This window comes from Humulus lupulus, chromosome 7 (genome assembly GCF_963169125.1).
Source record: "Humulus lupulus chromosome 7, drHumLupu1.1, whole genome shotgun sequence".
Classification (NCBI taxonomy): domain Eukaryota; kingdom Viridiplantae; phylum Streptophyta; class Magnoliopsida; order Rosales; family Cannabaceae; genus Humulus; species Humulus lupulus.
Window position 1 is genome coordinate 196730927 of NC_084799.1, and position 72089 is coordinate 196803015.

Consider the following 72089-nt stretch of genomic DNA (forward strand, 5'->3'; position numbering starts at 1 on the left):
CTGGTTTTTCAAGAAAATGTGGTTGTGATGGTGGTGTTGTGAGAGGAATAAGAATAGGAAAAATTATATAAAGGGTATTTTTGGAAGAGTATTAAAGTTTAGCATAAAATTTTGATGTGCATAGTCGTAAGGGGACATTTACCAATTATGCTCCCACATTAATTATAGAAACGAAGGAGGGAGAGAATTGGTCTCCGGGAAGGAGGACGAGTGAGATAAAAGAAAAAAATAATTACTTAATATATATTTATGTGATAATATTTTTAAAGTATATTATAAATTATTGTTGACGCCGCTTTTCGTCAACAGATAAAAGAAGAGAGCACGCAAACAATTAAAGACAATGACTAAAACAGACAAACGAATCAGACACGCGGTTTTTACGTGGTTCAGCAGTTAAATCTGCCTAGTCCACGAGTCTCTGTTATTAATCTCAAGATTATCTCTGAACAATCCTTTAGCATGAATTCTCCAGAGTTTTCTCTCAAGCATCAGAAATTCCCCCCTTTACAATGGTGCATGCCTTCTCTATTTATAGAGAAGGATGCAGAATACTATCCCACATATTTTGGGTAGTTACTCTTTTGTGAATAAAATAAATGGCTTTAAATGCCTATAATCAGATATAAAAGGAAACGTCCCTGAAGACCAGGAAACGCATAACTGACCAAATAATATCCCACGATTCTTGGGGATTTTCATTAATAAATGAGGATCATATCCCATATCTACAACACTTGTAGATATTCAAGGTAGTCATTGCGTATCTCCAAGGCTTCGCGTCATTGTGCGAGCCGCTGACACTTCCCGAGCTTACATTTCTTTCGAGATGGCATATCGAGCTCGAGATCCCTGCTCCGAAGTTGCCTCTGAAGATGAGGGGCTCACAGAGCTATCCTTCGAGATCGAGATCATTTCGAGGTAACCATATTCGAGATCTGTACCATACTTTGCAGGCTCCGATTTACAATCGTAGAGCACACCCTTAACCCTCACAAGACCATTTAATGCGAACTCAGCTTTCGAGGTCATATTTTCTACGGCTCGAAATCTGGGTATAACATTTTGCCCCCTCAAAAGTATCTGTTCGAATCCTAAGAGAAGGAGACTTTTGAACTACTTTTTTCGGGAACCATACTGTCACTCTCTTAAAAACGGACACGTGCCAGATGGGTATTGCTCACTTTAGGTACTTGAGTACCTTGGGAACATGCCCACGATCGTTCGTCTGACAGCTTTTCGGCGCTATCTCATCATCGACTCCCCTCCATTCGATCTGATGAGGATTTCAATCAACGTTCCTGATTAATTCAGTTTTCCCACCTATTTATGCAAGACTCCCTCTTCGTCTTCTTCACATTTTCTCATCACAGACCAGAAAAAAGAAACACTTCCTAAACCTCTTACCACAGTTCATGCTCATTGCATGTTTTCCAGGCCGAAGAAACAAAAGAATCCTGGTTTGTACGACTCAGTGAGTTCTTTCCTGCAACCTCTTCTCCACTCGACGATTTCGCTGCACTCCCCATTACTGTGTAAGTACGCCATTTTTGTTGTTCCTTTTATATTGTGCTGGCTGTGTATGTTAGTTTACGTTATTAGCATGATGCGATAGGAGGGTTTGAACCGATAGGTTTTTAGGCTTTCTGGATTTTTACTCTGGAAGTTCGTCTCTGGTTTATATTCAGATTCAATCGTTTGAATGTGGTTTCAACTTTCTGGGTTTTGAAGATTTAAGGCTATGATTCTTGTACACCAAGTTTTCGGGTAAAAACCCTTATTCTTGACAATTACACGAAACCCGAAAAAGCCCTTTCCTGGCTAACCGCCACCTTTCTTTCCCTTGAACTTCGGGATTTTCAAAAAATCATCCACGTCCTTTTTCTTCCCTGTGGAACACGCGCTCGGGTCTTAATATTTAGTTTCTTGCCCTTAGCTATCCGAGCTTATCTTATCGAGTTCGTGATCCTTGCATGCATGGCCCTCACCATTTTTTCTTTCTCGTTAGATGTCACAGAATCTGGAAAGACGGTGGGGGTCATTACGAGCAATCCCTTACGAGCCCAAATCTCCGAGCCCGGAATCGGTCTTTGTCCGGAACCAGCGTCGGATTAAAGAGTACGAGATCGCACGCGAGCAAGAAGACATCCGAGCCCACTATCGCCGCCAGATTGACGAGGTCATCGAAAAGAAGAGAAGGGTCCTTCGGGAAGCCATCTATCCGGAGCCGAACCCCGGACCTAGGCCAGTTCCCCTTGACCCCGCGTTAAAAGTCACGGTAGCATACTATCCGGGGGAACTTCAGTTTTCCTTAATGGCGGAGCCTTCGTCTTCGCAGCCTAGGAGGGAGATGTTTGAAGCCGAGTTCTACCAGAGCTCGGTTACCACCTCCGACCAGATAACTGACATCCTGGCCCTTCATGGCCTTAGCTCATTGGACACACTGAACTGCCGAGCTCCGACAAGACATGAACGGAGCTGCTTCGTTCCTGGGGGCCGTGATTCCAGTGTGAAGTACGCGGCCTGGAGCCAGGAACGATGGAATGCCCGGCTCGAGAAGGAAGAGGCTGACCAGCTCGAGAAGGATAAAGCTACTCCGAGTACTGTTTCGGAGGGAGCTCAGGAGGATAGTCATGCTATTCGTCCTGAGGGGTCCGGTGCCACTGATGCTGAGAAGGCCAAGGAGACTCCTCTTCTTTGAATCTGACCTCGGGGAGATCAGTTTTCGGGGCTGCGTCCCATTATTTCTGTAATTATTTCAACTTGTGCCCACGGGGCTGATACAATTCCCTTTATTATTCTTTTATATACTTACATTTCTTGGTTCGAAATATTTTGCATATTTTTATAATTGATGGACCGGTTATGTTTATTTATGCATACAAACATAGTTTGGATTTAGGCTCGAAATTCGATGCATTCATGCGTAGTTTATTCGATTTATCCGTTTCCAACCTCATTATTTATCAAGGTCGGACATTACTGTAACCATGAACTGAAAAGTACTTATATGGCATGTAATATGAATGATTTGGTTAATCTTTTTAGTCACTTTCCCTCATCCTTAGTATCTTAGCTCCGAGGTTATGAGTTCGAAACTATTTTAAGATGTTCCAGCCTCGATCTCGACATATTTTGTGACGGGTTTAGGCTCCCATTCATCATTGATCGATAATTTGGCTGGTTTGTTCCAAACCTGTTATGCTTGCACATCTGGTTAATTCCAAACGTTTTTGGTTTTTGGTAGCTCGGTAATGTCCGAACTATCTAAGCCCGCATACTTGGTTATTTCCAAATACTTAATGTTTTTTATAATTCGGTTAAATCCGAACTATCTAAGCTCGCTCGGTTAAGTCCGAACTATCTGAACTCGCGTATTTGGTTATATCCAAATACTTTTTGTTTTTGATAACTCGGTTAATTCCGAACTATCTTAGCTCGCGTATTTGGTTGTATCCAAATACTTTTTGTATTGTATATTTTTTTTTTCTTTTTAAAGCTAGAGGTATGTATACCAATGTTGCCCCCTTAATATCCTATGAGTGTGACCATAGGTTATTAAATTAAGAGAGATTGCAAAAATAAAAATAAGTTACATGTGAAACAAAGTAGACCCTTTATTTGAAATTCAAAAACAAACTAAGTACAGAAAATCATGGTTACGGGCGACACTTCCTACACTATTGATAATATGGTCTAAGGTGTTCGCCATTCCATGCTCGTGGTACGAGGTTCCCATCTAATCTCGCAAGTTTGTATACGCCAGGGCGGATGACTGATTCTATCTGGTATGGTCCTTCCCAGTTTGGCCCGAGTACTCCTGCTGCTGGATCTCGGGTTGCTAAGAATACTCGTCTCAAAATCAGGTCTCCTACTCCGAACTTTCGACTTCGGACCCTTTTATTGAAATATCTTGTTGTTCGTTGCTGGTAAGCAGCATTTCTCAGCTGAGCCTCCTCCCTTTTTTCTTCGATCAAGTCTAGGGTTTCTTCGAGCTGAGTATGATTGGAACTTTGGTCGTAAATCTGAGTTCGAATTGTCGGAATTTCGACCTCAATGGGCAACATTGCCTCGCAGCCGTATGCTAGAGAAAACGGGGTATGCCCAGTTGATGTCCGAGCTGTAGTTCTATATCCCCAAAGGACTTGGGGTAATTCCTCAGGCCATCGTCCCTTTGCTTCTTCCAACTTTTTCTTCAAGGAACTCTTGAGAGTTTTATTAACGGCTTCGACCTGACCGTTCGCCTGAGGGTGAGCCACTGACGAAAAGCTCTTTATTATACCGTTCTTGTTACAAAAGTTGGAAAACAAGTTGCAATCAAACTGGGTTCCGTTGTCAGACACAATCTTTCTTGGCACTCCATATCGGCATACGATGTTCTTTACCACGAAATCCAGGATCTTCTTCGAAGTTATGGTCGCCAATGGTTCAGCCTCCGTCCATTTTGTGAAGTAATCAACCGCGACCACAGCATACTTTACTCCTCCTTTGCCAGTTGGGAGTGAGCCTATGAGGTCGATGCCCCATACCGCAAAAGGCCATGGGGACGTCAACATGGTTAGTTCGGAAGGTGGAGCTCGGGGTATCGTGGCGAATCTCTGGCACTTGTCGCATTTTTTCACGAACTCGAAAGAATCCGTCTTAATGGTTGGCCAGAAATATCCTTGGCGTATAATTTTCTTGGATAGGCTGTGCCCCCCAATATGATCTCCGCAAAACCCTTCATGAACTTCTCTAATAATCTTCTTTGCCTCCGGGGGAGTCACGCATCTGAGCAATGGCATGGAATACCCTCTTCTGTATAGCCTTCCATCCAGGATGGTGTAATGAGGAAGTTGATACATTAGTTTCCGAGCCTGACTTCGATCTTTGGGAAGAATTCCATTTTCGAGGTATTCAACGATCGGGCTCATCCAGGTCGGTTCTGTCTCGATCATGCACACATCTTCCTTGTCTGACTCAGTAATGCTGGGTGCTGACAGATGTTCTATGGGTACAACATTCAGCTCCTCATTTTCAGTGGAAGTGGCGAGCCGAGCTAAGGCATCTGCATTTGAGTTTTGTTCTCGGGGAACTTGTTCGATTGCATAAAACTCAAAAAACTCCAATGCGTACTTTGCCTTCTCCAGATAAGCTGCCATTTTTGTGCCACGAGCCTGATATTCTCCCAAGATTTGATTAACTACGAGCTGGGAGTCGCTGTAGCAATGTATAGCTCTGGCCTTGAGTTCCTTTGCTATTCGTAGTCCCGCCAGTAAAGCCTCGTACTCAGCTTCATTATTAGATGCTTTAAAGCCGAATCTTAATGCAGAGTGAAATTTGCTCCCTGCAGGGGTGATCAGAATAACTCCTGCCCCCGCTCCATTTTCATTTGACGACCCGTCGACGTAAAGTTTCCATAGCTCGTGGGCCGTGGTTGTTACTTCGTCGTCGGCTGTACCGGTGCATTCTACTATAAAATCTGCCAACGCTTGTGCCTTAATGGTTGTTCTCGGATGGTAGGTGATCTCGAATTGTCCGAGCTCAACAGCCCACTTAAGGAGTCGACCAGATGCCTCTGGTTTGGACAAGACTTGCCTTAATGGTTGATCTGTCAGTACATGGATAGGATGTGCCTGAAAGTAAGGGCGGAGCTTTCGAGATGAGTGGATCAGACTGAGGGCGAGTTTCTCCATCAGTGGATACCTTGACTCTGCCCCCAGTAATCTTTTACTGATGTAGTAGACGGGTTTCTGTATTCTTTCTTCCTCTCGGACGAGCACCGCGCTTATCGCGTGTTCAGTTGTTGAGAGATATAAGAACAGTACTTCTCCCGTCTCAGGTTTCGATAGGATAGGTGGTTCGGCTAAGTGCCTTTTTAGCTCTTGAAAGGCTAGCTCGCACTCGTCTGTCCATTCGAACTTTTTACTTCCTTTCAATAAGTTGAAGAACGGGAGACCGCGGTCCGTTGACTTCGAAATGAGCCTGCCCAGAGCTGCCATCCTGCCAGTCAAGCTTTGAACATCCTTATGCTTCCGAGGTGACGGCATATCAATCAGGGCCTTTATTTTATCGGGATTAGCCTCGATTCCACGAGAGTTGACAATGAAACCCAGAAATTTCCCTGAAGACACCCCAAAAGTGCACTTCTGAGGATTCAACTTCATGTTGTACTTTCTGAGCACGCCAAAGCACTCTTCGAGGTCATCAACATGCTTCTTGTTAAGTTGAGACTTTACGAGCATGTCGTCAACATAAACTTCCATGTTGTTCCCTATTTGCTCTGAGAACATCATGTTTACGAGCCGCTGGTACGTTGCTCCGGCATTCTTGAGTCCGAATGGCATGACATTGTAGCAGTAGAGCCCTTTATCCGTAATGAAGCTTGTATGCTCTTGGTCGGGGGCATGCATGGGAATCTGGTTATATCCAGAATAGGCATCCATGAATGACATCAGACCATGCCCCGCCGTGGCATCCACGAGCTGATCAATTCTCGGTAGGGGAAAACAGTCTTTCGGGCAGGCTTTGTTGAGGTCTGAGTAGTCAATGCACGTCCTCCATGTCCCATTGGGTTTCGGGACCAACACTGGATTGACCACCCAATCAGGGTAAAAAGCGTCCCTTATAAAATTATTTGCTTTCAGCCTGTCCACCTCCTCCTTTAGTGCTTTCTTTCTGTCTTCATCCAGCTGCCTTCGCTTTTGCTGCTTCGAAGGAAAGCTTTTGTCTATATTCAATGCGTGGCTCGCTATATTAGGGCTTATTCCCACCATGTCAGAGTGGGACCACGCGAAGACATCCTGGTTTTTCTTCAGAAAGCAAATTAATTGCTATTTTGATTCGTCTAGGAGGTGTTTCCCGACCTTCACCTTTTTCGAGGGACTAGATTCATCGAGCTGAACCTCTTCGAGCTCCTCCAAGGGTTGGAGGTCAATCTTCTCTTCAATCCTTGGATCGATCTCCTCGTCAATTTTTAGAACTGTCCCGTCTTTATACTGTATGACAACAAGAGCTTGCGCGCTTGTTTGTTTCTTTCCCCTTAAGGAGATGCTGTAGCACTCCCTTCCTGCCAATTGATCACCTTTCAATGTTCCGACCCCGCTTGGAGTTGGGAACTTAAGGGCTAGATGCCTTACAGATGAAACTGCCCCCAGCCCGACCAGGGCGGGTCTCCCGAGCAATACATTGTAGGCAGATGGTAACTCTACTACCACGAACTCCATCATCTTGGTCACCGAGACTGGATAGTCTCCCAAGGTCACAGGGAGTTCAATGGACCCCATGCAAGCGGTTCCTTCTCCAGAAAAGCCGTACAAAGTGGTTGCACAAGCCCTCAGGTCGCGAAGGGAGAGCCCCATTTTCTCTAGGGTTGCTTTATAAAGAATGTTAACTGAGCTCCCATTGTCTATGAGAACTCGGCGCACTCTTTTGTTGGCAAGCTGTAGGGTGATGACGAGTGGATCATGATGAGGGAACTGGACGTGAGAGGCATCCTCCTCGGTGAAGGTTATAGGCTGAGTCTCAACCCTTTGGCTTTTTGGTGCCCTTGGTTCGGGTTCATATGGAGACCCGTCCCCTGTTTTCAGCTCATTCACATATCGTTTTTGAGCATTTCTGCCCCCTCCTGCGAGATGAGGACCTCCCGAGATGGTTATTACGTCCTCTCCATCTATCGGTGGAGGCCTATCCTCATCCCGAGATCGGGAGTTATTATTCTGTGTCGCCGGAAGTGCGACTACTCTCTGGCTGGCAGTAGTCTGTCCAGTATTCTGGTTTTTGACATACTGCCGGAAATAACCTCTCGAGATCAATCCTTCGATCTCGTCCTTCAGCTGTCGGCATTCATCAGTTGTGTGGCCGGTGTCCCTATGAAATCGACAATACTTGCTGGAGTCCCTCTTGGACTTTTGATTCCTCATAGGATCTGGTCGCCTGAAGGGGACCTGGTTTTCATTAGCCAGGTATATGTTTTCCCGGGACTCGTTGAGCTCGGTATGCACTTTATATACGGAGAAATATCTTTCTCCTTTTTTCTTCTTTCCTCCATCAGCCTCGGGATTATTTCCCTCGCTTTTTTTTCTCTTGGAAGGATTCTCCGAGGCAGGCTGTGTAACTAGAGGGTCAACCGAGGTTGAGGCGGAGTTAATGTTTATCGTTGTAGTTTCGGTCTACGAGGTCGCTTTGAGTGTTGACCTCGCTTCCTCTACATTAACAAATTTCTGCGCCCGTCTGTTAAACTCGGTTATCGACCTCACCGGTTTCCCTTGTATGTCATCCCAAAGTGCACTCCCGGGTAAAACACCAGCTCGGATGGCCATCAAGTGCCCGCTATCATCCACGTCACGAGCTCGGGCGACCTCTAGATTAAATCTTGTCAGGTAGCTCTTTAGTGTTTCACCTGGTTGTTGTCGGACGTTAGTCAAAGTGGATGCTTCGGGTCTGACTCCCACCATAGCCCGGAACTGCTTCTTGAAGTCTCTAGACAATTGATCCCACGAAGTTATAGAATGTCTCTTGTACTTCTCGAACCAACTCTTGGCAGGCCCGGCCAATGATGTTGGAAACAACATACATCTGAGCTCGTAACCTACGTTACTAGCTCTCATAATAGTGTTGAATGTACTCAGATGGCTGCATGGGTCGGTTTTTCCTTCAAACGCTGGGACGTGAGGAATCCGGAACCCTTGGGGGAACTGAGTGTTAGAAATATTGGGAGCAAACGGCTCGAGCTCCTCATCAGAGTCCTCATATCGACCGTTTCCTCGCTCATTCTTCAAAAGCCTAAAGGCTTTTTCGAGCTGATCGATCCTTTCTTGTACTGGGTCCTTAGGCGGTGTTTGGAATTGATAGTCATTAATCGCGATCCCAGGCTCGCGTCTCCGTGAGGGATCTCTACGCCCATTCAGATGATTCCTAAGATCCGGGTTTGTCTGATCTCCCTTTCCCCTGCTCTGATTCAGGTGATTGCGCAGGTCGGGATGGCTCTTGTGATTCCCAGTATTTTTACGACCCCGGTCGTGTTTACTGACAGACCTTGTTTCTCCGGACTCATCGCTAGTGAAACTCATCGATCGGTCATTTCGTGGTGGATCCTTTCTACGTCGCCTCGTCACTGCAGTACGAGATCGGGACGTCTGACTTCTCTCGGATGGCGCGCCTTTCCGCCCCTGGAACGTCTCCCCGTTTCCTTGTCTCTCCCTTGTACGCCCTTGATCCTGATCTCGACCAGGTTGAGCGTTCCTGCGGGGAGGTGAAGGATATCTTATGGGAGACGGAGGAAACCGTATAGGTGACGGTGGTTGCCGTCCTTGCCTCGGCCTGGAAGGTCCAGAATTTGCCCGAGATGGGCCGGTTGCGTTTGGTGCGCTACCAGGAACCTGAGTCCGAGCCTCGACAGGAGCTTGGTTGTTCTCAGTTCCTGCAGGCACTTCCACAGGTGGATTAGGCGGGACCCGAGCTCGGGTACTCCTCTGAGGCCTAGAAGGAGCAGATGGCTCTGTCGGTGCTGGAGGCTGAGCTGGCCTCCTTGTGTTAGCATTTTTTCGTGGACGTCCACGGGGCTTCCGGGGAGGAACGTGCACGTCCCTTGGAGGAGGGGCTCGGTCTTCGCGCGGAGGTGGGGGCTGAGCCACCTGCGCCTCCGCGGCTATCCTAGTCAACTCCTCGTTACGTTTGTTGGCATCTGCCAGCAGTTGTTTCAGCTGCCGATTCTCCAATTCTACAATAGGGACATAACGCTCAGGGTTATAGTACATGTCCTCATCCCTTGGTTGTGGAGGTGGTCCCCGGGAATCAGAGGACCCACTCCTTTCATCAGCGTCCGGGTTCTCCATTGGCTGTTTTCCAGGACGCCTTGGGTAATTTTCTTCAGGAGTGTTCTGATTGTTTGTAGCCATGAATCTCTCAGGGATGGATGCTTGAGGCTCTCAATGAAAGCACCAAACTGTTGACGCCGCTTTTCGTCAACAGATAAAAGAAGAGAGCACGCAAACAATTAAAGACAATGACTAAAACAGACAAACGAATCAGACACGCGGTTTTTACGTGGTTCAGCAGTTAAATCTGCCTAGTCCACGAGTCTCTGTTATTAATCTCAAGATTATCTCTGAACAATCCTTTAGCATGAATTCTCCAGAGTTTTCTCTCAAGCATCAGAAATTCCCCCCTTTACAATGGTGCATGCCTTCTCTATTTATAGAGAAGGATGCAGAATACTATCCCACATATTTTGGGTAGTTACTCTTTTGTGAATAAAATAAATGGCTTTAAATGCCTATAATCAGATATAAAAGGAAACGTCCCTGAAGACCAGGAAACGCATAACTGACCAAATAATATCCCACGATTCTTGGGGATTTTCATTAATAAATGAGGATCATATCCCATATCTACAACACTTGTAGATATTCAAGGTAGTCATTGCGTATCTCCAAGGCTTCGCGTCATTGTGCGAGCCGCTGACACTTCCCGAGCTTACATTTCTTTCGAGATGGCATATCGAGCTCGAGATCCCTGCTCCGAAGTTGCCTCTGAAGATGAGGGGCTCACAGAGCTATCCTTCGAGATCGAGATCATTTCGAGGTAACCATATTCGAGATCTGTACCATACTTTGCAGGCTCCGATTTACAATCGTAGAGCACACCCTTAACCCTCACGAGACCATTTAATACGAACTCAGCTTTCGAGGTCATATTTTCTACGGCTCGAAATCTGGGTATAACAATTATATTATTAATTAAGAATAATTTGATCATATTACAAAATTATGAGCAAATTCTTTAAAAGAATTATGAGTAAATAATATTAAAATACTTAATATTTTTAAAATATTATACTTTTATACTTAATTTTTTTTTATGAAAAAATACTCAAAGTTACTAAAAAATGTAACATTTAAATATCCAAATTGTTTTTATTGGAAAAAAGCCAAATGTTTCTAAAGTGCAGCATTTAAGTACTCAAACAACTAAAAATAATTTTTTTTAATCATTTTATTTTTTAGCTTTATAATTTTTTAACTTTTCAATTGTTTAAATGTTATATTTTTCAGTAACTTTAAGTATTTTTACTGTAAAAAAATAAATATAAACGTGCAATATTTTAAAATCCTTAAATATTTTAACTATCACTTACTCAAAAATTATTTAACGAAATTTTAGTTCAATGTATTATGTTATATCGTTTTGTAAATTATAAGATATTACAGGGTTTATACTTATATTAAATTAAACACATGATATCAAAATTGATATTCCCAATATAAAATTTCTATAAATACTTCAAATATTCAAATATAATAAGTATGTTTTTATTGGTTATTAAAATTTATTATGAAATAATTTATGATTTAGACCAATAAAAATTCTATAAGTGTTTATTAAATTAGCCCTTAATATAGATAAGGAAGAATATTAACAGAAACACAGTTTAGTGACTAGGGGTTTTTCTTCCCCCAAAAAAACAAGATTGCAAATCATAATAAACCCAAAACATTGTGCTACTTTTTTTTCCCAAGTAAAATAACAATGAAAATGAAAGTTGTACGAGAATTGTTAAGAAGCGTGGTGCCCAATATCAAGAGAGTTATATAATATTATTGATGTGATTTATAGTGTGTCTTACATAATTAAATTTAATAAATATTATAAAATATTCTAATCTAATTATTAATTAATTACAAATTTTTCAGGAGAAGCTATGTGCCATAACATTAGGGAAATGGTTTGGCGGCTGTAACTTAATCCTAAGCCTGTAAAGATGGTACGGTATGGGACTGGGACCACACAGCAACTCCCTTTGAATGAAGCTATTTTTTCTACTTTTTAGGCTACAAAAGGGCTTGCTCATATACCACTTCAACCCCATGACGTTGTAGATTTTGATTGGTCATTTGTTTTCGGTTCGGTTGTTTGTTCACCGCCACACCTACTATTAATGACTACTAATCAACTCTATCTTTCTATCTATTTAATTTAACTATGTGCTCACTTCCCTGTATTTTCTCAACTGTGTCATACCAACTTTTTCTTTCTCATAATGGTTTTGACTTTACTATCAAGCCCCTTGTTTTCCTGACTACCTGTGTGACCCAAAACCTGGGGACATTTAGTCATTTTCACTAAACGACAAGATTCCAATGGGCTCTTTGTTCCTCATTTCTCTACTTCTTTATTACCCTTTCTTTAATTATTTCCTATACTTATAAATAAATTGTGTTGCAGCAACCTTCATATTTACCAAATTCCCAATTCAGAACAAAACAAAGAAAGAAACACTTTGCTTGAGTTGATCATTTCCATGGCTTCTCTTTTGCTCTTGTTGTCTGAACTCGTAAGTCATCATCATGAAGATCCAGATTTCTGGGTAACGCTGTCTTCTTCTTCTTCTTCTTCTTCTTCATCTTCATCATCATCTTCTTCTTCTTGTGCTTCTGCCTTTGCTGCTGCATCTTCTTCTGCCATGAAAGAGACCAGAAAGAGCTATGATGTGTCTGATCATGAGATGGAATTGGTGCAGATGAAATTTCAGGAGTCTAGAGTTTGTGTGGATCTGGTTTGGCCTTGAAACAATGCTATATATTGATGAAATAATGTTATATATATATTTTATCTGGGATTGGTTTGAGATCTCATAACCAAAGTTTGACAATTGTTTGGGTGGTTTTGTACTGACAAGTTGAAGACATGTAAATATCTAGTTCTTTGATCTCCCACAATGGAGAAATGAATTAAAAAGAAAAATTATGGTTTGATTGCTGTTTTTTTTTTATCTGACTCCACTTTTGTTCTTATACTAAATTTGAAGCCATTTAAGTCTCCTAAACCATAAAATAGAATATGGTCCAAGTGGCTTGCAAATTGAGTCTGTTAATTGATCCATGCCTTATCAATGTCCTTTTTTTATCCAACTTTCAATCCTACTTTTACTTTTGGTGGGTTCTTTCTGTTTGCTCTAATCTGAAATGAGTGGGTCATATACTGTAATGCATATATAACAGGTTGGTCATTTTCCCATCAAATTATTCTTGATTAGTGATTAGTAAGATGGACCAATCCCCATGGAGTAGTTCCCATAAGGCCAAGTTTCTTTATGGTCTTCATATCTGTGCCTCTTTCCCCATCCATTTGGTGCAAATAACACTTGATTTTTCATGTTCCCTTTTAGTTAAATCATATGAATTGATCAGATGGTGTTCACTTGTTATTTCAATGCCATATCAGAAGACACATCACAGCTTAGTAATCTCATTGCAGACTCAACTCCTGTCTTGTTTTCTTTTGATTACTATATTCCCTAATTCAAAGTTCAATTGGTTCACACAACTTTGCAAAGTAAAAACTTTATGTTCTGGGGAATTAATTCAATGCTTGAAGATATAAGAAACTAGTTTAAATTTGAAGTTCATGTTCACAAAGAAAGGATCCCCTTCAAAGGTTACACTTTGGCTAAGTGTCCTCCAACATTTTCCTAAGATATTTCTAATTTTTTTGCAATATTTTGACAAAATGATAGATATTAAGATCCTTGAAATGGGTTAAGTGGCAATTGAAATTGCTTGCAGGAGAAACTACTTGTATGTTGTAAATTCTGGTATGTACACAAACAAAATATGGATATTGGTAACTAAATTTTCTTAACTTCTAGAAGACTCTTTTGTACGTTGATATATATTTGAATGTACTAGGTTTGGCATGCTGTAATTATCTTAGGGAAATTTGAGATTTTATGTTTAATGATGTGTTCTAAGTTAAAAAAATATTAAGCATTTAAATCATTTCAAAAAAATGTCCATTCTTTTGACAATGCCAAAAATACATCTCTTAAAATTTTTCCTTTCAACTTCCTCTTCTCTCTTTCCCTCAACTCGTTCCTCTCAACTTTTTCTCTAGAAAAAAAAAATCATATAATGGCAAGTATTCCTTATTTAGGACACTAAAATACTGCATTTCAAACCGATTTTGGCATAATTTTTGAGTTATTTTGCGATTTTTTTAGATCTGAAACTTTGATATCTGCAGAAAATCGACGTGGTTCGATGGTGATCGATAACACTAAAATACTGCATTTCAAACCGATTTGGGCATAATTTTTTAGTTTTTTTGCGATTTTTTTGGATCTGAAACTTTGATATCCGCAGAAAATCGACGTGGTTTGATGGGGCATATCGATGTTGCTCGATGCAATTCTTGCAAGATACGTAATTTTTCACTCGAGTGTCCCTTTTGTGATTTTTTTTTTATTTTTGATATTTTTTTCAAGATATACACGTTTGAGATGTGTATATACATATTTGGGAAATGTAAATCTTGAAAAAAAAAATGCAAAATGCAAAACATACCTTATGTTCAAGATATGTTTGGTATGTTTTCAAGTTCTAAACTTTGAAAATGTGTATGTGAACATCTTAAACGTGTAGATCTTAAAAAAAATACCCAAAAAAATTCAAGTTTGAAACTCATAACCTCTTTCTTTTGGTTAACTCTAGAAAAAATGGGATAAATGAAGTCTTTTTTTATTGAATTACTAACTCGATAAAAAAAGAAATGAAATGTGAAGTTCTTGAGTAGTCTACTTCCCTTCGTATGATGAATCCCCCCGGCTGCTGAGGATCGCTTTGTGCCTGACTCCACTCACTACCGCGTGAACGGATGCGGGTTCTCCGTAATAATTATGACCCATCCCTTTAGCCAATTTGGCTCTTAATACAGGATCGCAGATCCATAATAGACATATAGAAATAATTGTCCGTCAAATAACATCAAAGTGGTGGTTTCAGAAGACTTTCTCTTTGTGGTATTCCACCTCTTGGCTGTTTTTGGTCAAAAGATGAAATTCTTACTGATAACTTTTATCTATTGAGCGACGACCCTTCCACTCGGCACCGTCGGATCACTAAGGCCGACTTTCGTCCCTGCTCGACGGGTGGGTCTTGCAGTCAAGCTCCCTTCGGATTTATATACATATAACATATAATATGTCTATACACTTAAACGAGGACATATTGACTAGTGGCTTATTCAGGAATTGAATCAAACAGGCTCACGCAACGCACGCTGCTGGTGTGCTTCCTGCCTGCGAGGAAAGAAAGAAGAGTGACAAGGTTTAGTAATAAAAAAAAAAGAACCACCCTTAACGGACACCCGAGTGAAAACTATGTCTCTTACAAGAATTACATCAAACTACCATCGAGCAAACATCGAACCACCATCGAGTAAACATCGAACCACCATCGAGAAACGTCGATTTTTTCATGAAAATCTTGATTTTGAAAGCCCCATCGAGTTGGCATCAAACACCATTGAGTTGGGCATGATTTTGGAGTTATTTTTCAGACCTGAAACTCTGAAATCTTTAGAAAATTGAATTTGCTCGATTGTTGCTCGATGGTGTTCAATACCAGCTTGATGGGGCCTTCAAAATCAAGATTTTCATGAAAAATATCGACATTGCTCGATAATGGTTCGATGCAATTATTGTAAGAGACATAATTTTTCACTCGAGTGTCTGTTTGGGGTGATTTTTTTTATTTTGGGTATTTTTTTGAGATCTACACGTTTTAGATGTTCACATACACATTTTCAAAGTTTAGAACTTGAAAACATACCAAAATATATCTTGAACATGAGGTATGTTTTGCATTTTGCATTTTTTTTCTTCAAGATTTACATTTCCCAAATGTGTATATACACATCTCAAATGTGTAGATCTTAAAAAAATATCAAAAAAAAAAACCACCCCAAACAGACACCCGATTGAAAAATTCAGTATCTTGTAGAATCGCGTTGAACACCATCGAAACACCATCGAGCAACATCAATTTTTTTTATGAAAATCTTGATTTTGAAGGCCACATTGAGCTGGCATCGAGCACCATCAAACCACCATCGAACTACGTCGATTTTCTACAGATTTCAAAGTTTCAGATTTGAAAAAAAAAATGCAAAAAAAACCCCAAAAATCATGCCCAAATTCGAAATGCAGTATTTTAGTGTCCTAAGTGAGGAATATTTGCCATTACATTGAGTTATCTTATATTTTACCTTACCTGTCACTACAAAAAAAATGCAACTTTTAGTGACAACTTTTTAGTCACAACATATATTTTGTGTGACTAAATGTCATTTTTAGTAACAACAAAAAATTACTTGTGACTAAAAAGTCATACTTAATCACAAGTTGTCACTAATGTAGTTTTAGTCATAACCTATTATTTTTAGTGATAAAATTTGTTGTGATTAAAAATACATTTAGTGACAACAAATTGTGATTTTTGTGACTAATAATTTTAACCACAAACTTTTCAGTGATGATATAAGTAAAATATTTTTTTTAGTCACAATTTTTTTGTTTTTAGTCACAAAATTTATTGTGACTAAAACTAAGATTTTTTGTAGTAATGGATTTTTTTTTTCTAGAGAGAGAGTTGAGATGAATGGGTTGAGAGAGAGAAAAGGAAGTGGATGAAAAAAATTATGGGAGGGGTATTTTGGGTATTGTTAAAAGATTTAACATTTTTTTTTAAATGATTAGAAAGCCTAGCAATTTTTTTATTTATGACACATCATTAAGCATAAAAACTCAAATTTCCCTTTTCTTAACACACTAGACTACTATGATAGTGAAAAGAGAATTGCTAAGGGGCAACTGGTGCTCAACACCACAAGCAGGTGATATACCGTTATTGGTGTAATCCAATATCAGGTCTCACACATTTGGCTTTAATAAGAATTATGGAGTATTATTAACCAACCATAAGATATCAACTCATATAGTGTTAGATACCTTAAAGTGCCAAATAGCAACACTCTAATGAAAATGCCCATTTATGGCTCTTAAATTTCAGCCAAACAATTAGTTGTTATAAAAAGTGTTGGGTATGCAAGGCAATAAATATACACAACTTTAGTGACTCAATTAATTTTAAGATGATTAAGAGAATTAAACAATGTGATATCTAGGTGTGAGGGTCTCAAATCTGACCCGTTTTCTCCAACTGATACACTTTTCTAACACATTCAGTCACACTTATAAATGCGCTCATTCAATGCTCACTTGTATGCCAGTTAGCTTTTTAGCTATACCGGGTTGGACATATAGATTTTGATATTTTCAACAGCTAAATTGATAGAAAGAAAACAGTAGTCTGTGAAGGATTGACCACATAGACATAAGATTTGGTTTAGTAGCTAGCAAAGTCTACAATCACTATTTAATAGCTATATTAATTATTTTTATCTGATACTAGCTATATTGATTGTTACAATTTTGTAAGCCATGAAATTCCAATACAATGTAAATAAATATTATTCCTTGGAGACGATAAAAATGTCTCTAGACGATAAATATTATTCATTGTAAATTAAATATACAATATTATTATTATCATTATTAATCTTCAATCTCTAACACTAGATTTGTAGACTTGCATAGAATAGTTTGACACTATGATATATGATAGTTACTAGATTACTTTGATATGGGTTATGGTGAAGTTCAAATTAGTAGTTAGAGAAACAAATCCTATGGTTACTTACAGTCTAAGGCTTGTTTGATTATCTATATGTTTGTTCTACTCTTCTATATTCACAATTAATTATGAAAGATATTTAATATTTGGAAATTTCATATTTTCTATTTAATACTTGTTACTTGACTATTAAAATGAATATTATTTTGCCTATAAGAATAATTTGGGGAACAAAGTCTTAGTCTACTACCTCCCATCCTTGCTTAAACGGAAAGCAAAGGTAAAAATATTTGTTGGAGTTACTACAAGAGTAATGATATGTGGACCCAAATATATGTACTAAAACATTACACATGCTAATGTGACAATTTCTTCTATCCAATCATAATTATTTTAAATAGGATTCACTTTTTTAATAAAACAACATACCAAATGAAAATATGATAAATATGTTTTTTCCCCAAACTATGGTATTTGTAGACTCCTCCCGAATTTTTTTTGACGCTTTTAAGCACTTAGTGTTGCTTCACGGGCTCGTAGTCCTCGGAAGTAACTTTAGTACATTGTCAATGTTAGCATTTGACGTGTCCTTACGTCCTCGAGTCCTAAGCAACTCGAGGCTTAGGAGGCCAAATTAACTTAGGGTTTGGGTTTGAAAACTCAGTGTTACTCCACGAACACATAGTCCTCGGGAGGTTACACTGACTTTGTCGTTAGTCATGATTATAATGTTGCCCCCCGAGTATAGGTCACTCAGGGTTATTAACTGTTATCCCTGTTTTCCCCCGGGATGCGTGGCGTGACACGATGGGTACATGGGCTCCCTCAAAGAGATCCAGGGCCACCCTGAGCCCAATGAACAGGGAAGAAAGTCCTGATTGACCTTGTCCATAATGGTCCGGGCCATCAATGAATGATCCCGGACAAGGTGCCCCCGTCCATATGGTCCGGGCCATCAATGAAATAAACCCGGACAAGGTGTCCCCCGTCCAGAATGAACCGGGCCACCAATGAATGATCCCGGACAAGGTGGCCCCGTCCATATGGTCCGGGCAACCAATGAATGATCCCGGAAAAGGTGTCCCATCCAGAATGAACTGGGCCATCAGTGAATGAACCTGGACAAGGTGTCCCCGTCCATATGGTCCGGGCCATCAGTGAATGATCCCGGACAAGGTGTCCCCGTCCAGAATGAACCGGGCCATCAGTGAATGAACCCGGACAAGGTGTCCCCGTCCATATGGTCCGAGCCATCAATGAATGATCCCGGACAAGGTGCCCCGTCCATATGGTCCGGGCCATCAATGAAATGAACCCGAACAAGGTGTCCCCCGTCCAGAATGAACCGAGCCATCAGTAAATGAACCCGGACAAGATGTCCGAATAGGGAAAGTTTGGTCTTCCCTGAAGCTGATAGGTCCCCGAGAAACACAAAAGTTGGTCTCCTCAACTATGAACAAGAAGTTACGCATGGAGCGTACACTGTTCCTGGGAAACAGTGCTGCCACTACACTGACATATCTTGTCCCCCAAATCTTCCTCGTGGATCGTAACACCCAGACTGAAGCAACTGTTTGTCGCGTCTTATAATGTGATCATGTTTGGGCTGGCCCAATGGGCCTTGGTTAATAAATGTTGTATATTTCAAATCCTTTGTATTATGGCTCCATTAGTGAGCAAACTATGATTACATCTCTATTGGGCCAGGATTAGTCCAGCCCAAGCCCATTACACAAGACTGCCTATAAATAGTGTCAGTTGTGCACAGTAGGGGGGATCCCAGGTTTGGCTTGTAAGCGATTCCTCTGCTCAAATTTGCATAAAACTCCATTGTCAAAAGCTCTCTAAGCTCTAATACAAATGACTCGTGGACTAAGGCTCATTAATGCCCCAACCACGTAAAAATCATGTTTGTATTTTCGAAATCCTTTCTTTTTAAGCTCTCTTATCTTTCATAATTATAGTTGCCAAAAAACTCGGTAAACATTAACTTTTTCGTAAATTGAGAACCTTGTAACTAGTCCTCGGGCTCTAGGTCCTCTGGACATGGATCAAGTTCACCCATAGGTTATTTAGATTTTGTTAATGATAGGTTTATTTTAGTTCCCTAGGTTAGCCCGTTCTCGCAAGCTTCAACACTAGGCTTACTCCACTCACGACAAGCTTAGTTTCCTAGGTCATGCTCTGTGAGAGGTTACCCTGCGAGTTGACCCAGTTATGCCCCCAAGTGATCGAAGATTAGTCTGTGTTCACTTGTCCAGGGCAGTGAGAGGGTACTCCTCAGGTTGTAAAGGTTAAGATTAAAAAATATAAATAAATTCTCTGAATTTCGTCTATTGTGTTTTGTACACATTATTTCCATTAGCTGTGCTCGGAGGCTACAAAATGATTACAAAATTTAGAAAATGCATTACTCGTATTACTGGTAATACCGACGGAGGTGCTCGACATTCCAGGCATGGGTTATTAGCTCCCCATTCAATCGGCCTAGTTTGTATGTTCCAGGACACACTGTAACGCCCTAAACTCCAGGAACTGTTACGGTGTACATTTTAAACAGCGCTAAACTTGTTAATCAAGCCATTTGGCCATAATCGTGTAACTAAGTATGATTAATGGTTTAGGATTAAATTTTTTGGTTAAGATACAACGTTTCACTAAAATATTTACTATATACATTGGGATCCTAAAAATATAATTTAAAGGCTAATTACAAGAAAATATTTACAACCAACCAACCTAAGTGGCAAAATAGGGTTTAACCCTAGTTCCTCTTTAAACCCTCGGTCGTGGCGGTCGAGCGGCCGCATATGTACACATCGTCACCTAAGCTCTCCAACTCAAGGATGGTCAAGGTTTATTTTGCCTTTACCTGCACCACATAGCACCCGTGAGCCGAAGCCCAGCAGGAAAACTCAATATGCTCATGAACAGTAATAACATGTTACCAAATCATATCAGGCATGCCTAGCAATAATAGTCCTATTCATGCATGCAAATATTTTCAAATAATGATGGGGGATCCTACCCTCCTGAATGGATGACTATCAAGTTAATCCTAATCAGATGAGTGATTAACACTTTGAGGTTCTAATAACCATGCTAGGGCATGTAGCCCTAATCAGATAAGTGATTTAACATTTTGAGGTTCTGATAACCATGCTAGGGCGTATAGCCTTAATCAGATGAGTGATTTAACACTTAGGTTCTGATAACCATGTTGGGGCGTATAGCCCTAATCAGATGAGTGACTGATGAGTGAGCCATTAACGTGAACCAGATGAGTGACTAGTGAGTAAGTCACTAATGTGGGCTCAGCACCCATAGCCATGTGACGATGTAGTCACCTGGGCCTTCTAACCCTAACTCTAAGTGACTAGCCATTAGGCTAGACAAGCGCTTTTAGTTTTCATCGAACTTGAGGTCGGTCCGACATTAATGCTCATGATGATTCAGTCAATGCTTATGTTGATTAGGTCTAATCATTTCGGCCTGTGTTAAACACATCAATGTCGTTCTTGACTCTTAAGCCAATACCATACGGCCCGTGTCAATCTCTGACTCATGGGTCAGTGTCATGCACAAGTAAGCAATGCAACCAGGCATATATCATATGTCAAATATCCAAATGTAGGGCATTTAGAATGCTTACTTAACAATTACTAGCATAATTATGATCATGCACAAACAAAGAGACTCAAGCTCTGGTCAATCTCATATTCTCATGCATCGCATACTGGGTGCAGTTTTCTTACCTCTGGTTCGAGCAAGAAATAACAAATGAACGACCCTTGAGAACGATCGATCATTTGATTCCTTAACGGTGACCTAGTCATAACCAAATATGGAATCCATCAATGAAAATGAGCAATGAAAGGTTCTTGACCTAAACCTCACTCCCGGAACCCCGAATCGTACCCAAACGGTGAGTAGATTCGATCTCGAGCCTTAGGAATTGAAACCCCGAGCCAAAAACCCTCAAAAGTGCCTAAAATATGCATCAGGAAAAATAGGGTAGCGCTATAGCATTGCCCCACTAGCGCCCCAGTGCTACAGCCAGAGTTGTCTGGCCCTGGACAGCGCTGTAGCGCCCTCCCTTGGGCGCTATAGCGCTAGGACCAGGCTGAAACAACCCTGGTTCTTCCTCCTTCGAGTTTTCCATTTCCAGGCTTAAAAACTTGATCCCAAACTCCATCCAAACCCCCAAGTGAACCCAAATATCTACTCCACATGTCCTAGGCATCATAACCTAACCAAACTTTGCCAAAAACCTCGTTGAATTCTCAACTTTCAAATCAAAATCCCAATTGGAACTAAAAAGGGAAAACAGAGCAAAATCAGAGTTTTAATGGCTAAAAACTCACCTCAATCTCATAATCACACCCTCTTCAGTGGTAGAACATAACCCTAGATCATCAAATCTTGGTTCCCTAGCTTGGTTCCTCAAATGGAGCTTCAAAATTCAAAGAAAGAAGGAGAGAAAATGAGGAACAGTTGAAGAAGAAATAGGCTATGTTTTCTACAGCCTTCTATAGCTCCTTAAGTTGATATACCCCCAAGCCTATTTAAAACCCTTAACAGCCACCAAGGGCAAAACCGTCCTTTCCCACCTATCTCGTTAATCATAATTAACACCCTCCAATTCTCGTTATTCCCAATATTCTCAAATGCTAATAAATCACATCCTATTACCCTTTAATTCCCGGTAATGTTATAATCCTCAAATTACCCTGAGACTCACCCCGAGTCTCGAAATTAACCCCGTTATGACCAAACTGATAACTTGCATTCAAAGATTGTCTCAAGCCGAATGACTCGAACAAATCCACATATAATGTGGTATAGAATTTCGTCGACCAAGATAAACTGAGCAGCCTGCCTCTGGAGGGTCCTTGCTTTGTTTCTGTCTGTAGGCAACACTCCATGCGCTAGGTACTCAGTGAAAGGTGCCATCCATGTATCTGTTGTCTGAATTACCAGAGAAGTTTCTTCTACTCTGATGCTTGGTTCAGACAGCCGGTCAACATGCACTATGTTCAGCATGTCTGCATCCTTTGCACTCGCTAATTTGGCCAAGGTATCAACATTGGAGTTCTGGTCGCGAGGTACTTGTTGGAGGGTGTACTTTTCAAATTGCACCAACAGATTTTTTGCCTTGTTCACGTAAGCACTCATCTTCAGACCTCAGGCTTGATACTCTCTAGTAATTTGGTTAACCACCAACTGGGAGTCACTGTAGATTTCAAGTGACTTTATGTTCATGTCCCTGGCTAATCGTAAACCTGCGAGAAGTGCCTCATACTCTGCTTCGTTATTAGACGTTGTGAAGTTGAATCTAATTGCGCAGTGGAATCGATGTCCTTCAGGCGTTACCAAAATCACCCCGGCTCTAGCGGGGTGTTCATTAGAAAGAACCGTCTATAAACAACTTCCAAGAGGGAGTTTGGCTTTGAGGCTCAAGCTCTTCTGTCCGCTCACTGTCTGGAAGCCCAATAAGCTCTGCGACGAATTCGGCCAGAGCTTGCCCTTTACTGCTACTCGTGGTAAGTAAGAGATCTCAAACTGCCTAAGTTCAACTACCCATTTCAATAATCGGGCAGCGGCTTTTGGCTTCTGCAGAACTTGCCGTAGGGGCTGGTCGGTTAATACTGTGATGGGGTGAGCTTGGAAGTACGGCCACAGCTTTTTGGAGGCTAAAATCAAGTAGTAGGCTAATTTTTCAATGGGCGGATGTAACGCCCTACTACCTTAGAGCCGTTACTAAGTGAGTTTAAAACATAAATTGTGCATTTAATTGACTCAAAGTGGTTCCTAAAACCAAAAGTGTGATTAAACCAGAGTTTAAGGCTGTAATCTTTTAAAATGGTCAACTTCATTGAAAACGTTAAATATAAAACATCTGGGATCCCAAAATAAGGTTTACAAAATATTTACAACTCAAAAATAGATCTACACTTGATCAGTTATCAAAAGAATGGTTAAATACAGCCATATACAAAATGCCCCCAACCAAAGCAGTCGGGCAGGCCGAACATGTACGCGCCGCCCCCACGCTCTCCATACTCATGGCCGGTTGACTGACTCCTTGCTTTTACCTGCCACACGGAGCACCCGTGAGCCGAAGCCCAGCAAGAAAACCCAAATAACACATAACATATGCAAAGTAAATAGCTGGCAATAATTCACTGATACATAGGAAAACCACCATAATAAACAAGTACGGCCATGCCGCTCCCAAGGCCTTACCAAAGCCTGGAGTTTCGGTTCTCACCGCGAGGATAACTCATGTATCCCTTGGGTCCTACCCTGAATATAAGCATCCCATGTGCTGTGTTACTTTCGGCCCACGGCCGCCCCGGCCTATGCCGTACCCGGCCTCTGCCGCTCGTTTCATCATAATAACACATATAGTACATTCAAAATAAACATTCACACACATCATGGTTCATTTAAGGTTAAGCATTTGCACGTAATACAATCCGGGGCCACGCCCTACAATCACACAGTGGGGCCATGCCCTAAACTCGGGTGTTACGGTTTTCTTACCTGTATTCCGTGCTTTCCGATGCACCACGATCACGAGCACGGTCCACAAGCACGAGCCCCTCCGAAATCCTAGTCACAACACACATAAAACACTTTCAATACTAATCAAGCCTAGAACCACTTCCCGGGACCAATCCCGCACTCCCGGGACCTCTAAATCCACAAAACAAAGTATCGGAATCATCCCCCGTGTCCCCGGGCAAAACCCCTAAAATTCAACATTTGGGCTGCCAAAATGGCCTAGGGCCGCGGCACACCCATCAAGGGCCGCGGCGCCCAGAGCCCAAGCCCCATCCTGAAGCCTCCTCGCGCCGCGGCGCCCAAGAACAAGGCCGCGGCGCTCCATCGCGAACCCAGAAAATCTGGGTTTTTCCTGCATTTTTCCCGAACTTTAACCTCTCCAAATCACCCCAAACCAATACCTAAACCCCAAAACCCAAATCCAAACCTCATATGAACAATCTAACATCCTATAAACACTAGAATCCACTCAAAACATCAACACACCCAAGATCCACTCCTATGATTTCAAATTTCAGCAACTAACCCCAAAACCCAACAATGTTTAGCTTAGGCATTTTAATTCCTTAAATCAAAACAAAAATCCATACTTAGATATGTATAAAACCTTTACCTCAAATGAAGAGTCCACACAAGTCCTTGATCCCCTCCTAGACTCCCCCTTCTCCTTCTCTTCTTCTTCTTCTTCTTGCTTGCCCTAGCCTTTCTCTTCTCTTCTTTTCCTTCTCTTCAAATTTTATCAAGACACTAAATGCCCAATACTCCAAACCGTGCCCCCTATATCCCAGCTGCCTTTTGTCTATTACCCTTGCCAAAAGACCAATTTACCCCTCCTTACTAATCCTTCTAAGCTAAACCTTCAAGGGTACTTAAGTCTTAACACTTTCATTTCAATTCTACCACTTCCTATCTTAAAACTTGTTACTCACAGCAGTTACAAGTGGTTACCAAAACACCAATAACTAATTACTCTTTCTAAACTCAACTTATAAGATTCCCGAAGTACCCCTGGGCTCCTCCCGAGCCGGGTACAACATCCCGTTGTGACTTTAAGACTAACTGGCTCTCTAGGACCGTCTCGATGCGTGCATCCTGATAAAACATCACATTCACATGGCACAATTCACATAATACAATTATCACAGTTATGCCCTAACGTGGCCAAGTTATAATCATGCTCATTTTAAGACAATCAGTTCTACATGCATACTGATTCACATAGTCATGCATCTCAAATAATCAAATAGTCATATAACGTGCAATAAATCATAATGATGCATTAAACTTAATAAAGTCACACACAAAATCCCATCATGCCCTCCAGGCACACTACTCCAGGCCCTTAAGCCTTAACACTGAATTTGGGTCGTTACAGCGGATATCGCAGTTCTGTTTTTATTAGCCTTTTGCTTACATAATATACGGCTTTTTGCACATTTTCCTTCTCTTTTACCAGGACAACACTAGCAGCATATTCTGTGATTGCCAAGTAGATGAACATAGTTTCTTTTTCGACCGGCTTAGATAGAATCGATGGCTGCGACATATGAGACTTTAAAGCCTGGAAAGCCTGTTCGCACTCCTCCGTCCACTCGAACTTCTTATTGCCTCTAAGTAGATTAGAAAAAGGGACGCCCTTGTTCGTCGATTTGGAGATAAATCTACTTAGAGCAGCGATTCTCCCAGTTAAACTTAGAACATCTTTTATCTTTGTTGGCGATTTCATATCGACCAGGGCTTTGATCTTTTCGGGATTAGCTTCAATACCTCGTGAGTTTACTATAAATCCCAAAATTTTCCCTGATCCAAAGCCGAAGGAACACTTGAGGGGATTCAACGTCATCTTATACTTATTCAAGACGTTGAAGCACTCTTGCAAGTCACCTATGTGTTCTTCTGCCTTCTTCGACTTAACCAGCATGTCATCAACATACACTTCCATGTTTGTATCGATTAGCTCCTTGAACATGTGATTGACTCGCAAGTAAGTCGAACCAACATTTTTCAAACTGAAGGGCATTACTTTGTAACAGTAAAGCCTTGTATCGGTCCGAAAGCTAGTGTGATCCTCATCAGGTGAATGCATACTGATCTGATTATACCCAGAGTATGCATTTATAAATGATAGGATCTCGTGCCCTGAAGTGGCATCGACCAGCTGGTCGATCCTTGGGAGTGAGAAACAATCTTTCGGACAGGCTTTATTAAGGTCTGTGAAATCCATGCATGGTCTCCACTTGCCATTCGGCTTGGGTACTAGTACGGGATTAGAGACCCACGATGGATAAAATGCTACCCTGATGAATCTGTTCTCCTTTAGCTTCTCGACTTCATCCTTTAAAGCTTTCGATCTATCTTTGTCGAACAGCCTTCTTTTCTGTTGCACTGGTGGAAAACTTTTGTCTATGTTTAGGACATGGCTGATAACTACTGGGTCAATTCCAACTATGTCTTTATGCAACCAAGCAAAGACTTCCTGGTTCTTCTTCAAAAATTCCACCAGCTTTTGTTTTATCGTTGTCTCTAAGTTTTTACCAACTTTCACAACCCTGGTCAGATCTGTTTCATCAAGTTGGACCTCTTCGAGGTCCTCGATGGGTCCTACTTCTTCATCAAAATCCCCAAAGCGAGGATCCAAATCCCTATCCTCGCTTTGGGAAACACCCTATTTGGTGACACACTCACCTGATTGGGCATGTACTTCATTGGCCGTCTGCAACTCTTTTCCAGCGTTTTCCCTCGATCCACCTTTCTTCGCCTTAGATATCAAGGAGTTGTAGCATTCCCTCGCTTTTCGTTGGTTTCCCAATACGCATCCTATCCCTGCGTTAGTTGGGAATTTCATGGCAAGGTGCCAAACCGAGGTCACAGCTCGAAGGTCGATCAGAATAGGCCTTCCAACTACAACATTGTACGCGGAAGGACAATCAACTACTATAAAAGTAGTGAGTAATGTCCTGTTCGCAGACCCAGTTCCTGCTGTAACCAGGAGCCTAATCGACCCTGTTGGAGCGAGCCCATCGCTAGAAAATCCATAAATGGTTTGGTTGCACGGCTCCAGGTCCTTCACGGACAACTTCATCCTCTCCAGTGAAGATTTATACAAGATGTTGACTGAGCTCCCTGTGTCAACTAACACCCTCTTAACTATCATGTTGGCAATCTGGACGTCCACAACCAGAGGGTCCGAAGGAGGGAATCGGACATGTTGTACGTCAAGCTCAGAGAAAGTTATTAACTCTTCCTCTGTTAGAGCTTTTTTGGGAGCTTGCTCCTCCACATTCAGCATCTCGATGTCCTGGTCGTGGCGTAAGGTTTGAGCGTATTGCTACCTTGCCTTCCCACTATCTCCTACAAGATGTGGGCTGCCACAGATGGTGAGTAACGTACCTGCCACATGAGCTTGCTGTAAAGGTGGCGAGCGTTGGCGTACATGCGCTTGCTCATTGCTTCCTTGAGCCTCTCGCTGAGAACCTCCAGTGGCTCGTACGTATCTCCTCAGGTGTCCCTGTCTGATGAGGAACTCAATCTCATCCTTCAGCTGGTTACACTCATTAGTGTCATGACCATAGTCTTTGTGAAAACGACAAAATTTTGTTATATCTTTTCTTATAGGCGCTGGTCGCTTGTAAGGGACATTAGAGCTGGTTGCTTGGTAGACCTCCGCTCTGCTCTCGACAAGGGTCGTGTAGTTGGTGAACCTTGGCTCATACCTATTGCCTTTAGGGCGCTTATTTTTAGACGTTGATGGCTCATTGTTCGCCCTTTTTCCACCGTTTTTACCGTTCCCACTGCCTTTGTTGTTGTCATTGGGTTTATCTAACCCATTGGCAGCTTTGGCGGGATCTTCCTTTGGTCCCTTGTCTTTTGCAGGCGATTTCCCCTCATTCGAAATTGCATCCTCGAGCTTAATGTATCGGTCTGCTCGATCAAGAAACTCTTGGGTACTTTTCACCCCATTCTTTCTTAAACTGTTTCAGATGGGAGAATGGCGCTTTACTCCAGCGGTTAGGGCCATCATTTTCCCTTCATCTCCGATAGTTTTAGCCCCAGCCACTGCTCGCATGAAACGCTGGACATATTCCTTCAAGGATTCTCCTTCCTTCTGGCGTATCTCTACTAGCTAGTTGGCTTCGGTCGGGTGAACACGACTAGCATAGAATTGCCCGTAGAATTCCTTCACGAACATTTCCCATGATACTATGCTAGTCAGAGGGAATTTAAAGAACCATTCCTGTGCAGTGTAAGATAGGGTGGCCGAAAAGATCCTGCAGCGGGCATCGTCCGATACCTTCTGGATATCCATCTGTCTCTTAAATTCGTTCACATGAGATACTAGGTCCCTGTACCCATCAAAGTTTGGCAGTACTGGCATCTTGAATTTGCTAAGGGTTTCCGCTACAACAATTCTTTGTATTAACGGAGTACCTCTTCTTTGATCATACTCGATGTGGGATGTTGGACTTCCTACCAGTTGCTGGATAGCCTGGTTTAGTGCATCAATTTGGGCCTGTACGACATCTGGGATTGCTGGGACAACTGGTATCGGAGGAGCGTACTCATCATGCCTCTCGCGCCTGTTGTTGAGCACGTCCCTTAGATCATCATCTCTACGCCTCTACTCACTAGCGCCCAACTGATCAAAGACGTTATGCTGCCTAGGCTGCCCTCAGCGTGGGGGGTTCCTGCCTCCACCTCTTTCTTCATGCCCTCGACCAGCATTCCTCCTATCGGAGTCAGCTTCGTTATAATCACGGTCGTCCCTAAACTACGGCCAACTATGGTGTGACCGGCTGGTCATGTTGTTTCCCCCTCTAGCTGGCACCTCCCGAGCGTCAGGGGGAGGCCTGTGCTGGTCGGTTGGTCCCTGGGCATTATTATGCCGTGGGGGTCCCCTGATTGCAGAGCCTGACTCGGCGTGCCTTCTGTTAGCAGAAGGACGTTGCCTAGTGGATTTGGCTCATCAGCCACTGGGCATCTAGGGCTTTGGGGAGGCTGCTCAGCCCTATTCTGCCTCTAACGCTGGGGATTGTCTCGTCTAGCGTGAGAAGGAGGCTGCTGCTCAGGATCCCGAATTGGGATATCTTGTTGAGCAGCAGGCGGTTGTTCCTGCCTTTGAGGGATCGATGGCTGAAGCGGAGGGCTTGGATTTGGGGCCCGTTGCGGTGGTGCATTTGGTGGCTGATCCGGTTGAGAAGTCGGCGCAGCTTGCCCTTGGGCCAACTGAATGGCTGCTTCAAGGGCGGCAGTGGCATCTCTCTGCCGGCAGTCCATGTTTGCCTGCCGCTTGTTTAGTTCTTGGTGTTGTCGTTCAATTTCGCTCTGTTGCAGCGCCAACGTCTCAGCCGCATTCTCTTGATTGGCCCTCAGATTAGCCAACTCCTCCTGCAACACACTCAGTGTTGTCCTCAGAGTTTCAGAATCCATTTGTTCCTCCTCAAAATCCAAGTATGGCTCATTTTCAGCCACATTTGGAGGAGGAGGCTAAGTGGATGCAGCGCTAGAAGTCTGCCCCGTTCTCTTGGATGTCTTAGCCATTTGATCTTCTTGAAGTCTAGAATTAATCTATCAATGAAAGCACCAAAATGTTGACCCTCAAATTGGTCAACGACACGGAGTCAGATAAACGACAAAAAACGAGAGGAAAACAAGAAGAGATTCAAATGGAAAGCAAATGACACAAACGATTTATAGTGGTTCGGCCCCAATTGAATGGTAATGACCTACGTCCACTTAGTGTTCTTATTGATCTTGAATCCCAATACTGTGATCAATGAACTAGGGTTCACGAGTTTCACAAGTCTTCGGAGGATTACAATTTCGGTGAATGAACACACTATATTCTTCTCTCTGAGTACAAAGATCAAAAGTCCCTTCCTTGAGCCATTTGATTCTTATTTATAGGCTCAAGAAGGTTACATGGGCCGATGGGCCTTAATTACAATTAGATGTGCGTGTGAATGCCAAAAATTGACTAGAGCCATAGTCAATAGTTACCCTTGTAAATGTATGAATTCTTCCCTTGTGAATTCCACTCAAGAGAACCTCTACATTACGAGGCACCCTAGAAACTATGAGGCGCATGTCAGTGGGACGAAGGGGGCGAGAGCCTCACTGGGCTGCTTACCACATGCACAAAGAGACAAGGGCGTCATGTGGCATAAGAGGAGTTGGGCTAAGGGAGTCACCCTCGCCATGCGAGGGTCCCCAACCGCTGACCAACACGGACACCACTCTCGCTATGTGAGGGTTGTGAGGGTTCAGCCTTGTTGCCTCACGCGTGCCCCATGCCTTACGAGCCTCGCCTGCACATAGGAGGAGAGGGCCAGCCTCACTATGCGAGGGTGTGGCCTCATCGCGCCGCACACGTCTCGAGCCTCGTCTACACCCGAGGGAAGAGGGCCAGCCTCGCTATGCGAGGGTGTGGCCTCATCGCGCCGCACACGTCTCGAGCCTCGTCTACACCCGAGGGAAGAGGGCCAGCCTCGCTATGCGAGGGTGTGGCCTCGTTGCGCGCCCATGTCTCGAGCCTCGCCTCCATGTGACCTGCGTAGGTCAGCCTCGACCCCTAGCACCTTGGCTTCTCATGATATACATAGGTTGAAGCCTCCTTGGCCTAGGCACGAGGAACACTTGGGGACACCTAAGGGGGGCGTCAAACGAACATTAGGCATCGACAGGGATTGATAAGGACGGCCAGGTACAGGTCACGTGTACTGACACGAGATGTACGGTTGTGAAGGGAACAAAGGCGTGGCCCTGTCATCAACGTTCGAGGAGTAGTGGTAGTACGGACTTGTACGAAGAGTAGTGGCGCCACTTGAACACCCCCGACCATACACCAAAGCCGACAGTACTATGTCCTGAGCCACGACTCTGGCATTGTCAGGGCAGACACCACTACGCCCTGAGCCCCTGCACTATCAGTGTACCCGCATACGTCCCTGTCTCCTGGGACTTGTTTGTATCAAGGGCCAATAGAGCCCACCTATAAATAGGCCTCAACCCCTCAGGTTTTGGGGTTGGAAAACTGAGTGTATGAGGAGACGTAAAAGAAATACATGATCTTTGTTCCATTGTTGCTCTGGTTTTTTCTATTGATTGAAGTTCTTTCCTCCTGATTCTAAGCTACCCTTAGTATAAAAATCTTAATTTTCTAACCTTTAATCGTTGACGAGATTTCACCGTCAACAGTGCGTATTAAGGTTATAAAGGAAAATATAATTAATGCAATTATCACAAGATTGCATATCCCAAAAGAAATAAATGAAAGTATACAACCAGATTGGTTGCACCTAAACGTGAGGTTTAACAAATCAACAACCCACTGGTCGATAATCAAACACTATTCTTTCACTTAAAATTGTCGCGTGCCAGCCACGTGTAAGCCCGTCCTGCCACATCACCAGGAATAATTTTTTGGGTAACACAAGTTGTTTTATTAATACCGTACTTTTGTAAATATAAAACTTTAAAAACGTATTTTTGAAAAAAAAAATCAAGGACTGTAAAAAAGTAAAAAAATACAAAAAAAATATATATTTTTGAAAAAATCTAAAAAAAAAAGTATATAGGTATTTTTACATATTTTAACCTACACATTCAAATTTAATCATCCATCTATAAAAATAAATCATCTAACGGTTATAATGGATTAAGTAAAGGAAGTGATGGTTTAGAGAATTGCCCTTTACTATTTACTAAAACACTTTCAAAATAATTTTTTTAATCCTAAACTCTAAAGGGAAATCTACACAAATGCACTAAAACTTAAAAAAATATATGAAAAATACGGTGCATTACAAAAATACCTAGCTTTTGTACAAAAACACAGAAGGACATAAGTGTAAATACGAAGCTGCAAAACTGTAAATAAAAACTAGTTATATGTGGTGTTTTTGTGAACAAGGTTTACAAACTTGTAAACATTTGTTACAAGTGTAAATAGATATTATATTTTTGGCTATTTAGGATTTTTACCCCTCGAACTATTACCACTACCGTATCGTGCCCCCTAATTTTTTCAGGCCGTTAAAAATTCCCCCCGAAATATTCACAGTAATGTAAAGAAGGACTTCCGTTAACTTTCAACACATGTGGCTAACAAAAGGCTGACATGGCTCTTTATATGCTGATGTGTCTTGGCCATGTCAGTGCCATGTGTGTAATTTTAAAATTAAAAAATCTATAATCATATTAAAAATTAATGAATTAAACACTAAAAAATAGAATTAATAAATTAAACCATTTTTTATACATTAAAAAAAATAAAAACCATATTTAAAAACAATAAAATTACACACATGACGCTGACATGGTCAAGACACATCAGCATGTAAAGAGCCATGTCAGCATTCTGTGTTGAAAGTTAACGGAAGTCCTTCTTTACATTACTGTGAATATTTCGGGGGGAATTTTTAACGGCCTGAAAAAATTAGGGGGCACGATACAGTAGTGGTAATAGTTCGGGGGGTAAAAATCCTAAATAGCCTATATTTTTATAAATATCTATTACAAAAATAAGTTTTTAACAAAATTTAACAAAACTAGTTTTATAACTAAAAAATATATTTTTGTAACTAACATTTACAAAAATAATTTATAATTTTAACATCAAAATGATGGTAACAAAGATTTACAAATCTAATATAAAAATATTCAAAATTAAAAATGACGACTATTAATAACTATATTGTAACACACAATTATTAAACCAATAACAATTGTTACTACATTATAACAAGTAAACATATGTTACATTTTAGTAAAATAACTTTGACATTTTTGTGAACAATTTATAGAAAAAAATGTCTTTTTGTAAACAAAAAAATTTATAGACTACTTTATAACTAAAAAAAGTTATTATTGTAACAAAATTTTTTAAAACTAGAAAGTAAGAAATTTATTTTGTAGCTAACATTTTTAAAAATATTCAAACAATAATGATATTGTGATTATCCTTAACTGCATATTGTAACGTATAATTATTAATATTAATATCAATTAAATATATATAGTTTTTTCCACTATATGTAAAAAAATTCAAATAGTTTTTTTTAGCTTTTTCTTTTTACTGTAACCATTATAGGAACACTCAAATTTAGAAAAAAAAACTAATAAAAATATGAAAACATGAATGGGTAACTATTAATATTGTAACGTATAATTATTAATATTAATATCAATTAAATATATATAGTTTTTTCCACTATATGTAAAAAAATTCAAATAGTTTTTTTTAGCTTTTTCTTTTTACTGTAACCATTATAGGAACACTCAAATTTAGAAAAAAAAACTAATAAAAATATGAAAACATGAATGGGTAACTAGTTACCCTGATAGAAACATTCAAATCTAGAAAAAAAAATTATATGAAATTGTAAATGGTTAACCAGTTATCCTAGTGGCAACATCCAAATCTGGGAAAAAAATATATGAAAACTTGAATGGGTAACTAGTAACTGTGATAGAAACATCCAAATTTGGAAAGAAAAAAAATAGATATGAAAACGTGAATGGGTAACCAGTTACCCTGATAGGTACATTCAAATCCGAAGAAAATAAAAATCTGATGAAAATATGAATGGGTAACTAGTTACCCTAGTGAGAACATCCAAATTTGACAAAAAAAAATAGATATGAAAACTTGAATAGATAACCAGTAACCTTGATAGGAATATCCAAATTTAGAAAGAAAAAAATATATAAAAAACATGAATGAGTAACTAGTTACCCTGATGTAAACATTCAAATTTAAAAAGAAAAAAAAAATTGGTATGAAAACGTGAATGAGTACCTGATTACCCTAATGGAAACATCAAAATTAAAAAAAAAAATCATATGGTAACTGGTTACCTACGTTACTAAAATTATAGTTACTTCTTCTTCCATTTTCAATAAAGTGTTATTTCTCTTTTTCCTTCAAATTTGATATTTTTTTCATATTTAATATGAGTTACCCGTCACCCCTCTTATGGTAACTGGTTACCCCTCTTATAGCAAAATATTACTTCTCTCAGGGTAAGTAGTTACCTCTCCTGGTACATGTTATTTAACCTATCTCTCGCATTTTATTTTTACATAACTGTCAAAGGTCAATCAAGTAACTCGTTATCTTACCCATGGTTTAAAAAAAGAAACGTACAATCTAAAAAAAGGAAAAATGTTTATAATAAATAAAAAATATAATCAACACAATTCACATTAAAAAAAATTGCAAAACAATCAAAGAAAATTTTAATATAAAATTAGTAATATACAAATAATATAAAAATAACAAATAAGCTAAAAAAATAATAATCAAATTACAAATATAACTTTCCAAATTAATAAAACTTTATTAAGAGTAAAACTATAACATAAACCAACTTTTATACAAAAATATAGGAAAATAAACCTATAAAAATGAAAATTCTTAAAAAAGGCCATAGATTAACTTTTTTGAACACCCGGTTAAAAGTCCCATTTAAAATACAATTTCCTCTATTCTAAATACAGGCTTAGAGCACTCTCAATGGATGATCTACTCCATCCTTTAAAATACCTCCCTAAAACACACATTTTTCTATTTTACCTCTAAGTTTTATATTATATTATACATCAATTTTTCTATATATTTCTCTACATCATTTAAATATTATATATTTAAACATATTTTATTAATTAAAGTAAAATAAAATAATTGAAAAAGAAAAAAGAAATAATAAGTATATATTAAATGAGAGAGAGAAAGCTTATAAAGAAAAATAATAATATTAAAATATTATATAAAAGATATGTAAATGTTATATAAATATATATATGAATTAATTGGAGTTTGTGCATAACTATTATAAATATATATATATATAAATGAGTTGATGGAAGATGTTTTTGTGAGTTTTAGCTACATACTATAGAGAAAGTGTATTACAAAATACATCACCAAAACATATTTTTTTATAATTTATCTCAAACTTTTATTATACCATACACCATATTTTTTATTTTTTCTCCACATCATTTAAATATTATATTTAAAAAAAAATATTTTATTCATTTTAAGAAATAAACTAATTAAATATAATATAATCACACTCATATATATATATATATATACAAAAGTTTATAAAAAAATATTTATAGCTTGAAAAATATTGTTTTACTGCATATAGGAAATTACTATTTATTTAGGTAAAAAATATATAAGTGACTATTTAACTATTTTTCTTTATATGATAAAGAATTAAACATTTTAGATTGAAATATATATTTTACAAAAACACTTTATAACAAATGTTTACCTACACTTGCCAAAAAAAAAACTCTATAAAAATAAACCATAATTTCCTTAAAAAAAAAAAGAAAAGAAAAAATAGATTTGTTGTTAATTTCAGCCTAGAAAGTGAGTCCGCTCGCCCTTTCCCATTCTCAGCTTCTCACGTTCGCTCGTAAGACTCGGCCGACTATCCCAAGCCTTGCACAGCCGTTCCGTGCCTTGCCTCGCATCCCTCGGTGTGAACCTGAGATTTCTCTGCAGCTATATCCATGAATTTACCAGTTTTGTACTTTTATGAATTTCTTCTATCGTCGTGCTCGTGTCTGATCAAACCTCTGTTTCCAGAAGCTTCCAATAGCTTGTGATTCTTCCCCGCCAAATAATTTTATTTTTTTTCCAGCCGCTGTACCCATTTTCTCGGCAACCAAACAGACCCTTGATTGCAAAACCTAATTACACCAAAAATGTCAGGTTCCTGCGCCAACTGCAAGTCCAAATCGTTAGTTCGGGACCTCACCTCCGAAAGTCTGGTATGCGAATCCTGCGGCTTCGTCCAAGAATTCGAAAACTTCCAGGATCACTTCGGCGGCATAAACGGTCCCCAAGGGACCTTCGTCCGCGTCGGAACCGCAGGTACGGGCAGCGTTTTCGATTACAAAGACAAGAAAATCTATGAGGCTCAGAAACTAATCGACGATATCTTGCATAGGTTAGGGTTGGCCTCGAAATCTTACGATGTTAAAAACATGGTCAATTCCATTACGGAAGGCGAGTATGGTCAAGGTGATTGGTTTGGGGTTTTCGTTGGTGCTTGTGCCTATGTTGTTATGAGGAAAGACAAGCGGTCGTTGCCGATGCCAATGGCCGAGGTGTCCTCAGTTGTTGGTTGTGATGAGTATGAACTGGGCAAAATGGTTTCTCGTGTTGTCAAGTTTCAAAATTTGAAGAGACCCGAGTACCCTGAATTCAATGTGGTCAGCTCTTTCGAACGGGCATTGCAAAATTCCCAGATTTTCGGTAACGTTGGAGATGACAAGAAGGAGAGAATCCGGCGACAAGGGATCTTTTTGATACAATGTATGGTGAAGTGGTCTCTGACAACTGGGAGGCGGCCGGTTCCGGTGGTGGCTGCGGTTTTGGCCTTCTTGGGCGAGTTGAATCAAGTAGATGTTAGGATTGAGAATGTGGCCAAAGAAGTTCACGCCACTGTTTGTACGAGCAAATTGAGGTATAAGGAACTGTTAGAGGCGCTTGTTAAGGTGGCTCAAGCATTGCCTTGGGGGAAGAATGTTAACACTAAGAACATTGTGAATAATGCTCCTTTTGTAATTAAGTACATGGAGCAGAAGTCTATGTCAAGGCCAGGTCAAAAGAGGACGGAATTGGAGCGGTTTCAGTTTAATTTGGAAGATGTGGTTAGTGAGTGTTTAAGGAAAGATGTTGAGTATGGGAATGATATGACTGATGTGGTTGATAATGATTTTGGTTATTTTGAGGTAGACATGGATAGCAGGGGTTTGCCGAGTACAGATGATGCGGAGAAGTTTAGTCTTTCATCTGAATGCTTAATGATGATCTATGAAAATTTTTCTAGTGAGGTGGGTTGTGCAAATTCTTCTAGAGAGAGCAGAAGTGTGGTTCATAGAAGAGAAAAGAGGGATTTTGACATTGGTGCTTGTACAGAGTGGTGGAGTGGAGAGTCAGAGTTGAGCAAAAAGCTTTTACTCAAGCAAATATTGGAGAAGGATGTGGGGCTGAACGCCTTGCCCCCAGCTTTTGTTACTAATTGCAAGGTTTATGAGAAGAGGAGAGAAAAGATTAATGCTGCTAAGCAGCGCATTGATCGAATTATGCACCCCTCTACTTCAGTTGATTGCATTAAGAACTTTATTGTGGACTATGAACAACCTAGAAAGAAGAGGAAGAGAGCAAAAGTTAGTGCCATTGATTGGGAAGATTTGATTATTGAGATGCTCCTCCTTCATCAAGTGAAAGAAGAGGAAATAGAGAAGGGTCATTATAACACCTTAATGGATTTGTATGTGTTTAATTCTGGAATTGTTCCGGAGTTCCCTGCTTGATGAGAAGCATGACAGATGGAGTTCTGCATATTTATCTTTCCGACTGCTAAGATCAAAAAGACATTGTCCCGAGGCTTTGTTCCAATTTTGTAATCCATACCAGGTTTTTTGATTTTGTTCCAATTTTCATATACACACTGGTCTTCCAGAGATATTGACATTTTGTTAAACATACACGCATACAGTCATTTTTGTCGCTTTGATATTTAGGACCCAAATTCTTCAGGTCATACAGACTAAGAGAGATGTTTAGAAGGGACTGATGGGAGCTTATAGGGTATAGTTTGTTAGCATAGGGAATTGGGAAAGTTGTTATTTAACCATTGTATGGCTGAGTGGAAGGGAGGAAATGAGTAGGTGAATTGAGCTTTGTTCTTCCGAGAGGTTCAGGCCCTCAAAGTTCTTGCTTGGCTATCATATATTCTGTAATTTGTTCCATTTTCAGCAATACAATCTTCCATTTTCTTACTGCTCTATTTCTCTTCTGTTTTGTGTTTGCATCTGTTTGGGTCTTCATTACGTGATTTGGAAAATTTGTAACCATTCCTCCATTTACATCCACTTGTAATACTTGCAAAGGATTACTGTGTGTAATGCCAAGGATCAGGAGTAGTTGAAGGTGTTAGAGAGGTTAAAGTTTCAATACCTGCAGGTATAGATACTGTAGATACAATACGTGTACCAGGGGCTGGAAATACTACTATTGGTGGAGAAGGAAGTGAACCTGGTACTTTGTACATTAAACTGAAGGTTGCCCATGATCCTATATTTGCTAGAGAGGAGCAGATGTTTATGTGGATTCTAATATCAGCTTTACACAGGCAATCCTTGGTGGGGTTAAGGTTGAGGTACCAACTTTGTCTGGGAAGACACAAGTGAAAATACCTATGGGAGTTCAGCATGGACAGCTTCTAGTACTAAGAAGCAAAACTTCCAAAGCCTGGTCCTTCTTAATATTAACCACCATGGAGATCAAAACGTTTGCTTTAGTATCAAATTTTCCATGGAATTAAATGAATGACAATGTACTTTTTTGGAGGACTTTGCAGAGGAAATAAATCATGGATATAACAGTTTGAATGAGGGAACTGGCGTTGTCAGCAGCTATGCATGCACAGGTTGAACTTACCGGTTGCAGAAGTTTTTTGTGCATTTGGCGGATCCAAGTTTGTGCTTGAACTATGTTCACAATGATTCTTTTCTTCACTTCACTGCTTCTGGGGTTAATTATGGTCAATGATAGGAGGATTACACACTTCACTGCTTCTTATATAGAAGTGATATTTATATGTTTTTTTTTAAAAAAAAAATTGAATAAAAAATACAAAGAAACGCATGTGCTTTTAATGGCCACATACTCATTTTTTATATGCTAGTGGTTTCATTTCATATATGTATATAATTTGCATAAAATTCTCTTATTTTCGTACTATTACGTACTTTGTTATATGGAAACAACAAAGTGCGAGTCAGGATTAGAGGAGAAACATTTTAGAGATACAAAAATACAGAGCATGGTTCATACGATTAATTCAAGTATATGTTATATTAAAATCTAATGGTTCAAACGCTACGAAGGATAGGAATGAACTTTCACACCCAAGAAATCCCTATAAATAAATACATATTCTTCTAACCCTAACACTTCCACCACAGTCCCTGTACTTCACTCTGTTTCTCTAATCACATGTGTTCTCAGCATCTGCCGCAGATCTCTTCAAGCAAATGGAAATGTAGTTTGCTTTGGTTTGTACAGGTATTTTGACTTTGTTTACTGAGAAAATTTCTTCTACTGTGAATTGAGTGATTTTTCTTTGTATGGAGATGGAGAGTGTATCCATGGTAAAATAAGAGTAGGTGTATTTTTTAATCATGTACTATAGATAATTAGAGTGTGGTATCAAAACCTTACCTTGGATATAGATCACCTCACCTTGATCCGACCTAGCCAAGTCTAGCCAAGTAATTAATTATGTCTTCTTTTTCTCTGCTATTTGTGTCCTTTGTTGTTTTGTGCTTCTTATTCATTGTTGTGTGATTATGAGATTGGAGGATTTCTCAACATGGATGGGACAACACGTTTATCTTTTACGACTTGCTCGTATTGAGTTATTTTTGAATACACAGTCCAACTTGTTTCCTTAAATTATGGTAACTCAGAACAAATATGATACAACAAACTTTACTTGAAAAGTACTAATAACTTATTTGATTGTTTTCTCTGTTCGGAGTTCTACTACTTTGATACCCTCTGGTTTGGCCGAATATAACTTTGGTATATTATATTATGAATAATTATCATAAGGTACTTGGAATTGTAAAATCAGGTAAAAATGGTATGCTCCGCTCGAATTTGGACATCAATTTTTTCATAATACCTTAATTACCCTTAACTATAAATCCTTAACTAATTAAAAAAAATAAGGAATATGCGCATTTGATACCTGTTTATGTTTATCGAGTATAGTTTTGATATATTTTATTATGAATAATTATCATTTGGTACCATATAATTGTAACATTAGTAAAAAATGGTATCCTAGACACAAATTTAGTCAACATTGTTTTTATAATACCCAAATTACTTTCAATTATAAATAATTAGGGAAATTTGAGATTTTATGCTTAATAAGGTGTACTAAATAAAAAAAAATGTTAGGCATTCTAATTATTTAAAAAAAAAATACCAAATCTTTTGACAATACCTAAAATACCCCTTCCATAATTTTTCCCATCCACTTCCTCTTCTCTCTTCCTTCTCTCTCCCTCAACCCATTCCTCTCAACTCTCTCTTTAGAAAAAAATCATGGGTAAGGTAAAATATAAAAAAACTCAATGTAATAGCAAGTATTCCGTACTTAGGACACTAAAATATTGCATTTCGAACAGAGATGTGCATGATTTTTGAGTTTTTTTTTGTGATTTTTTTTAGATCTAAAACTTTGAAATCTGCAAAAAATCGACATGGTTAGATGGTGGTTCGATGGTGCTCAATGCCAGCTCGATGGGGCCTTCAAGATCAAGATTTTCATGAAAAAATCAATGTTGCTCGATAGTGGTTCGATGGAGGTTCGATGCGATTGTTGCAAGATACGTAATTTTTCACTCGGGTGTCCGTTTGGGGTGATTTTTTTTTTTTGGGTATTTTTTCAAGAGCTACACATTTGAGATGTGCATATACACATTTGGGAAATATAAATTTTGAAAAAAATGACAAATGCAAAACATACCTCATGTTCAAGATATGTTTTCAAGTTCTAAACTTTGAAAATGTGTATGTGAACATCTAAAACGTGTAGATCTCAAACAAATACCCAAAATATAAAAAAATCATCCCAAACAGACACCCCAGTGAAAAATTATGTCTCTTACAAGAATTGCATCGAACCACCATCGAGCAACCATCGAACCATCCTCGAGCAACCATCGAACCACCCTCGAGCAATGTCGATTTTTCCATGAAAATCTTGATTTTGAAGGCCCCATCGAGTTGGTATCGAGCACCATCGAGCAAAAATCAAGCAAAATCAATTTTCTACATATTTCAGAGTTTCAGATCTGAAAAATAACTCAAAAACCATGCCCAACTCGATGTTTGCTCGATGGTGTTCGATGCTACCTCGATGGGGCCTTCAAAATCAAGATTTTCATGAAAAAATCGACGTTGCTCGAGGGTGGTTAGATGGTTGCTCGATGGTGGTTCGATGCAATTCTTGTAAGAGACATAATTTTTTACTTGAGTGTCCATTTGGGATGATTTTTTCTTCTATTTTGGGTATTTTTTTGAGATCTACATGTTTTAGATGTTCACATACACATTTTCAAAGTTTATAACTTGAAAGCATACCAAAACGTATCTTGAACATGAGGTATGTTTTGCATTTTGCATTTATATAAAGATTTACATCTCTTAAATGTGTATATATACATCTTAAACGTGTAGATCTTGAAAAAATACCCAAAATAAAAAAAAAATCACCCCAAACGAACACTCGAGTGGAAAATTACGTATCTTGCAAGAATTGTATCGAACACCATCGAACCACCATCGAGCAACATCAAATTTTTTATGAAAATCTTGATTTTGAAGGCTCCATCGAGTTGGCATCGAGCACCATCGAACCACGTCGATTTTCTGCAGATTTCAAAGTTTCAGATCTGAAAAAAATCGTAAAAAAAAAAACCAAAAAATCATGCCCAGATCTGTTTGAAATGTAGTATTTTATTGTCCTAAGTGAGGAATACTTGTTGTTACATTGATTCCTATTATATTTTACCTTACCCATGATTTTTTTTTTCTAGAGAAGGAGTTGAGAGGAATGGGTTGAGGGAAGAGAGAAGAGGAAGTGGATGAGAAAAATTATGAGAGGGGTATTATGGGTATTGTCAAAAGAATTAACATTTTTTTGAAATGATTTAAACGCCTAGCATTTTTTTTGGACTTAGAATCCCTCATTAAGCATAAAAACTCAAATTTAAATCATTAAATATATTGTATTAAAATATTTTAATAAAAATAAAAACATAACTTGATAATTAAATAAAGATAAAAACTTAATTAAATGATTGTATTTATAATTAAAACTACAATCGTTCTGTTTGAATCCATTATTCTGCAAAGCCTCGAACTTAGAAACAATAGAGCAATTTTTTTGTGAAATCTTAATTTAAATTTGAATCCTTTTTCTCATTGTCCTTCACAACTCAAACCAAACCAAATGAAAATAATCAAGACTAATACAATAATAAAAATAATTATCATAATCTACATCAAAGTTAGATCACGTTCTCTTCCCTATTTCTTCTGTCATTAAATTTCTTTTAGTTAAAGAAATGCAAATATTTTTCTTGTTCATATTCTCAAACAATAAATTAAATTCATATACATAATTCAAATCAACAAATCAAAATGTATGATATCTATATTCAAATTTTAAATACAAAATCATACATAACCCGAAATATCAAACTTGAAAGTACTGGAAATATCCATGGCTAGACTTGTACCGAACTTGACCTTGTGAACTCAATGGATTTTAAAAGGTGCTCTTGATTTTTTGTAAGGCTTGAAGCAATATTTTTTGTTGTCTATTTTTGGTACCATTTTTTTTACTGATTTTACAATTATAGGGTACCAGAAAATAATTATTCATAATAGAGGGTACTAAAGTTGTACTCGGTCAAAACATAGGGTACCATGTATGCATATTTCCATTCCAAAGAAATAAATTTATTCAGGTTAAGTAAGGGCAAATTTGTCATTTTAAAAAAATATTGACCAAATTCAAGTGGAGGGTACCATTTTTGATTGATTTTACAATTATAGGGTACTAGATGATAATTATTCGTAATAGACGATACCAAAGTTGTACTCGACCAAAACACAAGGTACCAAATGCGTATAAATATGCTACTTAGAGAATAATGATTGTTGCAAGTTTTTATTTTATTTTTTCAGTTTTGAGAATTAATTTTATTTTATTTTTATTTTAGATAGCATGCACAATTCAATAAATCATCTCAAACAAATTTATAATTGGCCACTATTTTTATTATAAATAGTAAATATGTGACATTTTATATTACTTTAAAATAAATTAATTATTTTACATGGTTGATTAGGATGTTAGTGTTTTACCCGTAAATCCATGTAATCATGGATACCATACCCTGATTGATAGGGTATTACCCGATAAATTAGGATTTAAGGTAGGATGAAGTTATGAAAACATATACCTGATGCAGATATATGGTAGGGTATGGGTGTACCCAACCTTATTACCTTACCATACCTAATTATATATGTATGCATCTTTATTTATACTTATTTTCTTGAATATATTTGAAATTTAAATACATTTTTTAGTATATATAAACTATAATTTTATAAGATAAATTAAAATATGTATAAACATCTTTTAATTTATCTTATAAAATTATATTTTATATATCCTAAAAATGTATTTAAATTTCAAATATATTGTTGATCTTCTGGGTGCTAGGCCTGTTGATTTCAGCTTGAACGAGTGTGAACTTTATTCATCGAAGTGTATTTGAGAGTTTAGGCCGACCACCCAATGTAGTTCTTAAGCATGCTAGGCAGACCACCCCTAGGGGTTGGGGTCAGGCTGACCACCCCTAGGGGGTTTAGGCCCGGTCGACTTCCCTATAGGTCCCGGACCTATCCATCTTTGTTCATCGATCTTTTTCAATACTTTGTGATGCCACATGCCGCTTTCTCATTCGTCACGTCATCTCTTGAATTTTGAGGGATAACAACAATAATAAGAACACAAACTCTCACACAACCAAAATGTAGAGTAGTAAGGATCACCAACTTTAACAATGTTCAAAACCTTTGTCCAAAAGCTTATTTCCTCCTATTCTATAAGCACTAAGAGATCTCACAAGAAAATATTTCTCTGGAATTATCAAGCCTCAATGATGTATTTTCTAGCCAAGCGCTTTGTTAATAGATAATGATGTGTCTTACAAGTGAGCATTAAACTCCTATTTATAGACTTTGAGATACCATTTGAATTTCAAATTTTACCAACCCCCATAGCTATTACAAATGTTTAATTGGATGTTTATGCAATTAAAATGAAGGTTTGTGAGTTACTTGAGATGTTAAAATCGTTCAAATTGGAGAAAAAACAAAATTGGAATCGACTGTTAGCGGCCCAGGTTGCGGCCAGGAGTATCTGTGGCCGCAGCCACTGGCCTCTGTCTCCCAAGTTGCAACCAGGGATTTTCAGTGGGCGCGACAGCAGTGCAATTTCAGCTTCCAATTTTTCAATTTTTCCAAAAAATGTCCTAATCTCTTCCCACATGATTTTGTAACCTCCATACACCTCATGTGAGTTAAAAACATGTATTCAACAACCATATTACATAATGGCTCTATGAAATTCAAACAGAAATGTGTAACTCTACTCTCAATCTACACATTATTGGGTAATATTTGGGAGTTACAAATTTGTAACTGATTTTGTAACTCCAAAATATGTTACATTTGAGCACACACATGTGTACAATTTTGTAACTTTTAATAATATGTTACAAGGTATGACAAATCACATTTGTGCGACAAATTACATTTTGTCACATTATTTAATCTAACATTATATTATTTAAAATAATATAACAAAAATATGATGACTAGAAACTTGATAATGATTTTTGATATCAACATAGGATGGTGGTTGAAGACTAAATCATCAAGTTTAGATTTCAACGAATGATTATGGCTAAAGACCCATGATAAAAATTTTAACCTACAAACAATAATAGTTAGAGAATCGTGATGATAATGTATTATAAAACTATTAAGAAAATTAAAATATAAAATATAAAGAAAATAAATAGACAGAGTAATAGAACTAGAGAGAGATGTAAAAAAAAAAAAAAATTCTTGTATCTTATTTCAATGAGGATTGAACCATATTTGTAGAGTCCAAGAACTTTACTTAGCTAATTGTTTAGTAGTATTATAGAATGTTTAGTGTTATCTTTGTTACTATGGATTTTTGGTTCAGACCGGGAATTATTTGGACACTCATAGTAGTACTTATAGATTTTCTAAGTTTAATCTATAGTTTAAGAATATTAAGTATAACCTAAGGTTTGATTAATGTGACTGATATTAAGGATTATATTTATTATATTATAAGGTTTAGATATCAACCAATAGGATTTTAAGCACATGTTATGAATGGTGATTAAGGATTAAAGATTTTTGAGGATTAAATATAATAAGGAGTAAAGTTTGAATGTTATAGGGTCAGTCAGTAGCTTTGAGTACGTTGAGGGCTTAGTCAAGGCTGTTTACTCCATTCAAACTTAGCTAAAAATGTGTAATTTCGTGTTTAAATATTCATCGTGTGCCGATATATCGCAGCTATAGGGGGCGATATGTCGCAGCACGTAGATACGGAAAACACGAAACGATGCACGGTCGCCTCGGGCATACTGGCCCAGGCGATATATCGCCTACAGGGGGCGATATATCGCCTCCTTCAGCATGGATTCAAACTCTTTTGAATTCATTTCCTTTCAGCCATTCAAACTCCTTCAACAGTCCAGCATCTTCTGAACGAGACTTCAGCCTCTGCTGAACGATTATTCAAATGATTTTCACCTAAAAAGCCATTATCTTTATTCAAGTAAAATCAAGATATTTTCATTCCCAAACTCTATAAATAGGACCTAGTACCCAGCCATTATTCACCATTTGCTCTAAGTTCAGAAGCTGCTAGTGTTAAGTGAGTGTGAGAGTGAAAACACCTGGTTTGGGGAAAAACTATAAGCTTAAACATCATAAGCTTATCAAACACTTTGGGAAGTGAGTTCTATAGTATTTCGGTGGAGGTTAGATTGATCTTGCAAATCTTTGAGGTAACCAAAACTCTAGTTTCTTTCTGTATTATGTTTCCTTTCTCTTAGTCTTCTACTCAAATTCCTAACCTCATTCTTATTTTGGTTAGGGAATCCAAGTTCTTAAGCACTTAAGTTGTGGTAAGCATATTTTCTTTTAATGGTTTAGTCTTCCTATTCTCTTTCATTTCATCTCCTTTCTTTAGACTCACTCTTGTTCATTATGGTTTTAGGAGTGTTCCAAAAAGTCCCAACTCAGTCCATTTTATCCCGGTAACTTTGGTAAGGAAAATAGGCTAGAATCTATATGTTTATGTTATCTTATGTGTTATGTTATGATATGTTATGAATGTGTTATGAATTTGTTATGCATGTGTTTGTTGTAGGCTTGGGCTTATGCCCTATTTGACTAACAAGACCCCAAAAAGATTGTGGGCATATGCCTATTTAGCTGGTAGGACCCCACTAATCTCATGGGCATAAGCTTGTTTAGTCTATGCGACCCCAAGTAATAATGGCCATTATAATAAGTGTATTATGTGTTATGATATGTCTTTACGTTCATTATGAAATTTATGTGTATGACTATGTGTTAGATTTTCCTTGCTGGGCATTAGGCTCACTCCTTTCTGTTTATGTGCAGGAAAATAAGCTTAGAGGCGGTAAGATTCGTGATGCTTGGAGGATGTGTATCGATGGTGAATGGAGTCAAGGGGCCGAGCGTTATTCGATTCGAGGATGTAGTCTCATTTTATATTCTTTTTATGGTTTTACATGTATTTTCCGCATTATTATGTAATGTCTTTTATTTTTAATCATGTTTTGTTTTTAAAAGACAATGGGATCCCATAATCCTTCTTAGTATTCTGTTTGTTTGTAAATAACTCTTATTTTGCAAGTTACTCAATAAATTATGGTATTTTCGTAAAAATGTAAGTTTTATGTATAGTTTCGTTAATGGTCCAAATAGTCTAGAGTAGTGGGTCATTACAATATTTATACAAATAAATATGATCCAAGAAAATTAAGTATGTGTCACAAATACAATTAATAATTAATGTTGATATTTAATTTTGGCTAAATTAGCAATTTTCCATTATTACAGATATATATATATAGGGAACGACTACAACGCATTGCAACACCGGTGCATGCTTTTTCTATTTTCGACACCTGGATAAATATAATCCCAAATTTTTTTATATGACGGTGTACATTGTAGGTATTTAGAATATCCTGCAAATTTTTAAGAAATTATGAATAGTTTATGAAGCAGAAAACAGAGTTCAAGCTGTCAAATTTTACACGCGTACACAAAAAAACAGGCAAGCATGCAACATACAATTTAGACCCTGTTTCGGTATCATAATTTATTCAGAATTTCTTGAAAATTTGTAGGATGTTCTAGATAGCTATAATGTACACTATCATATAAAAAAAATTAGGATTATAACTATTCAGGTACCGAAATAGAAAAATGATGCACCAGTGTTAAAAAATAAGATACGTTGTAGTCGCTCCCTATATATATATAATATTTGTAGGTGTTACATTTATTTCACGTACATACATACATTTTTATAGTGATGCCATATGCCACTTGCCTAGTTACGTCATTTCCTTTAAAATCTACTAAATTTAATATAATAATAATAAACAAATAAACATATAATCAACATAAAAAGCAAATTTTAAGTTTCCAACCTAATTTTCAAATCTTACCTATGTCCTACTACCATATAATTTGAATCATTTTATCTATGCTAGTAGCATATACAATGCCCAAGGTAAAAATAATACTGCTTACAAGAATTATTAATTTTGTGTGTGTATATATGAATATATTTATATTGTTTATATCGCTGTTAACTAATAGCTTATTAGTTTTTTTGAATTTACAGCCAATGATTATTAAGAAATTCCATAATTATGAAGAATTTCCCATATGAAATTTATAATTGTGAGTATAGTTTATTTTGGTTTATTGGGAAGTCACAAGTTCATTTGCAGTTTAGTTTGTTTAGATTTATTGGGAAGTGTCTCTTTTGTAAACAATTATGCCCTTTTGTTGTGAGAAGTGTGAATGAAAGAATGTTGTAATGAAAATTGATAAACTAGTATTGGTTTTGAATTATTTATGAGATAGTTTGTACATTTAGTAGATTGGCATGATGAATCAACATAGGGACTATACATGAACCATTGATGAATCACTGTTTTTATTTTCATTTTCTTCATAAAGAAAAATACTTAATTAAATAAAATGTGAAAGAGTTTGACATCCACAAATGGGGCTCTTCCCAATATAAATGGTCACTTTGCAAGAAATTTGAGCAAACTCATTATTCTGTATTGAAATCCAAACAACATTAGCATTTGAATTACAAAAGAAAGTAAACAAATATTTAAAAAAAAGGATAATTGCCACATGAGACATTCTTAATACAAATAACATAACCAACTCAAAAGAGTCCTTAGTATCAAATAAAGATGCTTGGATATATCTGTGACTCATGCAACACTCGAAGGACGTAATGATGATTCAACAACTCTTAAGAATAACTTTAAATTGTGAGATGATGCTTTTCATTTCTAGCTCTCCATAGAATTTCACAAATGATAGAGGTAAAGCAAAGAAACTCAATCTTTTACCAAATATCATCATACTTGTATTTTTTCAAGTGACATATGTACCATCTCAATAGTCCCTGAAATATGAACAGAAGATAAAAGGAGAAAAGAAAGAAAAAAAAAGTGTGCAAGCACGTTTGTGAACACTACTTAAGGTATTAGTTCAATAAAATCTATGTCCAAAATTATGCATCATTCTACCCCAATCTAGAATATCCTGTTAAACTTACTACATAATTTATTTTTTTCAATTATAAAATTCATCATATTTATTTTTTACGGGTTAAAACATTTCATATTCTTGATCGTCTAAATTCCTCTCCTACAAATTACACTCATAATTTATTTTATTTATTTTCATCTTAAAATAAAGGTAGAGTCATTTCCTTGCATTCAGACAAGAGAGTAGAATCAAAGTTCAAAATAGATTTTTTTTTAATAATATATATATATACGAAGGAAAGACTTCTCAATGGTTACTACCTATAGATGGGTATTAACAATTATGATGATGTGACAACATAGTGACTTGGTATAGCAAGTCACTAACAAGTAAATATTTTTTTCTATATTAATTTCGAATTTATTTATTTATTTTTCCATAATTAATGGTGTTTTTAACCAATGAGAAATACTAGTTATATTTAGAAATTGATATACATTTGAAAAATGAAAAAGTTTACAATATTATATTTTCATAATAAATACACATTTTTCATCATGTAACCCTTCCAAAAATTTGAAAAAATCAAAATTTATTTTTAGAAATATTAATTAACAACTATAAATGTGAACCATTGATCTTAATTTAATGGTTAATATTAAAGTAACCATTCATGGGTAGTAACCATTAAGAGAAATAGGGGTCAAACTATATATACACATATATAGACAGAGAATTATACGAACTTGTAGAAATAGAGGATAGCAATCAATCACCAAGCCTCTTTCCACTATTTCCACATTTTCTTCCTCTTAGCTACAAACCCAGAAAAAAAAAGAGGGTTTTCGTTGAAAATCCTTAAATTCAGTTGTTTTTTTTTTCTTTCTCTTTAACTTGAAAAATGAGAGAATTTGTAGATGATTATAACATATGAAAGTTTTGGAATATAGAATTGGAGCTGAAGGGAGACGGTAAATGTAGAGAAGAAGAAGACGAAGTAAGAAAATAACTTTTTGTTTTTCTATTTTTCTTTTAAATCAAAGTCAAATAATAAAGAAATTGAAAAGTAGGGTATTAAGTAAGCGTAATACAGCTGTATACTTGTTTATTATTAAAAAAATATTCAACTGAAGCCAAGTGTACTGCCACATACGCTCGGGAGAAAATTCCATCGGATTATATAGCATTTCTCTTTGTAATAAATAACTAAGACTACTACTATAGTCAGGGCTTAGTTTGTTCCTTGTGTGTTATTTTTTAAACAGCAAAAAAAAACAAAACCATCCTATACAACCTATACACTTAATTGATCAAACCAATCTCTATCTAATGAATTAAATCTATCAGTGAGAAAGCTACTCACTCTCCTAATAATATCCTGTTTTATACACAAAACTGTAATATCAATATGTCTCACTTTGGATTCCCATAACACCTCATTACACATGCTCCAAATGTGATAAGTTGCAGCAGCCAAGGCAGTGGCGAACACACCACGTCTGAACCTGGAAAGCCTATGCCCACGAGCCAACCATCTTAACAATCTCTGAAGATTACAAGTCATAACCTGCCAACCTAACCAATCTTTGATCAATTGTAGGCAACGCTTGCTATAAAAACAGTCAAAAAATAGATGAGAAATATCTTCAAAACTGCTCCCACAAACTAAACAGAAAGGTTCCGAAATCACTCTAAATTGGAATAATCTAGAGCAGGTTTTAAGTCTATTTAGAGTAGCTAACCACAGAATAAAGGAGTGCTTTGGTATGTTCATCTTATTCCACACAATCGGGGCCCAATAACAAGAACCACAATCAGCCTGCCCAGAAATTTTCTTGTACACTCCAGCAATACTATACTGCTGCCCAAGAAACTCTTGCATCGTGAAGTGATGCTTCAAGATATTCTTGACATCAATGACTTTCTTCCAGTACCAACTTGAAGAAGGGGGAGCCTCATAGTTCCACCAATGCTCACCTCTAAGATAAACTTCATGAATCCATTTAACCCATAAATTCTCTTTATGAGTAGCCATGGCCCAAGAATACTTCCCTATGGCAGCCACATTCCACATTTCAAAATTTCGAATGCCCAAACCACCCTTCTTTTTGCTTTTGCAAACCTCATCCCAAGCTACACTACCTGGCCCATCAAAACCAGCAATCCCTTTCCAAAGATACGCCCTACAAATACTCTTAATTCTTTGTAAAATTTTTTTAGGCAACAACATAATCTGAGCCTAGTAAGTATGAAGAGCAATAAGGATCGAATTAATAAGAGTTATCCGACCAGAAAAGGACAAGAACTTCGAACTCCAACAACGGATCCTAGCTACCATATTCTCAATAATCACTTCACAGTCCATCGAGGAAATCTTCTTAGCACAGATCGGCACTCCCAAATAACGAAACGGGAGAGAACCTCTCTTGAAACCAGAAAATTGAAGGACTCTTTGAACTTATCTGTCATTCATCCCACAAACAATAACTTCAGATTTGTCTTTATTAGCTTGCAGCCCAGAGGTTTGAGAGAACAGCTCAACACCCTTCATCAAAGTGTAGATGGATTTATATTCCCCATATGAGAAAAGAAGCACATCATCTGCAAAACAAAGGTGATTAAGCTGGAGCTCCGCACATCTCTCATGAAATCTGAAATCATTGGATCGAGCTGTCTTTTTAAGAGTTCTAGATAAGTATTCCATTCCAAGCACAAATAAAAGGGGGGGAGATCGGATCTCCCTGTCTAAGACCCCTTTGAGCTGCAAAAAAAACCATGAAGAGAGCCATTTATCATAAGAGAAAAATGGGGAATCCGGACACAAGTCATCACAAGCTTCTTAAAATGAATAGGAAACCCAAAAGCCTCTAACATCTCCTCTAAGAAATCCCAATCTATAGTATCATAAGCTTTCTTAATGTCAATCTTAATCAGACAATTAGGTTTGGCCCCCTTCCTAGTATAATGACGAACCAAATCTTGACACACCACTACATTATGAGAAATGTATCTTCCATGAATAAAACCACTCTGATTTTTAGCAATAATCTCATCTAAAACATCTCTTAACCGAGAGCTAAGAAGCTTAGCCACTATCTTATAAAGAATATTACAACAAGAGATTGGCCTAAAATCACTAACACTTTTCGGGCAAGTTACCTTAGGGATAAGAGTAATGGTTGTAGTGTTGATCTCCTTCAACAGGGTCCCATGTTCAAGAAAAGACAGAACTGCTAAACTCACTTCATCTCCCACCAAATTCCAATGATGCGGGTAGAAATAACTACTAAAACCATCTGGTCCAGGGGCCTTCTCTCCAGGTTTAGAAAATAAAGCATCCTTGACTTCAAGTTTCCCAAACGGTCTTTGCAAAATCTGAATAGCACGCTGAGATAAGCTCGACCCTTCTCTCATAACGCACCTTTTAACTCTCTTCCTGCCCTCAAATTTAGTGCCAAGTAATTTTTGATAAAATTCTAGAAAAGCTCCCGAAATTCCTTCTGCATTAGTTTGCAACCGGCCATGCATATCACGGATTTGTGTCACAGAATTTTGCATCCTTATAGCCCGAATGCTTTGATGAAAAAATCTGGTATTCCCATCTCCTTGCATAATCCAATTCATCTTACTTTTCTGCTTTAAAAGCTCAACATACATCCCCTGTATATGTTTAAAATCTATTCGAGCTGCCATTTCCTCATTCATAAGAGAGGTATTTCTAGGATCCCCATGAAGTTTCTGCTGGACAGTTTGCAAATCCCGCTCGGCCTGAATATAAGAGACCCCAAGATCTCCCACCCGCTCCCTGTTCAGCTTCTTTAAAGCCTCCTTAACCGTCTTTAATTTGCTCACAATCTGAAACATTTCAGTGCCTATGATAGGAGTCCTCCACGCCTCTTCCACTTGGTCCTTATAACCATCATATTGCTGCCAAAATTTAAAATAACGAAAAGGCTTCTTGCCCATAACCACTGTAGTGCTTAACAAAAGAACTGCAGGGCATGATCAAAAAGCCCCTCAGGCATAAAAAACACTTCAGCACTATAATACTCATCCATCCATTGCTGGTTGGCAACTACTCTATCAAGTTTAGCCATAATCCTATTGGGAGGATCTTGCTTATTACTCCAAGTATAATAACAGCTTCTATATTTAATGTCCCCCAAACCACAAACCTCCAAACAATCCCGAAAAGCATCTGAATGGAGAAGCCTAACCCGCTCACCAATTCTCTCTTCCTGAGTAATCACAGCATTGAAATCACCAAGAACAATCCACGCCTCCTGACAGTTCAAACCGGCAAGATCTCTCCATAACACCAGCCTCCTCACTTCATCATTAAAAGCATAAACAAAGGTACAAAAGAAATGTCGCCCCCCACTATGAGGCTTAACCCAGCAATGAACCATTTGGCTAGAACAATACCGAATATCAACAGTAAACAAAGCAGGATTCCAAGCAACTATAATACGCCCATTTGAATGCCACGCACCATTACTAGTGAAGCACCAATTACTAAACATATTGAGGAATAAAACTCCCAACTTCCGAGCTTTAACCCTCGTCTCTAGGAGACCCACCAACCCGATCTTATTAGCAAAAATAAAGTTCTTCACTTCCTTTTGTTTTCGGCTTTGGTTGAGTCCCCGCACGTTCCATGCTAGCACTTTATCCATTCACCTCAGGAGGTACTCCCCCTCCTTTAGTGATAACTTTAGCCATAGTCTCCCCATTCTCACTAACAAGAACACTCCCCAAGACTTGAAAATAATTCTGTATTTTTTCTGGACAAGTTTCCTTCCTAACCAAACAGTCTGCATTCTTAGTGCCGTTAGTAACCAGCTGAAAACCATCATCATCAACCATTCGAGATTTTGAATTTACCACAGGCTGTTTAACTGTAGGCACCCAAACCTTTTTCCCTTCTTGCTTCTTACAAGTGACAACATCATGTCCCAAACCCTTACAAGTAGTACAAATTGTGGGTTTCCATTCATAAGTCACCACCAAATCCACTTCTTTGTCAAGTTCATTGATAAAACTAATAACACTTGGAAATTCCTGCTGAATTGACACCTCAATCAGAATCCTGAAAAAATTTAATTTCTCTCTAGCCTTCGTAATCGGATCCACTTTCAAAGGTTCACCCACTTGAGAGACAATCTTACATAGAGTTTTCTCACCCCAATACTTAAGATCCAAATTCGATAATTGGACCCAAATGGGAACTTTCTTGACTTCCTCTTTTTTAAAATCATCCATGGCATTCCAAGGTTTCATTATCAAAGGTTTCTTATCAAAAAACATTATACCATTAGCAAGAACTGAGTCCCTCTGCTCCACTGTAGAAAACCGAACAATATAAACTCCATGAGCTAATGTAGCAACCTTATCTATACCCTTATCCTTCCACACCCTCCTACAGAACCCCTCCATTACAGGTAAGGGTGGATTAGCCCCTAACACATAGCACACAATTGACGAAATCCAGAAGTTAACCTCATCCTCAATATCTATCAGGTCAATTTTAACTTTCTTGTCAACAAAATGGTAACCCTTGCTTGATTCTACAAACAGTTGGGACAAATCTTTAGAAACAGAGCCCTTAGGCTGACTGGAACCAGACCCAAACTCAGATATCAACGAAGGTTTATGTAGATGGGAATTACCTTCCAAACCCTCAATCGAATCAATCCTTGTTGTAGAAAGTTTCTCACCAATCTCAGAGCTCCTCTGCAAATCCCTGTGTACTTCTGGGGGAGAACCAGCCAAGAATAATGTTTTATCTTTTATTTATTAAAAATGCATGTCTACATTTATATTACAATTTCATTATAAGGGAATAAATATTGAGTCTTTATTTACATATTACTGATAAACCAATTAACTTTAGTCTTCTTTTATATATATATATATATACACTAAATAACTTGTGTGTTCACTTCATACTTGTTATAAATTTTTTAAATGATTCTTTAATAAAAATAAATAAACGAACATATTAGAACGTGTTTCCATGTGCGCTGCTTTAAATAGCTAGCAGAACTCTATATAAATACATAACTAAACAGAGAATACACTCATTAATAAACTTTAGAGTAATTAAAGACGAGTGATTCAGTACAGCATATATACTGATCGGAAAGGAGAAAACATTCAAAATGTCACCATTGCCAAGGTTTATTGTGCTCAAATCCAAATACAACGGAAAGTACCTGGCCAATGTATCTCCGAAAGTGAGTACACAATCCGAGCTTCCGGAAACGTTTTGAATTTTACTGGAGAGGACATGGCTAGTCCTTTCGCAAAGTTCAAAGTGGAGACAGCGAAGACAGACCCGGAGCTTGTGCACATTCGGTGCTGTTACAGCAAGAAATACTTGACACGGCTAAGTACGAGTCAGCTATGGATCGTTGCAGCGGCTGATAAACCCGAAGAAGACATTGTAACATTCTAGGGGAAATGTTGCCCGATTTTATCTAGGATTACAAACAATGCTATTCAGATTATTGAAATTTATAATTATTAAGTAGAATAATATGTATGCATTTTTTACTAAGTGCCAATTTAATAATGAATTACTCATACTTTTAAATAATTAGTGTTCACACCAACTGGACAATGTGACATGTGGATACTACATAATAAGGATGTTGAAGGAATTGATTGAACGTGCGAGTCGAGGTTATTTTTAACTCGCACTTCTTTCTACAAATGCATTATAACAATTATGAAAAATAAGAGAAGATGTTTTTATTCATACTTTTGAGTGTATTACAATGTTAATCGAATGCTAAAACTATTAAGTAAAGTGGAAGAATAACTAATGAATACGCAACTATAATATTCATGGGCATTTCATTAGTATAATACCCATATAATGATGCTAAATACAAGCAAACAATCACTAAAGTTAAGAACAATAAAGAGAAATTCATGATTTGATGATGAATTTTATCTAGAAGGTTAAGAGATGAAGAAGTTGTGCAAGTAAATGGTTGAAGGAACAAGTATTTATAGGACAAAAACTAGCCGTTATGACCGTTAGTGAATAGTGATCCGACCGTTGGAAATAGTAACATGACCGTTGGGGATATAATTGTTTTCTATTGTGTGATTTTAACAATTCTAAGTTGTTGAAGTAACAAACAGGTGGGAATAATTAATTTATGGATGTTAGAGAAACTTTTTCAGAAAAGTTTGTGAGTAAAAAATGCTGGACTAAGTAATATAAGAAGATTGAGAAATTTTCATTTTTTTACTATTCACCGGGTACTATTTATAGTGGGTCCCACAGTAGGGTCCACATGAGTCCTACAGCGGGGTCCACCCCATGGTTCCCACATGATGATGCAGTAGTGATACAATGATGACTTTAGCAAACCACCATGCTTAATATTTTGAATATTTTATTATTCCACTATTCTTGATATTTTAAATATTTTATTAGCATAGTAACTCAAAGTTTTCCTATAAATAGCTCTTCCAAAACTCATTTTTGAATCACAAAACCTCATTTTCTTTCTCTCACTCTACCAAAAAATCTTCTTAACACCCTTCTAAAGTTCTAAACCTCGAAGATCTAGGCAAAGTTTTGTCTGTAACGCTAGCCTACGAAAACCTTTTAGGTAAGCTTTTTCCCCAGCCTTTCATTTCAGTTATTTAGTTATTATATATATACAAATTATTTTGCTATGCTGTTATAATACCAAAATTTATATATAGATTATTTTACTATGCTGTTATAATGCCAAAATTTATATATAGATTATTTTACTATGTCGTTATAATGTCAAAATTTATATATAGATTATTTTACTATGTCATTATAATTTATATATATATCTATAGATTATGTTACCATGCCGTTAAAATGCCAAAATTTATATATAGATTATTTTACCATGTCGTCATAACTTATAATGCCAAAATTGAAATATAAACTATTTTTATGTATCTTTATAATACTAAACTTATATAGGCTATGGTCACACTTTGGACTATTATGGACTTTTATTATATGACCTTATTCCCTATTATTATGGACTGATACTATGGCCTGGACATTTCCGTATGACCATGACCACGACTTTTAGACCGGAATCTTGACATGGACAATTATAGTATGACCATACGCCTGGACATAAAATAAACAATAAAATAAGAAAAATAGAATAACAACAATTATAAACTAAAACTACATCATGTAGATTTTATGTAAGTTAATAGTTTGTGTTTTTATCAGGAAGTTAACAATTTCAGTTGTTTTATCAAGACGCAAGGTAAGTAGAATCCTCATCTACAATACAAGTCTTTTATGTGTCTTATGTGCATTTATATGCTTTATATGTTAATCTTCCATATTGTTCTTATGCATAAGTTATTTTCAAGAATGTTATATTTATTATGCATAAGCACGCTTAATGTTCACAAACAAGTTATTGAAAGCGTTAAAGTAGATGTACTGCTTGGGAGACCTAAGTCCCAAAAATGTAAGGAGGGATATGTACTTCCCTATATAATGAATGTTTATGAGGGAGAAATTCCCTATTATCATGTTTATGTTCAGGTGGGAATGTGATTCCCTATGTAATGCCGGCAGCAGCATCCTCTAGGGCCCAAAAGAAAGGAAAGTGTAAGAAAGAAAATACATAACATGTTGAACGTTTATTTTAATGCATATGAGGTAGCTATTCTGCTTACTGAGCTTTAGCTCATCAGATAATGTTTTGTATTGTAGGTAAGAGGCCCCAAATATAAATCGTTGATGAGTATACGTGGAGCCAACATGACTGTATATATGGGGGCTGACCTGAAGGGAGTGGAGTTCTGCTATGCTATTTTATAAATAAACGAGAAACTTGATTTTATATTTATATTTCATAAAAATTATTTTGTGAACTTTATAATTTACATAAAGCTTTAAAAGTATTTCATGAACGTTGTAATTTACATAAAGCTTTTAAATTTATCGGTTGGATACATCTCTAATTCTACATTAAGGTGTAGTAACGCTACAAAAAATATTTATAAAAGTATTAAGATTTGTATGTAAGATAAAGTTTTTATTTAGTTTGTGGGTATTGTATGGTTTGAAGTTATGAACATTAGTTTATGTAATGTTTAATAAAGTATTTTATAAATTCATAATTTCAGTATTGTCGTATTCAGATTAAACTTTGTTTTTACACTATATATGTATGTTAAGAAAGGAGTTCGTTACATTATTACTTGAGAACGGGATTATTAATTAAAATTTACAAATTATTTTTGAAACCATATATATAAATGTAATTAAATAATTAATTAATATATTTTACTTTATATCTTTTGCAGCTAAAAAGTACGCCATATACAAATGCACAAATTGATGAGTTGCGACAAGAATGGGCGATAGATGTGTTATCGATAATCCAAAGTTACCAACCTCATTTTAGGTTTTTTTACTTTTTACAACTTTCTTCATATATAGTGCAATATTTGTTAATTTTTCATATGTCTAACAAATATTGCTTATCTTGTAAAACAAACTAAATTTTCATTAATGAAGATTTGCAATTTCATTTTATTAATTATATCAATTTAGATTTATGAATTATATCAATTTTAATTTAATTAATTATTAAATCAAATTCATTTTAATTAATTATTCAATAAATTTAAATATATATTAATTATTAAATCAATTTTATTTTAATTAATTATTAAATCAAATCAAATCAAATTAATATTAATTATATTTAATTTAATTAATTATTTTTTAAAAAATGGGAGACTTTTCAATTTTTCCCACCGGGAGACGTGGGATGTCTCTCACATCTCATGAAGCCTCTTCCCCTCTCTCTCTCTCAGCCCAAATCTCCTCCCATTTTTGAACTTCCTCTCCTCAACTCTCCCATTTTCGGACTCCCTCTCCTCAGCTCTCTTCCATTTTCAGGCTCCCTCTCATCAACTCTCTTCCATTTTCAGACCTCTCTCCGTGGTCGTCTCCCATTTTTGGACCTCTGTCCATGGTCAATTGACTCTTGCTTCAAATCCCTAAGCCGCGACGCTGCCTTCAAATCCCTGAGCCACTGCCATTTTTCTTCGAATCTCCGAGCCGCCACCATCGTCCTTCAAATCTCTGAGCCGCCACCATCATTGTTCACTTCTTTGAGTCACCACCATCGTTGTTCGCTACTCTGAGCCGCCTCCATCATTGTTCAATTCTCTGAGCCATCTGTAAAGACCCAACTAACTAAAAGACCTCGGACCTTTAAAAGCTACTAAGACATGCTACTATCTTTTGGATATAAACATAAATACGAGATCCCATTGTTATTACATAAAATCATAAAGAAAAACAAAACCTTTAATTAAATGTTCAAATACTAAATGCGGAAATCATAAATACATAATATAAAAGACTCAAATGTCAACATCATTCTCAATCGATTCCATCGGTCCATTCCTTTAGTCCTCTCCCAATACACATGCCAAGGCCACCTAGGATCCGTCCTGCCTTCCATGTTCATTTACTTGTACCATCTCAATAAAAAGGAATGAGCCTAACACCCAGTAAGGAAAAACTACTAAAGCATAACATAAAACATAAAACATAAAACATAAAACATAAAAATGAACTACAATATTAATGACCATTAACTCATTACCGTAGTATTTGATAAAAACCATCTATAGTCCTCTTGCTACTATTTAGAGGTAGGTTTAAACACAACTATAGTCTACGATAATGATAAAAATCTCAGGATTTGATTATTTGTTATCTAAGCAACCATATTTCTTAAGCGACTAAAAGACATAAAAAAACAACATGCATACATACACAAAGCACATATCATATAAACATAACACATAAAAAGCTAACTTATTTCCTTACAAAAAGCTGGGGTATTGGAGATAAGTGCTAGATTGGAAACTCCTAAAACCAAACAGTAAAACCATAAGTTTCCTAAAGAAAAGAAGATGAAAAGAAGATCTAAACCATCAAGATAAGAACTTACTGAAAACCTTAAGTTTCAAGGAAATAAAACACCTAACCAAAAGCCAGTATAACAAGTTAGGACTTGAAGAAAAAGAAAAGAATTAGAGGAATAGCAATGAACTAAACCTGAGGATAAAGAGTACCTTAGATAGCTTAGAACTTCGATTTACACCTCAATACCGAAATCACACTCTAGCTTACTTCCCAAGTGTTTAGAAAAGCTTAGATTTGAAAGCTTTTAACCCCAAAACCCTAGTGTTTCTCTCTAGAACAAAATTAGTAGCTTGGAGGCTCTGAGAAGTGTTTGAAAGATGATGCAAATGGCTGAGTGAAGGGTCATATTTATAGAGTTCAAGTAGTGAAACTAACTCCAATTAAAATGAATAAAACAATGGATTTCCTGCTAAAAAAGCCCAGAACTCGGTCAAAATCGTTCAAGAGCGAGTCCAAGTTGTTGAGGGCTTTTCTTAGCTCGGATTCCACGGAGTTTTAAAATATGCAAGTGGAGCCGATATAACGCCTCCTATAAGCGATATATCGCCTGCCCCATATTCTTGAGGCTCCGTGGTTTCATTCGTACGAAATCGACGTCTTTTTCGTATCATCATAGGCGATATATCGACCCCTGTAATTGCGATATATCGACTTATGCTAATATAACACGTTTTTGCACACTTTCAGCACTCTTGAAGTTGTTTAAACCACTTTGACTAAGTAATACGAGATCCTAACACTTGATTAATTTATTCATCTAAAATCCTTAAATCCTTAATAAACATACATGTGACAAATGTCACATTCTTTACTATTCTATCTAAACCTTAGGTTATAATAAATAATATTTATCGGACCAGCTTCGATACTCAAACCTTATGATAAAATTAATATTTCTAAATTATAGGTTAAACTAACAAAATCCATAACTATCTCTACGAGTTTCCAAAAAAATCCCGGCTTAAACCAATAACCACGAAAACTAAAATACTACAGCATAAGCTACTACTTTCTAGCTAAGTAAAATTCTGAGACGCTACAATTCTCCCCCACTTAAAAGAATTTTGTCCTCGAAATTTACTTACCAAAAAATTCTGGATACCGTGTTCGGATGTCTTCATCCAATTCCCAAGTTGTCTCCCGTTCTGTACTATTACTCCATAAGACCTTGACTATTGGAATACTCTTCGTCCGTAATTCCTTCACCCCCTCTCTAGAATGCTAACTGGTCGTTCCTCATAACTTAAGTCTTTCTGAAATGCTAACGTATCGTACTTGAGAATGTGGGATGGGTCTGACACATATTTACGTAGCATTGAGATGTGAAACACATTGTGGTTGTTTGCTAGAGCTGGCGGTAGGGCTATTCTTTATGCTACTGGTTCCACCTTGTCCAATATCTCAAATAATTTATGTTATTCAATTATCCTTTTTTAAATATGATTTAAATTAAATAAGGTTATCACTGACCAGTTTTAATTTAATAAAATAAAGATCAATTAAATAAGTCAATTATCTTCATAAACCTAAAAAGAAGATTATTGTTTAAACACAGACTCTCTCAGAAATAGAAGCGATAGTTTTCTTAAACCTAAAAACTATTCAATTACTCTTCTCTCTATCAAACCTCTCTAGATCTCATGTGTTGAGTACGTACATTTAGAGAGTCATAAATTAACCTTTTGAATCCTCCGTGCCCACACATGTCCTTGTGTGTTTGATGATTGGTGTGGAAGATCAATGTGCGAGTCTTCAGAACTTGGATAGGAAGATCGTTGATTTTATACAAAAAGATTCGAGGACACTTGATAGGCTACAAGAGGTGATCTCTATTACGATTGTATGTGATTTAATATATATATATATATCTGTGTGTGTGTGTGTGTTCTTGGCTAGTATTAATAATTTTTAAAAAAGGCCCATTCCCCGTTGCGTATCTTTGATTTGTTCTTTTAATACCAACATGTAGCTCCTTCAGCTAGAACTTCCGGGCATTCCCCATTCATGACGAACTTGGAGTTGTCACCAATCAATACAATGTTGATGTTCTGCTTCCACTTAAGGAAGTTTTCTCTAGTGAGTTTCTCCATCGAAAGCTGAGAAATGATGGGAGTAGACACAGCCATAATTAAACTACAAGTTATCAATAAAATAGAAATCAATCACTTTTGCTCAGTAAAACTTTTATTTACACAAATTTTTAGAAATAACACAATATATACCACATATATGCATAGTATGAGGAAAAATACAAAAACAATCATATCTCTATTTCTTTAGGTTTTTAAATAGAAGACTATAGAGAGGACTTCATGACCTACAACGATGATTCTGTGGGCCTGTTTTCTTGTAGTGGTCCTTGAAAGTGATATTTATATTTAATTGTAATTTATATGATATATGCTAGACTTCTCAAATTTGAAATAAATTCAAAATTAATTAGATATTAATAGAGAAAATAATATTTTGGCCTCGTGTTTTTTTTTAAATGCGCATACAACCTTTTTGTTTTGTTAAATGAGAATTCAGACCATGTGTTTTACAAAATAAATCAAAATAGTAACGTAGATCAGATTTCGGTCAAATATATTTTCAATTATAAAATCAATTATTAAATTGTTAACAATATGGGGTTCCGATAAGTGAGCAAGATGGTCTAGAAGCTAAGATAAAAATATTATATTTGAAAATATTTTGACCGATATTAAGTTTAGGACGAGTCTAAATTGTCTTTCCACAAAACATAGGTTAAACACAACCAGTTCCTTTGCATATATCATAATTAAAATATCATGATTGGATCTCATTGAACATTTAATTATAATACCAAAATATTCATCCTTGGGAGACGACTTTTTTTTTTTTTAAAAAAAAAAACAACAATATATCAATCCCAGCACATTTAAAAGGAATGACGTACGTAGACACTTGGTATATGACGTCACTCTAAATAAATGTACATGTACGTGAAAGTAAACCTTAACATGCATGTTCCAATTATTAAAAAAACAAACAAATTAATATCATGTTCTCCATTTTGTGAAATAATAATATAAATTAATGTATGTCTAGATTAATTATGTGTATTCTGTTTTTAATGTTTGGTCAAATTTAATTATGTTATTGATCCAAATTTAATGAGTCTTATTTTGTATAAATAACTTGCATGTGTTCATACTTGCTATCAACTTTTTTAATAGTTATTTTGTATAATATAAATAAATATTACTAGATCATGTGTAACTGAATTGATCTACGTACATAAACTTTCATATTATTATACTTTAATACTTTTAATGGACATGATCAATTTGGCACATTTAACAATTTGATACTTACAAGTTGCCAATATTTCTCTTATATAAATACATAACAAACTAAACAGAGAATACAGTCATCAATAAACTTGAGAGTAAAGACGAGTTAGTGATTCAAAATGTCTCCATTGCCAAGGTTTATTGTACTCAAATCCGCATACAGTGGAAAATACCCGAGGATGGTACCTAAGGTAGTGAGTACGCAAACAAAGCTTCCGGAAACGCTTTTGGCAAAGTTCAAAGTGGATGCAGCGGAGACAAGCCAGGAGTTGGTGCACATTCGCTGCTGTTACAACAACAAATACTTGACACGGCCAAGTCCGAGTCATCTATGGTCCGAAACTGTGGCCTTCAGGCGGAGCAGCGATGGCAAATATCTCAGTGCGGCTACGATTGGTGGCCAAGCGTATTTGCAGTTCACTACGACTGAACTGTCAGACAAGAACGTGAAACATGAGATAATTCACGTTGACAATGACTTTGTCCGAATAAAATCCATAGCCAACGGACTTTTATGGAAGCGCAGCAGCGGATCCAACTGGGTCCTTGCCTCTGGCGACCCCAATAGTCATCCCTACTGTGACCCCAACATGTTGTTCCTTCCTATTCAACTCGGCGAGAACGGCGTGTAATACCGCAGTAAAGGGAACCAGATGCTCTGCAAGAGTCGCTCCCCGGATGGCAAGAGAGAGTGTCTCATTGCCTCCGCTCCCGACATGTCTGATATTGCCAAGCTGGAGCTGATCGACATCCTAGCAGCTGCTCCTTGATAAAAACTACAAGTACAAGTACATATATATTTATCTATGATGATCACTGACCAGATCAATAAATTAATTGGTTTGGTTTGGTAATAATATACATGTATTCCTAGCTCCTTTTGTAACATGTGTTCTGTGTATGTACTTCAATTCTTTACTATATATATGATTACAAAATAGCAGAGCACCGAAAGAATAATGAAATCTGTCATCATTCATGGAATCATGGCTCCGCTATTTATACAATACGGGTACAATTTGGAAATGAATATTATTCCAACCAATTCCATATTCTCTTAAATTCCTCCTCAAAATGAGGGTACGTATATCTCAACCATAAGATGTTGTCACGTTTTATTTTGTTTTTTTAACAACCTAAATGGTCTTTTTTTTTTATCATGTTTAACCTAAGCAAATCGTTTATTTTATTATGTTAAATTTTAATAATCACTCATAAACTTATTTAAGAGGTTTTGGTTTTCATTCTGCATTCAAATATTATAAATGAATATGTACATCATCATACTAGAGTTTATAAATAAACACTTTAGTTTATTTTTAAATTACATTAGCTTCAAGGTTTTTTTTGTCAACATTAAAATCTAGATTTCTATTTGAGAAGATTTGTGCATGCTTACAATTATATACAAATTTCAACAAAATTAAAAAGCACGATGAACATAGATTTTAAGAAATAGAGAAACAATAAAAACTGAAAAAAAAAAAAGGGCATTAGTATTATAGGAACCATACCTTGTCGTGAAAAATGGTGAAAATTAAATTAATTCCCAATATGCACAACTCGTCACACCATTTTTATGATTCTGAACATATTGCAAATAGTTTTGAATCAAAATATACAATTTTTATTTTAGTTTTTTCTGATCGGAACACTTGAACTTGTAACTCCGGCAACCTTGGTTTAATCAGGTTTTCTAGTGAAAGTATTTTGCCAAAAAGTTCAAAATTTAAATTTGGGCGAATTCCTTTGGTTGATATTAGTTGTAGTTGTTTATTTATTTATTTATTTTTGAATTATTGTTGCATAATTTGTGGAATTTTACGGTAAGTTTTTTGGTGTGGCTGATAATTATACAAGAAATGTGTTTTTTTCTCTGTCATTAATAAAATACTAATATTTTTTATTTTGGTATATTTTTTGTATTATTATTATAATAGGAATAGGTAGTGTTATTTATGCATATCATTTAATAATCTAGTACCCTAATAATTAATAATTTTTTTGAATTAATTCAAAAATATTCATTTTATTTAAATTAACAAAATTAATGACATTTGAAATTATTATTATTATTATTATTATTAACTATGAAGACTAATTACACTACAAGAAAAATGATTTTTAGGGGCGACACCAAATCGCTGCCAATTATGGTATTATTAGCAGCGACAAAATGTATTCAAATTTTGGGTTTTTTTTTATATTATTTACTCGATTTTTTTAATAAGTTTAATATTAATTATGTTGAATCTTTAAAATGTATTGTATTTTACATAATTTTTTATATTATAATATTGTTATTTACATAGTTTTTATATTATAATATTGTATTTTACATAATGTTTTATATTATTTACATAATAATTTTTTTAAAAGTTTATTTTTGTTAGTTATATTATTTTAGGATTAATTCAATTACATTGTTTACTAATCATTGTTTAAACTTTTATTGTAGGAAATATTTGTTTCAATTTGATGTATGTTGAAATTGTTGAGTATTAATTTTGAAGGTGACTAATAACTACTTAATTTTTTATTTTCTTTTTTATATTTACAAACTATTGTTAGATGATTTGAATATATTAGATATTCATTCGTAGTGAAATAGGTTCTGAGATAAAATTGTGTGCTGTGGAGATAACTGATAACCCTACAAAATAGAGTTATTTTACCACTTTTTATGTGCTAATTATTGAGTTTTTAAGTAATTTATTAAGTTTTTAAGTAATTTTGAATTTATTAGGCTTAATTTAATTTTATAGATTTTTGTGTGTTTTTATAGTTATTTTGTTGTAAAATATTGTAGCTAATTATTTAAATTATTGTTGTTTAGTTTGAGGTAAAAAAATGAGTGTTTTATTGAAACTAAATGTTAAATTAAATTGAGTTTTAATTAATATTTTCAATGAATTAATGTGATTTATTTTATAATTGAAAATATTTTATCATCACTTAATTTATATTTATTTTATAGGAATTATGTGTATGTTTTAGTTCTTGAAAGCAAGAAAAATGGTAGATTTGAAAATAAATAAAAGAAAAGAAGTAAAAGAAAGGAAGTCTTTAGCTGGCCCAAGGCCCAATGCCATGAAGCCCAGCCGTGTCCGTCTTGTAGCAGCTCCATCATGCTCCAGGCGTGACCAAACTCTCCAACCAGCTGCTGATTCCTTCAGCCAATGCACTCACACTCCAGCCAAAGACCAAGCATCCCACGCCTGTTTCTCCAACCGAGCACAGCAAAGCATCATCACATGATGCCTCCAGCAAGTCTTCCCACTGCCGCCACGTGTCCAACAAGAGCTGCCTTGCCTCCTTCCCAGTCCCAGCAGCAAGCCTCCATTCAACCTTCACTCAGCACCAAGCAAGCCACAAAGCAGCCCCCATGCATGCCATTTTGTGTCTTGAGCCCAACAATGTCCTATTGTCCATTTTGTTCAAAAATACCACTTTTTACCCCACTTTCTACATATTTTACCCCAAAACATCATTATTACACCTTATATTTTACCACTATTTAACATATTTTAATTAATTAAATTAATTTAATCAATTTAATTAATTTAAATTGATTATTTTAATACCTCATTTTTGGCTATAAATAGAGAGTTTTGAAGACCAATTAGGGTGTCCATTTTTTAGGGGAGGTTACTATACCATAATTTCTACACAATTCAAAACCTCTCCATTCTCTTCATCTTCTTCTTCTTTTTTGTTATTTTTCTATGTATTTTTAGAGGAACAATTTGGGGGTTCATCCTCCAAATTTTCCTATTTATGTTTGTAATTTTTAGTTTGTATTTGCTATCCTAGTTATGTGTTTCTAATCTTTTTAAGATTATTAAGGTGATGATGAAACAATATGTAACTAGATAGTGTTTATTTTGTATATTGATTTTCCATTTTTTGCAACAAAGTTTATGGAATTTTCTTCTTCAAATATCTTCTTTCATCTTAAATATCATGTATTTTGGATTGTTAGCACATATTTAAACTTTGTTCTTCATTAGTGCAAATACATAATATTCTTTGTGTAAGATGTGTCATTAAATTGTACACATCCATGATTAGAACAAAAATATTATGTTTTGCCTTATAAATAATGTTCATTGATTTATTTGTTATTTCATTAGATTGATTTACACTAAATGTTTTGAAATTATAACCTTGAAAAGTGAAGAAAAATCTTATCTTTTTAGAAATAATTTGTGCTTAAAATTATAAATCTATTTAGAAAATGATAGTTTGATTTATTTTAACTATCACTAAAACTTGGAAATCAATGTACTTATAAATATTATTGAACTTGTATTTTATGGATTCAATTATCTTAATAATCTTATTTTACCACCTTGTTTACAATTATTAATTTATGTTATATATATTGTCTTTATTTTCTATATTATTATCCTTTATTTTATTTTTATTGTTACAAATTCTCATCAATCTTTGGAACTAGGTTAGAATTTATTAATTTTGATTTAAAATAGTTTTCTTTTCAATTTTAGACAATTCCTTTGGGTTCGACATCCTTGCTTACATGATGACTATTCTATATGAACGATTCGTGCGCTTGCGATTTATAAATTTTTAAACATACCCGTTTTGGGTCCATCAATAACAAAAGGTTGAGAACATGTGTGTCTTAGAGAAGTAGGTTTTGTGAATTCCGTGTGATGCGGTGGCTTATGATTGACAACATGCATGTTGTTTGTTGTAGGTTAATATATGTAATAATTATGATTGTTTATGTTGACATTATAAATACATATGAGTTTGTTAAAAAAAATCTGGTAGGCACTAGGCGTTGTACAACTCTAACAAATCTGGTAGTTCATACCAAATATACAAAAAATAATTACAAATATTCTTGGGTAAATCAATTAGCCTAATCAGAATAATCTAATTATGGTATCTACTACAATTATACAACTATACTAAATAAATACTAAAAATAGAATGTTTTCTACAGAAGCTTACTCTATCTAACTGCTACAAGACCAGACATTATGTATGGAGTTAGTCTACTATATGGAGGATCCAAGTCAAGTTCACTATGGAGCAACCAAGAGAGTTCTTAGATATTTGCAAGGAACAAGGAACTATTGAATATGGTAAGGAGAAAGCTATTTCTCAAAACTAATCGACTACACAGACCGTGACTGGGCAGGATCAATAGACGCTATGAAAAGCACATCAGAATTTTCTTTCACAATTAGATGAGGGATATTTTAATGGGCATCAAAGAAACAACTGACAATTGCGCAATCATCAGCTGAAGCAGAATATATTGCAGCAGCAATGACTACAAGCCAAGTTATATGGCTGAAAATAATTCTTGAAGATATGGGAGAATTACAAGTGGAAACTACAAAGATCTATTGCGATTAGCAAATCAGCTATAGCAATGGCGAAGAATCATGTGTCTCATAGTATGATCAAGCATATGGGCATCAGGTATCACTTCATCTAAGAAGTTGAAGAAAATAAAGAAACAAAACTCAAGAACTGCAGGACTACAGAGTAGTTAGCAGATATATTCACAAAGGTACTAGCAAGAGGAAAGTTCGAGCTACTACGAGACTTGATTGGAGTTACTGAAATGTATATCAAAGATGAGTATTAGAAGTGGCTACACTTTTCTTGAATACTTTAGAATAGTCAAGACATTTGTAGAATACTTTACTCTAGAATTTTTCAGATATTTGTAGAATATAGAAGAACTTCAAAGACATTTTCTAGAATACTCTATAGTCTAGAGCTTTTTAGAAGCTACATGCTTGTTAAACAAGAATAGTCTAGACACTCAATAGTGTATATTAGTGTAGAAGTTGTATTTGTGAATCAAATAAACTAGAAAAATCTAGAACAAATAATCTAGCCACAAATGTAAAGTGGGCTAGCCACTATAAATACCCCATCACGGGTCGAAAATTGTGTAACTACAAACAACAAACTATCAATAAGAATATACTACTTTCGGCTATACTCTATTATCTAAAACATCAACTTTACTCCTCCAAACCCAAATTTCTTCACTTGTCCACTCAGCAACATCAACTACAATATATTAGCCCGCCATACTTACTCTAGCTACTACTACTCGTCAAATATTCTAAATTATAACAAATCATCACTATTTTCTTTTTCCCAAATAAAAAACCTTCAGGTATATTGTTAGATTCAGTTCTTAATTTGTGTGACAAATTTGTTAAATAAAAGTGTTAACGTATATGTAACTAATGAAGGCCTCACTAGTTTATAGATTTAGTGATGCAACATTAGTGCGATGATATATCCTATTAGTCTAGCAGAAAATCCAGCTTTTCACGCACGAACAAGCATGATTAATTAATCTCTATCTCCATTTAATATATATATATATATATATACTAGGTAGAAGCAGCATGCAATGCACGTTTGCTTAATTTTAAAGTGGTAAATATGCTTATTCAAATATGTATTTATTTTTATTATATTTTTTTGATTATCATAAAAATAAATAAAAGATGTTTAATATAATGTATGACATAAATGTATTGAAAAAATTAGGGCAAAATATTGTCTATAATTTTAATAAAAATTTGTTTAGGTTTTTTTTACAAAAATATATTTATATATATATAATAGAATAAATTATAAGACTATAATATATATAATTATTTATATCAATAATCTCTATATATATGACATCTAAATACAACATTGACATAGAGATATATTTACATTGCTACATGATATATGTATATAGATTACAATAATTTTTTTGAAAAAATTAAAAACCATTTTCATTAATTAATTAATTAATTTTTGTTTAAGTTTATATTTGTTCTAATTTTTGAATTTGGCAGTGACAATATGAGATTATATATTATATATTTAATATAATATTAATATTATACGTGAATTTTAAAGTTAAGTTTGTTGCTAGTTGATAGTATGTTATATTATATGTTTAATATGATATTATTTTAATATGTGAAGTTTAAATCTAAGTTTAATTAAATTTTATTTAAGTTATAAAACTAATTATTTTTAAATAATTATTATTTTAAAATATCTCCAAAATTTCTTATCTTAATTTCTTTAATTATTTATTTATTTAATTCTGGTTAAGTCAATATCTCAAAAATCTCTTATTTTAATTTGTTTAATTATTTATTTATTAAATTTTATTTAAGTTTAAGTCATATTTCTAATTAACGTAAAATATAATAATATCCTATTAAATATAAAAATATCAAGTGAAAGTTAACAAAATAAAATTTTTTGGTTAGATACACTTTTTTTTTATATATAGAATAGATATATAAACGGAAAAGGAGAAGGCAAACTATTAGTACACTGTCCTTCAATAAAAGAGAGAATGATTATATACAGGACAAAAATAATGTTCAACAGCACAATTTGCAAGCAAAACTTGATAAATGATTCCTTTAAAAATTTCGGTTAGAATGTGCACCAAATTTAGTATGATTTAAAAATATCAAATTGATTTTATAAATGATTAAAAATTAATTAATATAATATAGTACGATTGCTGACAAAGAGACATGCATGGTGATATAATTAACAATTAACACAATAAGACATCAATATTAATTAATATAGTATGTTGTACACTGATAAAAAAATGCAATCGTTCTTTATTATATTATAGACGAAGACTTGACTTTCACCAGGCATTGTACGTAGACCTTGTTGACAAACAGCAGAACTTGTTGAGCATTAAATATAATAGCAAATGAACATATTTTAATACAATAGACATCTGAGTACTGTAAATACAACAATTTTCAGAATATAACTTAAACAAAGAACTCCCCAAAAATACACCTACTTCCAATCCTATTATTTAATCTAACTTTTTCATGCTCACATTTTATCAAACTTATACTATTCAAACAATGAAACTAATCAATTACATTTAAGGATATCAATCAAAATCCAATAAGGAAAATGAAATTGTTTCCTCGTGCTCCCGAACCAGAATCCGTTGATCATTAATAATCAATCTAACACATATGAAACAATGAAATGCATAGCAGAACAACTAGGCCTCTTGTGAGCAATGTATCAATGACTAAAAATTCAATCTCTATAGTTTTATTATTTTTAAATAATTATCATTTTAAAATATCTAAAAAATATCATATTTTAATTTCTTTAATTATTTATTTAATTCTATTTATGTTTAAGTCAATATCTTAAAAATATTTTATTTTAATTTATTTAATTATTTATTTATTAAATTTTATTTAAGTTTAAGTCATATTTCTAATTTAATATTAAATATAATAATATTCTATTAAATATACGAATATTAAGTCAAAATTAACAAAATAAAAAATAAAAAATCATTAAAACAAAAAAAATTTAGTTACCTATACAATTTTTTTCTACAGAATAGATATATAAACGGAAAAGGAGAAGGCAAACTATTAGTACACTGTCCTTCAATAAATGATAGAATGATTATATACAGGACAAAAATAATGATCCAGTTAGTACAACTATAGTTAATTATTAGGCCCTACGGTAGTCTTCTCCAATCTCTTAACAGCTCAATTTGCAAGCAAAACTTGATAAATAATTCCTTAAAGTGTTTAAAAATTTCGGTTAGAATGTGCACCAAATTTAGTATGATATAAAAATATCAAATTGATTTTATAAATAATTAAAAATTAATATAATATAGTACGATTGCTGACAAAGAGACATGCATGATGATATAATTAACAATTAACATAATAAGACATCAATTTTATTTAAACTCTAACATAATATTTGCTAATACAATATATGTCGTACACCGATAAAAAAAATGCAATCGTTCTTTATTGTATTATAGACGAAGACTTGACTTTCACTAGGCATTAATTGTACGTAGACCTTGTTGACAAACAGCTTGATTTATGTATATGAACTCGACAAACAGCAGACCTTGTTGAGCTTTAAATATAATATAGGAAATGAACATATTTTAATACAATAGACATCTGAGTGCTCAGCTTATTTGGCTCGACTATTCTTTATATCAATGAGCTTTACTGCAAACCTGCAACCAAGCAAATATAATGTGTATATGTTAGATCTGTCAGTACAACTAGTTTGTATATATTACTATTTAATTAAGAGATAATTAATAGTGCATGTAAATGTATTGTGGTCAATGTGTTTTAAAATATGTAATTATATATATATATATGTAGTGTAAACGATCTTTTATTTTGTTTTTCTTAATGAAACAGAAAATAAGTCTCACGTAT

At 36.1% G+C, this 72089-nt stretch overlaps 2 protein-coding genes across 3 annotated transcripts in view; one reads left to right on the top strand and one right to left on the bottom strand.

The window, feature by feature from the left end:
- The first annotated feature begins 35391 nt into the window (after positions 1-35391).
- On the top strand, positions 35392-37823 carry LOC133789095 (plant-specific TFIIB-related protein PTF2). 2 transcript variants are annotated; one of them, XM_062226818.1, is made up of 2 exons: positions 35392-35907; positions 35984-37823. In XM_062226818.1, exons 1-2 carry the CDS (start codon positions 35807-35809, stop codon positions 37353-37355), a joined length of 1473 nt encoding a protein of 490 aa, XP_062082802.1. In that variant the 5' UTR covers positions 35392-35806; the 3' UTR covers positions 37356-37823. The 2 variants fall into 2 exon arrangements, with proteins under 2 accessions (XP_062082802.1, XP_062082801.1); XM_062226817.1 differs by having other exon boundaries at positions 35392-37823.
- Positions 37824-71832: 34009 nt separating this feature from the next.
- Positions 71833-72089, bottom strand: part of LOC133792547 (patatin-like protein 2) — a 1791-nt gene continuing 1534 nt past the window's right edge. Inside the window, exons 6-7 of the mRNA XM_062230455.1 lie at positions 72086-72089; positions 71833-71878 (exon numbers count right to left, since the gene is read on the bottom strand). The exon at positions 72086-72089 is cut by the window's right edge and continues 172 nt beyond it. Coding sequence (XP_062086439.1) covers positions 71833-71878; positions 72086-72089 — 50 coding nt within the window. The remainder of the gene's footprint in view (positions 71879-72085) is intronic.

What these genes read in the sequence shown, in the direction of transcription:
- LOC133789095 (XM_062226817.1), top strand. Translation starts at nt 35,739, where the DNA reads ATGTCAGGTTCCTGCGCCAACTGCAAGTCCAAATCGTTAGTTCGGGAC.